We start from the raw sequence: 72,089 nt of genomic DNA, 5'->3' as shown, positions 1-72,089 counted from the left end.
TAAAAAAACATTTTTCAGAGGGGGGGGTGACCTAACCTAACATTATAAATTTTTCTAAAAATGTTCAGGGGGGTAAGGGGACCATGGATAGGTGAACTAAACAAACATTTTTCAGGGGGGGGTGACCTAACCTAAAATTGTAAATTTTTCTAAAACTGATCAGGGGCGTGGGGGAGAGACCCCCCACCCCCCAAAAAAAATTTTTTTTTTAATTTTTTATTTTTTTTGTCAGGGACATGGGGGTAAACCCCTCGAAATTTTTTTTTAAATTTTTTTTGTCAGGGACATAGGGGTGACCAAACCCCCCCAAAAACCTAATTTCTTTGTTTATGGACCGATTTTAAAAATTCTTTCAACATCCCTTAGGGTTGGAGGTGGGGGAGTCTCGGCGGGGGGGAGGGACCTCCCCACCCCCCCAAAAAAAAAAAAATTTTTTTTATTTTTTTTTATTTTTTTTGTCAGGGACATTGGGGTGACCCCCTCAAAATTTTTTTTTTTTAATTTTTTTTTTCAGGGACATGGGGGTGACCACACCCCCCCAAAAATGATAACACGATAAACAGAGTAATATTCAAAGCAGATTCATAGGATGGTTTAGGGAATGGGTTCGATCCCCACTTGTTTTAACACAATAAACAAAGTAATATTCCATGCCAATTCATAGGATGGTTTAGGGAATGGGTTCAATCTGGGAATGGGTTCAATCCGGGAATGGGTTCGATCCCCACTTGTTTTAACACAATAATAGTTAAGGGAATGGGTTCAATCCCCACTTGTTTTAACACAACAATGGTCTAAAAATGTTCAGGGGGGAGATGATTGGTTAGGTCAACCCCCCTTAAACATTTTTAAGAAAAATCAATAATATTTGGTTAGGTTACCTCCCACTCCCCTGAACGTTTTTTTAAAAATCAAATTTTTTGAAACTTTAAACGAGTGTAGCGCACGAACCCCTTTAGCTAGAGTCCAGCAGTTAATTTCATTCAAAAGCTCTCAAAACGTACATGCGATTTGTTGTCTTTAAAAGCCAAATCGTTCTAGGAATCGCCCTGTACGATTAAAAATCTGATTTTGCTTAAAATCGCCCTAGTCTAACCTAAAGTTTCGAATTTTGCGCTTTTTTTTACATGCGCTGATAAATATTAACTGCCCCTTGCCTATAGTGAAAACTAGAACCCTGTAGGTTGAGTGAATCACGCAACCTTTCCAAAAATAGGAAAAACCTAACCTAATTTTCAAATCGTTATTACTCGGTAACCACTGAACCGAATTGGACAAGACCAACGTGGTTGAACGCGTCTTGACAAGACAATTATTTTGAGTACTTACACGTCATTGTAGCTCAAAAATTAACTGTTTGACAGATGTATTTTTAACATTTTTAAAAAAAAATGTCAAATGATTTTTTGAAACTTTAAATGAATGTAGCGGACGAACCACTGAACCAATCGGTTTAAAATTAAAACCATTCAAAAGCTCTCAAAATGTACATGCGATTTGCCGCCTTTAAAAGCCAAATCGTTCCAGGAATCGCCCTGTACGATTAAAAACCTGATTTTGCTTAAAGTCGCCCTAGTCTAACCTAAATTTTCAAATTTTGCAGGTTTTTTTACATGCCCTGATAAATATTAACTGCCTCTTGCCTATGGTGAAAACTAGAACCCTGTAGGTTGAATGAATCACGCAACCTTTCCAAAAATAGGAAAAACATAACCTAATTTTCAAATCATTATTACTTGGTAACCACTGAACCGAATTGGACAAGACCAATGTGGTTAAACGTGTCTAGATCAGACAATTATTTTGAGTACTTACACGTTTCTGTACCTCAAACCTAACTGATTTGAGATAAAAAAAACTGAAAAGACGTTTTTTAATCTCATTTCGGTTAGGTTAGACCTAGGAACCTGGTTAAGTACTCTAAATACGCGTCTCAATGAGACAAACAACTTCTCTTTCCATGGTCTGGAGCTGAGACTAATTTTAAGACACGTTTTACAAGGTAAAGCGATGAGGCCAAAAAATACGTTTCATAGGTTAAGTTAGGTTACGGTGAACCACTGGACCGATTTGGACATGACCAACGTGGTTGAATTCGTCTTGAAAAGACGAATTTTTAGAGTACTTACACGTCAATATAGCTCAAAAATTGACTGATTGGCGTCAATTTTAGAAAATTTTAGGATTTTGAAGAAAAAAATTACAAGTGTCTTTTTTAGTTTTTCGAGGCTGGAGGCCGCCAGAGGCCTCTGGCGAGGTCGATTACATCGGACACTTTTGAAGAGCTCGTCGCGCTGATATCCGTAGACACTTAAAATGTTAGATTCGGTCAACTAGAACCGAAGTTACGACTTTTCTTAATCTAGACAAAATTAAGGATTAATATGTAAGTTTCAAAATATGGTCTATTTTCTGGGGTATAGGTTAAAAATCGAACCTAACCAAAGAGGAGTCGATTTTTTAAAAATTTTTTTTTACAGACTTCAAGGACATGCCCATGAAAGCTTAAGTTAGAAAAAGCTAGGATTTTTGTTGAAAAATAAGCGCGCTACAGGCCTCGCACACTTTTTTGGCTTTTTGCACAGTTTGCAAGTGTGCGGCACAGAGCTAGGTTTGAGGCCTAACCTAAGCTACTTTTAAGCTACTTTTTAGGTTAGCATTTTTTAGGGAAGCCCTTACTAGTCCCAAACTACCTATTAACAAATTTGCTAACCTAAAAATGTTAATATTTAATAGCTAGGTTTACTGCCTTAACCTAGTATTTGCACAAAAGGGTGGGCTAGCCTAACCTAACCTAACCTAACCTAACCTAACCTAACCTAACCTAACCTAACCTAACCTAACCTAACCTAACCTAACCTAACCTAACCTAACCTAACCTAACCTAACCTAACCTAACCTAACCTAACCTAACCTAACCTAACCTAACCTAACCTAACCTAACCTAACCTAACCTAACCTAACCTAACCTAACCTAACCTAACCTAACCTAACCTAACCTAACCTAACCTAACCTAACTAAGGCTTCACCACCCTTTTCTCGCACAGATGCACACTTGCACACCAAAGTAGGTTTGAATAACGTGCGGGCTAAGTGTGCAGAACAGGGTAGGTTTCAACTTAGTCTTTTTTTATTGGAGTATCAAGGGGGTTCAATATTTTGTGGCATAACTTCCTTATTTATTGACCGATTTTAACCATCCAGACCTCTATGGAAACGGGGGAAGCTAACCAATACAGCCAGGGTGTTTTAAAAGGGGAGGGGGGTGGGGGGAGGGGAGAAAAAGGGAAGGAAGCTAACCAAAGTTAACTTTTTATCATATATTGTCTGTTTTTAGTGATGAAGTATCCATGGATAGGTGAACTTTGGGGGATTTTTCAAGGGCGAGGGGGGGGGGGGAGGGAGAGGGGAAGGAATCTAACCTAACCATCATAACTTCCTTATTTATTGTCCGATTTTAACCATCCAGGCCTCTATGGAAATGGGGGAAACTGCCCAATACAGCCAGGGTGTTTTTAAAGGGGTGGGGGGTGGGAAGAGGGGAGAAAAAGGGAAGGAAACTAACCAAAGTTAACTTTTTATCATATATTGTATGTTTTTAGTGATGAAGTTATCCATGGATAGGTGAACTTTGGGGGATTTTTCAAGGGCGAGGGGGGGGGGAAGGGATCTAACCTAACCATCATAACTTCCTTATTTATTGTCCGATTTTAACCATCCAGACCTCTATGGAAATGGGGGAAGCTAACCAATACAGCCAGGGCAGTGGGGGGGGGGGTGACCTAACCTAACATTGTTGATTTTTCTAAAATTGTTCAGGGGTGTGGGGGGACCTAAACAAACATTTTTAAGGGGGGGGGGGGTGACCTAACCTAACATTGTAAATTTTTCTAAAATTGTTCAGGGGTGTGGGGGGACCTAAACAAACATTTTTAAGGGGGGGGGATGACCTAACCTAACATTGTAAATTTTTCTAAAACTGTTCAGGGGGGTGGGGGGACCTAAAAAAACATTTTTCAGGAGGGGGGGGTGACCTAACCTAACATTGTAAATTTTTCTAAAAATGTTCAGGGGGGTGGGGGGACCTAAAAAAACATTTTTCAGGGGGGGGGGTGACCTAACCTAACATTATAAATTTTTCTAAAAATGTTCAGAGGGGTAGGGGGACCTAAACAAATATTTTTCAGGGGGAGTTGGTGACCTAACCTAACATTGTTAATTTTTCTAAAAATGTTCATGGGCGTGGGGAAAGACCCCCCCACCCCCCCCCCAAATTTTTTTTTTTTTAATTTTTTTATTTTTTTTTTCAGGGACATGGGGGTGACCCCCTCGAAATTTTTTTAAAAAATTTTTTTTGTCAGGGACATAGGGGTGACCAAACCCCCCCAAAAACCTAACTTCTTTGTTTATGGACCGATTTTAAAAATTCTTTCAACATCCCTTAGGGTTGGAGGTGGGGGAGTCTCGGCGGGGGGGAGGGACCCCCCTACCCCCCCCCAAAAAAAATTTTTTTTTTTAAATTTTTTTTTAATTTTTTTTGTCAGGGACATTGGGAAGACCCCCTCAAAATTTAAAAAAAAAATTTTTTTTGTCAGGGACATGGGGGTGACCACACCCCCCCAAAAACGATAACACGATAAACAGAGTAATATTCAAAGCAGATTCATAGGATGGTTAAGGGAATGGGTTCGATCCCTACTTGTTTTAACACAATAAACAAAGTAATATTCCATGCAGATTCATAGGGTGGTTTAAGGAATGGGTTCAATCCGGGAATGGGTTCGATCCGGGAATGGGTTCGATCCCCACTTGTTTTAACACAATAATGGTTAAGGGAATGGGTTCGATCCCCACTTGTTTTAACACAACAATGGTCTAAAAATGTTCAGGGGGGGGATGTTTGGTTAGGTCATCCCCCCCCCAAAACATTTTAAAGAAAAATCAACAATATTTGGTTAGGTCACCCCCACCCCCTGAACATTTTTTTAAAAATCAAATTTTTTGAAACTTTAAACGAGTGTAGCGCACGAACCCCTTTAGCTAGAGTCCAGCAGTTAATTTCATTCAAAAGCTCTCAAAACGTACATGCAATTTGCCGTCTTTAAAAGCCAAATCGTTCCAGGAATCGCCCTGTACGATTAAAAATCAGATTTTGCTTAAAATCGCCCTAGTCTAACCTAAAGTTTCGAATTTTGCGCTTTTTTTTACCTGCGCTGATAAATATTAACTGCCCCTTGCCTATGGTGAAAACTAGAACCCTGTAGGTTGAGTGAATCACGCAACCTTTCCAAAATTAGAAAAAACCTAATTTAATTTTCAAACCGTTACTACTCGGTAACCACTGAACCGATTTAGACAAGACCAACGTGGTTGAACGCGTCTTGACAAGACAATTATTTTGAGTACTTACACGTCATTGTAGCTCAAAAATTGACTGTTTGACAGATGTATTTTTAACATTTTTTAAAAAAAGTTCGATCCCCACTTGTTTTAACACAACAATGGTCTAAAAATGTTCAGGGGGGGGATGTTTGGTTAGGTCATCCCCCCCCAAAACATTTTTAAGAAAAATCAACAATATTTGGTTAGGTCACCCCCAACCCCCTGAACATTTTTTTAAAAATCAAATTTTTTGAAACTTTAAACGAGTGTAGCGCGCGAACCCCTTTAGCTAGAGTCCAGCAGTTAATTTCATTCAAAAGCTCTCAAAACGTACATGCGATTTGCCATCTTTAAAAGCCAAATCGTTCCAGGAATCGCCCTGTACGATTAAAAATCTGATTTTGCTTAAAATCGCCCTAGTCTAACCTAAAGTTTCAAATTTTGCACTTTTTTTTACATGCGCTGATAAATATTAACTGCCCCGTGCCTATGATGAAAACTAGAACCCTGTAGGTTGAGTGAATCACGCAACCTTTCCAAAAATAGAAAAAACCTAACCTAATTTTCAAATCGTTATTTCTCGGTAACCACTGAACCGAATTGGACAAGACCAACGTGGTTGAACGCGTCTTGACAAGACAATTATTTTGAGTACTTACACGTCATTGTAGCTCAAAAATTGACTGTTTGACAGATGTATTTTTAACATTTTTTTAAAAAAATGTCAAATGATTTTTTGAAACTTTAAATGAATGTAGCGGACGAACCACTGGACCAATCGGTTCAAAATTAAAACCATTCAAAAGCTCTCAAAATGTACATGCAATTTGCCGTCTTTAAAAGCCAAATCGTTCCAGGAATCGCCCTGTACGATTAAAAATCTGATTTTGCTTAAAATCACCCTAGTCTAACCTAAATTTTCGAATTTTGCGTTTTTTTTTACATGCGCTGATAAATATTAACTGCCCCTTGCCTATGGTGAAAACTAGAACACTCTAGGTTGAGTGAATCACGCAACCTTTACAAAAATATAAAAAACATAACCTAATTTTCAAATCGTTATTACTCGGTAACCACTGAACCGAATTGGACAAGACCAACGTGGTTAAACGTGTCTAGATTAGACAATTATTTTGAGTACTTACACGTTTCTGTACCTCAAACCTAACTGATTTAAGATAAAAAAAACTAAAAAGACGTTTTTTGATCTCATTTCGGTTAGGTTAGACCTAGGAAGCTGGTTAAGTACTCTAAATACGCGTCTTAATGAGACAAACAACTTTTCTTTCCATGGTCTGGAGCTGAGACTAATTTTAAGACACGTTTTACAAGGTAAAGCGATGAGGCCAAAAATTACGTTTCATAGGTTAAGTTAGGTTACGGTGAACCACTGGACCGATTTGGACATGACCAACGTGGTTGAATTCGTCTTGAAAAGACGAATTTTTAGAGTACTTACACGTCAATATAGCTCAAAAATTGACTGATTGACGTCAATTTTAGAAAATTTTAGGATTTTGAAGAAAAAAATTACAAGTGTCTTTTTTAGTTTTTCGAGGCTGGAGGCCGCCAGAGGCCTCTGGCGAGGTCGATTACATCGGACACTTTTGAAGAGCTCGTCGCGCTGATATCCGTAGACACTTAAAATGTTAGATTCGGTCAACTAGAACCGAAGTTACGAATTTTCTTAATCTAGACAAAATTAAGGATTAATATGTAAGTTTCAAAATATGGTCTATTTTCTGGGGTATAGGTTAAAAATCGAACCTAACCAAAGAGGAGTCGATTTTTTCAAAATTTTTTTTTATAGGCATCAAGAACATGCCCATGAAAGCTTAAGTTTTAAAAAGCTAGGATTTTTGTTGAAAAATAAGCGCGCTACAGGCCTCGCACACTTTTTTGGCTTTTCGCACAGTTTGCAAGTGTGCGGCACAGAGCTAGGTTTGAGGCCTAACCTAACCCACTTCTAAGCTACTTTTTAGGTTAGCATTTTTAGGGAAGCCCTTACTAGTCCCAAACTACCTATTAACAAATTTGCTAACCTAAAAATGTTAATATTTAATAGCTAGGTTTACTGTCCTAACCTAGTTTCTGCACAAAAGGGTGGCCAAGCATAACCTAACCTAACCTAACCTAACCTAACCTAACCTAACCTAACCTAACCTAACCTAACCTAACCTAACCTAACCTAACCTAACCTAACCTAACCTAACCTAACCTAACCTAACCTAACCTAACCTAACCTAACCTAACCTAACCTAACCTAACCTAACCTAACCTAACCTAACCTAACCTAACCTAACCTAACCTAACCTAACCTAACCTAACCTAACCTAACCTAACCTAACCTAACCTAACCTAACCTAACCTAACCTAACCTAACCTAACCTAACCTAACCTAACCTAACCTAACCTAACCTAACCTAACCTAACCTAACCTAACCTAACCTAACCTAACCTAACCTAACCTAACCTAACCTAACCTAACCTAACCTAACCTAACCTAACCTAACCTAACCTAACCTAACCTAACCTAACCTAACCTAACCTAACCTAACCTAACCTAACCTAACCTAACCTAACCTAACCTAACCTAACCTAACCTAACCTAACCTAACCTAACCTAACCTAACATAGGCTAGACCACCCTTTTCTCGCACAGATGCACACTTGCACACCAAGGTAGGTAAGAATAACGTGCGGGCTAAGTGTGCAGAACAGGGTAGGTTTCAACTTAGTCTTTTTTTATTGGAGTATCAAGGGGGTTCAATGTTTTGGGGCATAACTTCCTTATTTATTGACCGATTTTAACCATCCAGACCTCTATGGAAACGGGGGAAGCTAACCAATACAGCCAGGGTGTTTTAAAAGGGGAGGGGGGTGGGGGGAGGGGAGAAAAAGGGAAGGAAGCTAACCAAAGTTAACTTTTTATCATATATTGTCTGTTTTTAGTGATGAAGTATCCATGGATAGGTGAACTTTGGGGGATTTTTCAAGGGCGAGGGGGGGGGGGAGGGAGAGGGGAAGGAATCTAACCTAACCATCATAACTTCCTTATTTATTGTCCGATTTTAACCATCCAGGCCTCTATGGAAATGGGGGAAACTGCCCAATACAGCCAGGGTGTTTTTAAAGGGGTGGGGGGTGGGGGGAGGGGAGAAAAAGGGAAGGAAGCTAACCAAAGTTAACTTTTTATCATATATTGTATGTTTTTAGTGATGAAGTTATCCATGGATAGGTGAACTTTGGGGGATTTTTCAAGGGCGAGGGGGGGGGAAGGGATCTAACCTAACCATCATAACTTCCTTATTTATTGTCCGATTTTAACCATCCAGACCTCTATGGAAACGGGGGAAGCTAACCAATACAGCCAGGGCAGTGGGGGGGGGGGTGACCTAACCTAACATTGTTGATTTTTCTAAAAATGTTCAGGGGAGTGGGGGGACCTAAACAAACATTTTTCAGGGGGGGGGGAGACCTAACCTAACATTGTTGATTTTTCTAAAATTGTTCAGGGGAGTGGGGGGACTTAAACAAACATTTTTCAGGGGGGGGGGGATGACCTAACCTAACATTTTAAATTTTTCTAAAAATGTTCAGGGGAGTAGGGGGACCTAAAGATACATTTTTTAGGGGGGGGGGATGACCTAACCTAACATTATAAATTTTTCTAAAAATGTTCAGGGGGGTAAGGGGACCTAAACAAACATTTTTCAGGGGGAGTTGGTGACCTAACCTAACATTGTTAATTTTTCTAAAAATGTTCAGGGGCGTGGGGGAGAGACCCCCCCACCCCGCAAAAAAAATTTTTTTTTAATTTTTTTAAATTTTTTTTGTCAGGGACATGGGGGTGACACCTTGAAATTTTTTTTTTAAATTTTTTTTGTCAGGGACATAGGGGTGACCAAACCTCCCAAAAAACCTAACTTCTTTGTTTATGGACCGATTTTAAAAATTCTTTCATTATCCCTTAGGGTTGGAGGTGGGGGAGTCTCGGCGGGGGGGAGAGACCCCCCCACCCCCCCAAAAAAAAATTTTTTTTTTTAATTTTTTTTTTTTATTTTCTTGTCAGGGACATTGGGGTGACCCCCTAGAAATTTAAAAAAAAAAAAATTTTTTTGTCAGGGACATAGGGGTGACCACACCCCCCCAAAAACGATAACACGATAAACAGAGTAATATTCAAAGCAGATTCATAGGGTGGTTAAGGGAATGGGTTCGATCCCTACTTGTTTTAACACAATAAACAGAGTAATATTCCATGCCAATTCATAGGATGGTTTAGGGAATGGGTTCAATCCGGGAATGGGTTCGATCCAGGAATGGGTTCGATCCCTACTTGTTTTAACACAATAATGGTTAAGGGAATGGGTTCGATCCCCACTTGTTTTAACACAACAATGGTCTAAAAATGTTCAGGGGGGGGATGTTTGGTTAGGTCAACCCCCCCCCAAACATTTTTAAGAAAAATCAATAATATTTGGTTAGGTCACCCCCACCCCCCTGAACATATTTTTAAAAATCAAATTTTTTGAAACTTTAAACGAGTGTAGCGCGCGAACCCCTTTAGCTAGAGTCCAGCAGTTAAATTCATTCAAAAGCTCTCAAAACGTACATGCGATTTGCCGTGTTTAAAAGCCAAATCGTTCAAGGAATCGCCCTGTACGATTAAAAACCTGATTTTGCTTAAAATTGCCCTAGTCTAACCTAAAGTTTCAAATTTTGCGCTTTTTTTTACATGTGCTGATAAATATTAATTGCCCCTTGCCAATGGTGAAAACTAGAACCCTGTAGGTTGAAGGAATCACGCAACCTTTCAAAAAATAGAAAAAACCTAACCTAATTTTCAAATCGTTATTACTCGGTAACCACTGAACCGATTTGGACAAGACCAACGTGGTTGAACGCGTCTTGACAAGACAATTATTTTGAGTACTTACACGTCATTGTAGCTCAAAAATTGACTGTTTGACAGATGTATTTTTAACATTTTTTAAAAAAAGTTCGATCCCCACTTGTTTTAACACAACAATGGTCTAAAAATGTTCAGAGGGGGGATGTTTGGTTAGGTCAACTCCCCCCCCAAACATTTTTAAGAAAAATCAATAATATTTGGTTAGGTCACCCCCAACCCCCTGAACATTTTTTTAAAAATCAAATTTTTGTGAAACTTTAAACAAGTGTAGCGCGCGAACCCCTTTAGCTAGAGTCCAGCAGTTAATTTCATTCAAAAGCTCTCAAAACGTACATGCGATTTGCTGTGTTTAAAAGCCAAATCGTTCAAGGAATCGCCCTGTACGATTAAAAATCTGATTTTGCTAAAAATCGCCCTAGTCTAACCTAAAATTTCGATTTTTGCACTTTTTTTTACATGCGCTGATATATATTTACTGCCCCTTGCTTATGGTGAAAACTAAAACCCTGTAGGTTGAGTGAATCACGCAACCTTTCCAAAAATAGGAAAAACCTAACCTAATTTTCAAATCGGTATTACTCGGTAACCACTGAACCGAATTGGACAAGACCAACGTGGTTGAACGCGTCTTGACAAGACAATTATTTTGAGTACTTACATGTCATTGTAGCTCAAAAATTGACTGTTTGACAGATGTATTTTTAACATTTTTTTGAAAAAATGTCAAATGATTTTTTGAAACTTTAAATGAATGTAGCGGATGAACCACTGGACCAATCGGTTTAAAATTAAAACCATTCAAAAGCTCTTAAAATGTACATGCAATTTGCCGTCTTTAAAAGCCAAATCGTTCCAGGAATCGCCCTGTACGATTAAAAATCTGATTTTGCTTAAAATCGCCCTAGTCTAACCTAAAGTTTCAAATTTTGCACTTTTTTTTACATGCGATGATAAATATTAACTGCCCCGTGCCTATGATGAAAACTAGAACACTCTAGGTTGAGTGAATCACGCAACCTTCACAAAAATAGGAAAAACCTTACCTAATTTTCAAATCGTTATTACTCGGTAACCACTGAACCGAATTGGACAAGACCAACGTGGTTAAACGTGTCTAGATCAGACAATTATTTTGAGTACTTACACGTTTCTGTACCTCAAACCTAACTGATTTGAGATAAAAAAAACTAAAAAGACGTTTTTTGATCTCATTTCGGTTAGGTTAGACCTAGGAAGCTTGTTAAGTACTCTAAAGACGCGTCTCAATGAGACAAACAACTTCTCTTTCGATGGTCTGAAGCTGAGACTAATTTTAAGACACGTTTTACAAGGTAAAGCGATGAGGCCAAAAAATACGTTTCATAGGTTAAGTTAGGTTACGGTGAACCACTGGACCGATTTGGACATGACCAACGTGGTTGAATTCGTCTTGAAAAGACGAATTTTTAGAGTACTTACACGTCAATATAGCTCAAAAATTGACTGATTGGCGTCAATTTTAGAAAATTTTAGGATTTTGAAGAAAAAAATTACAAGTGTCTTTTTTAGTTTTTCGAGGCTGGAGGCCGCCAGAGGCCTCTGGCGAGGTCGATTACATCGGACACTTTTGAAGAGCTCGTCGCGCTGATATCCGTAGACACTTAAAATGTTAGATTCGGTCAACTAGAACCGAAGTTACGACTTTTCTTAATCTAGACAAAATTAAGGATTAATATGTAAGTTTCAAAATATGGTCTATTTTCTGGGGTATAGGTTAAAAATCGAACCTAACCAAAGAGGAGTCGATTTTTTATAAATTTTTTTTTACAGACTTCAAGGACATGCCCATGAAAGCTTAAGTTAGAAAAAGCTAGGATTTTTGTTGAAAAATAAGCGCGCTACAGGCCTCGCACACTTTTTTGGCTTTTGGCACAGTTTGCAAGTGTGCGGCACAGAGCTAGGTTTGAGGCCTAACCTAACCCACTTCTAAGCTACTTTTTAGGTTAGCATTTTTTAGGGAAGCCCTTACTAGTCCCAAACTACCTATTAACAAATTTGCTAACCTAAAAATGTTAATATTTAATAGCTAGGTTTACTGCCTTAACCTAGTTTCTGCACAAAAGGGTGGCCTAGCCTAACCTAACCTAACCTAACCTAACCTAACCTAACCTAACCTAACCTAACCTAACCTAACCTAACCTAACCTAACCTAACCTAACCTAACCTAACCTAACCTAACCTAACCTAACCTAACCTAACCTAACCTAACCTAACCTAACCTAACCTAACCTAACCTAGTAAAAGCTTGGATATTTTGGGTCCAGGTCCGCCTAACTTGGGGGCCCAAACTTGAAATTATTCAAGGGTTTAAATATGGGACCCAAATTAAGGTTAACTTGGATTTGCATATAGGCTAGGTAATTTCAAGTTAAATAAGGTTTGTGATGTCATCAACTTGGCGTATGTAGGGGGGTAATTTTTCTACCAATAATCAATGACTCCTTCTTTCCCCCAAAACCTAAATTCCCATAACCTCTTTGTTTATATATCGATTTTAAAAATTCTTTCAACATCCCTTAGAGTTCGGGGTGGGGGAGTCTCGGCAGGCGGGGGACCCCCCCTACAAAATTTTTTTTTTTTTCAAGTTAGGTTAGCAAGTTAGGTTAACAAGTTAGGTTAACTTGCAAGTTAGGTTAGCAAGTTAGGTTAACTTGCAAGTTAGGTTTGCAAGTCAGTTTAGCAAGTTAGGTTAACCCATTAGTGACGAACTGGCTTTTAACGCCCGGTTCCAGAAAATGCCGAAAAAAAACGGTTTTTAGTTTCAGGATTACATCATGCTTGCATGAGCCTACCCTTTACTGCGCTGTTTTTCAATTCCCCCCAGAGAGAAGCATTTCTATCTATTCGGTCGGCCACAATCTTTCATTCAAAATGGGTGAACCAAGAAAAACAAGGTGATTTAAAATACCCCTTCTAACTTTTTTTGTTTATGTTTGTGATTTTTTCCGTGAAATTTAAAGTTTATTGGCAACTACATTCATTTGTGAAATCGTTTTATTTAAATTATTATTTTTTATATGATTTTTTTATCGTTTAATTATGTTCTATATAACTCTGGTTCGGCGTGAGTAAAAATACCCGCTAGTTTTATTGCTCTGCTCGGCACGAGTAAAGATATTATTCTCTTCAAATGTAAAAATTTCTTTATTTCCCAATGATAAATATAATTGATAGATAGAAAAATAAAAGGATCGATAGATAGATAGATAGACTGATATATAGGGATAAGACAATGGCCAATAAATTTATGTAGATTCCCAATGATAATCAACAATTGTTAGATAGATAAATAAAAGGATGGATGGACAGATAGATAGATGTATCTTGGTTTAGACTTCATTACATAAATATTTTTAAGGGGTGGGGGGGGGGGATATGCAAATTTGATGGTTTTAGGCCATTTTTGTTATCTTGATATTACTGTATTATTCTATACTTTTGTTTGTGATATTTTTTAACCCTGAACGGTTGGGGGGGGGGGGCGTTGAACGCCCCCCCATCCAATTTTTTCTATCTCATTTTCTGTGTGTGAAAGATAAAGAGCCCAAACTGCAAGTTTGGGTATGACACATAACTGAGAGTTGGAATTTTTTGAATATCTCCATCCTGGCAGGCACAGGATGCCAGCAAACCTGGCAGGGTCATCCAATTAAAGAGAAAAAATATTTTTTTGACTTAAACAAAGTATTTTATCTTGCCAAAATACTAAAATATCCTCTAGTAGTACATTCTTATATGAAATACAGGTGTTCAAGTCAATTTCAGGTTCCAGGTATGATCCTGCAGGTCCTGATCCTCCAGGTCTCCAGAAATCTTTAAAAGGCTCCTGTGGCCTCAATTTTTGACTTAGAGACTTCAAATTTTAAACTTAAGCTTTTCTTACATGTCTACATAACGTATTAAAATTTCATAAAGATCCACCGCCGTTTTCTCGCTGACCGCCAACTGCAGCGGCTGGCAGCTGCCAAGTACAGCTGCGGCCGCTGAAATTCATATTTTGACATTTTAAATATAAAATTTATATAAAGATAAACATTTTCTGCAAAAAATTGTTCTTCTAACTTCAAAAATAAGAAAATTACAGCCGTTTGAAATTTTTAAGTAAAAAAGGACCTAAAAACAAAGGTTGTTAAATAAAAGGGTGAAGGAAGTGAAAATTGACTTTGACTTATCTAAGGTCGGAAATTCATCATAACACAGGGGACTTGTACAAAAAAATTTAGCCCTCTAGCTCTAATAGGAACTGAGATAATATGGGGGGGCGTTGAACGCCCACCCCGACTGATTAAGGTGCGGCAAGGGGCCCAACTGTTCAGGGTTAAATACTTTAGGCCAAATATATGTGATAAGTCTTTTCTAGTCTTTTCTTTATCAATAAAAATTATATTTTTTTATATATATTTGTCAATTACTGATACTACTAGAATAGTTGCTACTCTATAATTCACTTTGGATGTTCAAAAATTACATTATCAATATCCCTCCCATTATTATCAATACAAATATTAGCAAAAGTTTTAAAACTTCCTTGAAATGGCCTTTTTTAACCGAAAAGGGCGGTACCTATAGCCAAAATCTTAAATGTGATATAAATTGTTTTGTATGTTAGTTGTAGCTCTATCAATTACATGAGGTTATGTAGTTTTTAATTACGGATCGTATCGTAGTTTTAAAAAGTGTTCATCTCACTTTGGGCGTTCAAAAATTACATTTTTAACTTTTTGGGCCAAAAAACAGGTATTTAGGTCGAAAACGGGCTGTAATGGCGGGGGAAAGCACCAAAAAACGCCAAAAACAGTTATTAATGCCGAAAGGTTTCTTTACTTGCGCCGAACCGGGTTTTTTTGCAACTTTCCTGTGCACGCCACTAGAGCAAAACAAAAAAATTGGAATTCCGTTTTTACCATTATACAGCTTCCCTGAGATTTTCAGCTCGATCGGTCCATAAAAGTGGCGCTCGGCACTAATGGGTTAACTTGCAATTTAGGTTAGTAAGTTAGGTTAACTTGCAAGTTAGGTTTGCAAGTTAGGTTAGCAAGTTAGGTTAACTTGCAAGTTAGGTTAGTAAGTAAGGTTAACTTGCAAGTTAGGTTAGCAAGTTAGGTTAACTTGCAAGTTAGGTTTGCAAGTTAGGTTAGCAAGTTAGGTTAACTTGCAAGTTAGGTTAACTTGCAAGTTAGGTTAACTTGCAAGTTAGGTTAACTTGCAAGTTAGGTTAGTAAGTTAGGTTAACTTGCAAGTTAGGTTAGCAAGTTAGGTTAACTTGCAGGTTAGGTTAGCAAGTTAGGTTAGGTAAATTTCAAGTTAAGTTAGGTTTGTGATGTCATCAACTTGGCGTATATAGGGGGGTAATTTTCTACCAATAATCTATGACTCCTTCTTTCCCCCAAAAACAAAATTCCCATAAATTCTTTGTTTATGGACCGATTTTAAAAATTCTTTCAACATCCCTTAGAGTTGGGGGTTGTGGAGTCTTGGCAGGGGAACCCCCCCACCCCAAATTTTTTATTTTTTTTTTCAAGTTAGGTTAGCCAGTTAGGTTAACCTGCAAGTTAGGTTAGCAAGTTAGGTTAACTTGCAAGTTAGGTTAGGTTTGTGATGTCATAAACTTGGCGTATTTAAGGGGGTAATTTTTCTACCAATAATCTACGACTCCTTTATCCCCCAAAACCTAAATTCCCATAACTTCTTTGTTTATGGACCAATTTTAAAAATTCTTTCAACAGAGTTAGGGGTGGGGAAGTCTCAGCGGGGGTGAAGGACCCCTCCACCCCCAACCCCAATTTTTTTTTTTTTTTTAAGTTAGGTTAACTTAACTTGCAAGTTAGGTTAGGTTAATGTCAAGTTAAGTTAGGTTTGTGATGTCATCAACTTGGTGTATATAGGGGGGTAAATTTTTTACCAATAATCTACGACTCCTTCTTTCCCCCAAAACCTAAATTCCCATAACTTCTTTGTTTATGGACCAATTTTAAAAATTCTTTCAACATCCCTTTTTAATTTTTTTTTTTTTTAAATTGTTATAAAAGTGTCTACTAAGGTAGTCTATGATGTGATTCTTCCCCTTTAGCGTAGTATAGAGTGCTTATAAGTAGTCTTTGGTTAGTTGTATCTTGGTTACAGTTAAAGATCTTTGGTTCTAGCTTACAGAGGGCTACTTTAAGGTTACCCTTGTATAGCTGGGTACTAGTTTGGCTGGGTATTATATAATACCCAGGTACACAGATATTGTATCCAGGTAAACAAAATACAAAACACAGGTAGAGTTGTATCTTGGTTACAGTTAAAGATCTTTGGTTCTAGCTTACAGAGGGCTACTTTAGGGTTACCCTTGTATAGCTGGGTACTAGTTTAACAGGTGTTGTACCCAGGTAAACAAAATACAAAACCCAGGAAAACAAAATTATTAAAAATTGATTAATTGATTGGTTTTGTTTTTGTAATTTATTGCTACTATTATGTGGGTACAAAACCCAGGAAAACAAAATTATTAACCCTTAACGGTCAGGGGGGGGGGGGGCGTTGAACGTTTTTTTCTATCTCATTTTCTGTGTGTGAAAGATAAAGAGCCCAAACTGCTTGACTTTTTAAGTTTGGGTATGAGACATAACTGAGAGTTGAAATTTTTTGAATATCTCTATCCTGGCAGGCACAGGATGCCAGCAAACCTGGCAGGGTCATCCAGGTAAAGAGCAAAACTATTTTTTTTGACTTAAACAATGCATTTTATCTTACCAAAATACTAAAATATCCTCTAGTAGTACATCCTCATATTAAATACAGGTGTTCAAGTCAATTTCAGGTTCCAGGTATGATCCTGCAGGTCCTGATCCTCCAGGTCTCCAGAAATCTTTAAATGGCTCCTGTGGCTGCAATTTTTTCTTACATGTCTACATAACATATTAAAATTTCATAAAGATCCGCTGCCGTTTTCCCAGGAGACCGCCGACTGCGGCGGCTGGCAGCTGCCAAGTACAGCTGCGGCCGCTGAAATTTACATTTTGATATTTCAAATATAAAATTTACCTAAAGATAATCATTTTATGAAAAAAATTTTATTCTAAAAAATTACAGCCGTTTGAAATTTTTAAGTAAAAAAGGACCTGAAAACAAAGGTTGTTAAATAAAAGGGTGAAGGAAGCAAAAATTGACCTTGACTTACTTAAGGTCAGAAATTCATCATAACACAGGGGACTTACACAAAAAAAGTTAGCCCTCTAGCTCTAATAGGAACTGAGATAATAAGGGGGGGCGTTGAACGCCCCCCCCCCCCGACTGATTAAGGTGCAGCAAGGGGCCCAACTGTAAGGGGTTAAAAATTGATTGATTGATTGATTTTGTTTTTGTGATTTATTGCTACTATTAGCTGGGTACAAAACTCAGGAAAACAAAATTATTAAAAATTGATTGGTTGATTGATTTTGTTTTTGTAATTTATTGAAACTTTCTTCTGGGTATTACATTTTACCCAGGTAAACAAACTACAAAACCCAGGAAAACAAAATCCTTAAAAATTGATTGATTGATTGATTTTTTTGGTAATTTTTTGCTACTGTTAGCTGGGTACTAGTTTACCTGGGTAATTAATAAAAAGATTGGATTGGTTGCACCATTGCTACTTTGTGCTACCTGGCTGAAAAGCGTTCCGACAATCCAACCAGATCTTGGAGGTAGCATTTTATGCAGCCTAGTTTTCCAAGCATGCTATGCCACTATTCCTGTAAGGCACCATAGCTTGCCTCTTTTGTGTCCATCATATGACAAGGGAAGAAGATGAAGGAGCATTTTATGCAGCCAAGATTCCCAAGCATGCTATGCCACTTTTCCTGTAAGGCAACATAGCTTGCCTCTTTTGTGTCCATCAGACGACAAGAGAAGGAAATAAAGGAGCATTTTATGCTATGCCACTTTTATTTTATTTTATTTTTTTATTTTTTTTATTTCATTTTTTATTTTTATTTTTTTTTTTTATTTTTATTTTATTTATTTTATGCTATGCCACTTTTTTTTATTTTATTTTTTATTTTTTTTATTTTATTTCTTATTTTTATTTATTTTATTTTATGCTATGCCACTTTTATTTTATTTTATGCTATGCTATGCCACTTTTCCTGTAAGGCACCATAGCTTGCCTCTTTTGTGTCCATCAGATGACAAGGGAAGAAGATGAAGGAGCATTTTATGCAGCCTAGATTCCCAAGCGTGCTATGCCACTTTTCCTGTAAGGCAACATAGCTTGCCACTTTTCCTGTAAGGCAACATAGCTTGCCTCTTTTGTGTCCATCACATGACAAGGGAGGGACACCTGATATAAAAGGAAGGGAAGGAACATTGAGCTGTTTATTAAACTTGCCTAAATAAATATGGTCCATTTTATGAGCAGTCTAATCATCTCATAACTCCATTGAGGATGAAGCCCCAGCTATTCCAGGCCAAATTTCAGGCTCTATATATTAGTAACAAAATCTCCCACTAGGAGTCTCAATTTTTAAACAAAACAAGACACACAACTACAAACTTCCATCAATGTTAGGTAAAAAAATGACATATTCTACACCTCACACATATTAGAAAACAATTTTATTCTACAATAAAGTCAGTTTAATACAAAACAACATATTGATAGTGGCAGTTGTCTACCTATACTTCCTTGTCAATACAATATCACCTTATATATACTAAGTCCATCTAATGCCTACCTCCTGCACAACATTGATATCCATTAGACCAACACTATATTAGACTGGTCTACTTTTGGTTCCATGGCATTTTAAAATCTTTTTTGATCGAAAAATAACCCAACTTACAATCACTTTTTGACCCACTTACAGTTAAGATAAATTGATGAGGTTTTTTCACCTGAAAACTACGGCCATTGACTCATTATTCCAACAAAAAAATCTAGAATATGTCAATCCGTTTAGCCGTGAGAGCCGACGAAACTTGCCGACTAAAAAAGCCGTCAATTTCACTTTAAAAGTCCGTTTCTATAAAAGCTAGACAGCTGAAAATTTTTTTGTAAGACCTGAAGGCAATTTAGATTCTCCGGTATTTCATGTTTTTTCTTCGATTTTTACACCTAGACCCCTTAAATAATGTGATCTTTGTCCCTAGAAACTTTTTTACCATAGAAACGTTAAGAGTTATAAAACAAAGGATATTATCAACATTCCACCAAACTGAAACTGACCAAGATTCAAAGATTTTTCTATTTTATTTAGAAGATTTTTAAAAAAATTTTAATGCTAAACAAAACAAAATTAAGTTAGAATAAATGAAAAAACAAAGAATACATAATAACATATAATTTTTTTTATCAATATCTACACAACAAGTTATCCTTTCATATCATAACTTTCATTCTTTTACACTCATTTTGGAACAAAAATAAAATAATAAAATTCATATAATGGTCAAATTTAAGTGTGTTTTTTGTGTGTGAGGGAAAATTTACCATGTCCCAATGACAGTTTTGGTGTGTAGACTTTTTTTCTAATTTAAACTATCCACATAATGTGTGTGTGTGCCTATCCAAAATACATGTGACAAGTGCACCATATTTCTTTTTTTGGTGCTATCATGCCTTGAAGGAAAAGAGGCCATGTCACCTAGGCTGCATTTAATCCTCCACAACCGTCCCATTTCACATGATGGACGGAAAAGTGGCCTAAGTCCCAGACTATTTTGGTGCTATCATGCCTTGAAGGAAAAGAGGCCTTGTCATCTAGGCTGCATTTAATCCTTCACAACCGTCCCATTTCATAGGATGGACTGAAAAGTGGCATAACTCCCAGACAATTTTGTTGCTATGATGCCTTGAAGGAAAAGTGGCCTTGTCATCTAGGCTGCATTTAATCCTCCCCACAACCGTCCCATCTCACATGATGGACTGAAAAGTTGCATAACTCCCAGACTATTTTGTTGCTAAGATAGCTTGAAGGAAAAGTGGCCATGTCACCTAGGCTGCCTTTAATCCTCCCCACAACCGTCCCATCTCACATGATGGACTGAAAAGTGGCCTAAGTCCCAGACCATTGTTTTGCAATGATGGCTTGTCATCTAGGCTGCATTTAATCCTCCACAACCGTCCCATCTTATATGATGGACTGAAAAGTGGCCAAAGTCCCAGACCAGTTTGTTGCTATCGTGCCTTGAAGGAAAAAAGGGCATGTCACCTAGGCTGCATTTAATCCTCCACAACCGTCCCATTTCACATGATGGACTGAAAGTGGCCTAAGTCCCAGACTATTTTGTTGCTAAGATGGCTTGAAGGAAAAGTGGCCATGTCACCTAGGCTGCCTTTAATCCTCCCCACAACTGTCCCATCTAATTGGCCACAAATCTGTTTTTAATTGATCCTTATCCTGTGGAACTTCTCTGAATCTAACCTAACCTAACCTAACCTAACCAGACGTTTTCAAAACAGTCTTCAAATTTCATCATCCTTTTGTGAGCCTCCCTTTTACTCCGTTCTTTATCTATTCCCCACAAAGAGAAGTCTCAGATATGGATCTATGATATGGATAATATGGATCTGCTGCAAAAAAGCAGGTGCTTTCGCAAAACGTTAATAACTTTTTTGTTTTTATAGTTAAGTTGCAGATTTTTTTTGTGAAATCTAATGTTTATTGACAAGTACATATATTTGTGGATTCATTTTATTCAAATTATTATTTTTTATATGATTTTTTTATCATTTTTTTACGCCTTATTAGGACCCGGTTCGGCATGGCCATAAATACCCGAAAGTTTTAAAACCTGGCTCAGTTTTGGTTTTATTACCCGGTTTTAACTTTGTAACCATTAAATTTTTTTTTTGATTTATTATTTTTGAGCGACTCTAATATCTAGTATACTCTAGTAATCTCTATATGTGTCCTCCAATAGTTTTATGTTTTTTTTTCTGATATGTTTCATCCAATTTTTATATGTTCTTTTTTTGTGTATGTCAGGTTTTAAAACTTCAACAAACGGGCTTTTTTACCCGGTTACGACGGCCGAAACACTAAATTTGAAATAAATCGCTTCGTATATTACTTGTAGCCCTATAGATTACATGAGGTTGTGTAGTTTTCAATTACAGATTGTATCAAAGTTCTAAAAAGTGTTCATCTCACTCTGGGCTTTCAAAAATTACATTTTTCATTTTTTTGTTGAAATAACCGGGTGGTTAGGAAAAAGCGGCTTTTAATGCTGGCAGAAAACCACCCAAAAAGGGTTTAAATACCCGTTGTGCATTTATGGCCATGCCTAACCGAGTTTTTTTGCAACTTTCCTGTGCACACCACTAGAGCAAAAAAAAAAAATTTGAATTCCGCTTTGACCATTATAAAGCTTCCCTGAAATTTTCAGCTCGATCGGCCCATAAAAGTGGCACTCGGCACTAATGGGTTAATATTATCAAAGTAATCATTTAACAGTATATAAAATGGAGATAGTTGAAAAAGCTAATAAAAGGAAGGATGCTTTCCTTGAAATTTTGTATAGGGTAAAAATTAATTTATGCAGTTAGTAATGTTATCTTATTTTATTTATTATCATAGCAGAAATTAATTCCAAACAATTTTTAATAGACCCACTTACAGTTAAGATAAATTGATGAGGTTTTTTCCCCTGAAAACTACGGCCTTAGACTCATTATTCCAACAAAAAAATCTAGAATATGTCAATCCGTTTAGCCGTGAGAGCCGACGAAACTTGCCGACTAAAAAAGCCGTCAATTTCACTTTAAAAGTCCGTTTCTATAAAAGCTAGACAGCTGAAAATTTTTTTGTAAGACCTGAAGGCAATTTAGATTCTCCGGTATTTCATGTTTTTTCTTCGATTTTTACACCTAGACCCCTTAAATAATGTGATCTTTGTCCCTAGAAACTTTTTTACCATAGAAACGTTAAGAGTTATAAAACAAAGGATATTATCAACATTCCACCATACTGAAACTGACCAAGATTCAAAGATTTTTCTATTTTATTTAGAAGATTTTTAAAAAAATTTTAATGCTAAACAAAACAAAATTAAGTTAGAATAAATGAAAAAACAAAGAATACATAATAACATATAATTTTTTTTTATCAATATCTACACAACAAGTTATCCTTTCATATCATAACTTTCATTCTTTTACACTCATTTTGGAACAAAAATAAAATAATAAAATTCATATAATGGTCAAATTTAAGTGTGTTTTTTGTGTGTGAGGGAAAATTTACCATGTCCCAATGACAGTTTTGGTGTGTAGACTTTTTTTCTAATTTAAACTATCCACATAATGTGTGTGTGTGCCTATCCAAAACACATATGACAAGTGCACCATATTTCTTTTCTTGGTGCTATCATGCCTTGAAGGAAAAGAGGCCATGTCACCTAGGCTGCATTTAATCCTCCACAACCGTCCCATTTCACATGATGGACGGAAAAGTGGCCTAAGTCCCAGACTATTTTGGTGCTATCATGCCTTGAAGGAAAAGAGGCCTTGTCATCTAGGCTGCATTTAATCCTTCACAACCGTCCCATTTCATAGGATGGACTGAAAAGTGGCATAACTCCCAGACTATTTTGTTGCTAAGATGGCTTGAAGGAAAAGTGGCCATGTCACCTAGGCTGCCTTTAATCCTCCCCACAACCGTCCCATCTCACATGATGGACTGAAAAGTGGCCTAAGTCCCAGACCATTGTTTTGCAATGATGGCTTGTCATCTAGGCTGCATTTAATCCTCCACAACCGTCCCATCTCATATGATGGACTGAAAAGTGGCCAAAGTCCCAGACCAGTTTGTTGCTATCGTGCCTTGAAGGAAAAAAGGGCATGTCACCCAGGCTGCATTTAATCCTCCACAACCGTCCCATTTCACATGATGGACTGAAAAGTGGCCTAAGTCCCAGACTATTTTGTTGCTAAGATGGCTTGAAGGAAAAGTGGCCATGTCACCTAGGCTGCCTTTAATCCTCCCCACAACTGTCCCATCTAATTGGCCACAAATCTGTTTTTAATTGATCCTTATCCTGTGGAACTTCTCTGAATCTAACCTAACCTAACCTAACCTAACCAGACGTTTTCAAAACAGTCTTCAAATTTCATCATCCTTTTGTGAGCCTCCCTTTTACTCCGTTCTTTATCTATTCCCCACAAAGAGAAGTCTCAGATATGGATCTATGATATGGATAATATGGATCTGCTGCAAAAAAGCAGGTGCTTTCGCAAAACGTTAATAACTTTTTTGTTTTTATAGTTAAGTTGCAGATTTTTTTTGTGAAATCTAATGTTTATTGACAAGTACATATATTTGTGGATTCATTTTATTCAAATTATTATTTTTTATATGATTTTTTATCATTTTTTTACGCCTTATTAGGACCTGGTTCGGCATGGCCATAAATACCCGAAAGTTTTAAAACCTGGCTCAGTTTTGGTTTTATTACCCGGTTTTAACTTTTCAACCATTAAATTTTTTTTATGATTTATTATTTTTGAGCGACTCTAATATCTAGTATACTCTAGTAATCTCTATATGTGTCCTCCAATAGTTTTATGTTTTTTTTCTGATATGTTTCATCCAATTTTTATATGTTCTTTTTTTGTGTATGTCAGGTTTTAAAACTTCGACAAACGGGCTTTTTTACCCGGTTACGACGGCCGAAACACTAAATTTGAAATAAATCGCTTCGTATATTACTTGTAGCCCTATAGATTACATGAGGTTGTGTAGTTTTCAATTACAGATTGTATCAAAGTTCTAAAAAGTGTTCATCTCACTCTGGGCCTTCAAAAATTACATTTTTCATTTTTTTGTTGAAATAACCGGGTGGTTAGGAAAAAGCGGCTTTTAATGCTGGCAGAAAACCACCCAAAAAGGGTTTAAATACCCGTTGTGCATTTATGGCCATGCCTAACCGAGTTTTTTTGCAACTTTCCTGTGCACACCACTAGAGCAAAAAAAAAAAATTTGAATTCCACTTTGACCATTATAAAGCTTCCCTGAAATTTTCAGCTCGATCGGCCCATAAAAGTGGCACTTGGCACTAATGGGTTAATATTATCAAAGTAATCATTTAACAGTATATAAAATGGAGATAGTTGAAAAAGCTAATAAAAGGAAGGATGCTTTCCTTGAAATTTTGTATAGGGTAAAAATTAATTTATGCAGTTAGTAATGTTATCTTATTTTATTTATTATCATAGCAGAAATTAATTCCAAACAATTTTTAATAGACAAAGTTAAAAAAAATACCTATTTTATCAAATCTGAAAAAAAATGTTCTATCTCTCTATTTTCTAGATTCAATCGAAATGTATCATTCTATCAATGTATCTATTTGTATTAAATCTTATTAAATATATATTTTTCTTGGTTCTGATTTCCTCAGCTAAGCTGCACAATTTTGTCTGGTGAAATATTTTGGATGATTATTAATCAGGATTAGGGAAACTGAGACTAACAAGGTAAATAACATTTCATCTATCTATATGTATATCTTTCTATCTATCTATCTATTTATCTATCTATCTATCTATCTATCTATCTATCTATCTATCTATCTATCTATCTATCTATCTATCTATCTATTTATCTATCTATCTATCTCTCTATCTATCTATCTTTCTATATAGATATATAATTTTGTCTGGTGAAATATTTTGGATGATTATTAATCAGGATTAGGGAAACTGAGACTAACAAGGTAAATAACATTTCATCTATCTATATGTATATCTTTCTATCTATCTATCTATCTATCTATCTATCTATCTATCTATCTATCTATCTATCTATCTGTCTATCTGTCTATCTGTCTATCTATCTATCTCTCTATATATCTACCTATCTATCTATCTAATTATTTTTGTCCTATGATCTCTACAAAGGTATGAATCTCAGAGGTTGGTTAAAATGATAATATCCTTTTTTATTGTTTGGACAATAAATAACCCACTTAGAATATTTAGATTACACTTTTACCAGACTGTTTATAAAGAAATATTGCACCTTTATTATTTTATTACATGTCTACATAAAGCATTAAAATTCCATAAAGATCTGCTGCTATTTTTTTGCCAACCACTAACTGTGGCAGCTGGCAACTGCCAAGTTTTTCTAATATTTTGAGATTTCTAATATAAAATTTACATAAAGATAAACATTTTCTGACAAAATAGTTTTTCTAACTTTAAAAAGAAGAAAATGGCAGCATTTTGAAATTTTAAGTAAAAGGAGCTAAAAACAAAGATTGTTAAATAAAAGGGTGAAGGAAGCGAAAATTGACTTTAAATTACTTATAGTTGGAAATTCATTATCAAACAAAGGACATACACTTAAATTTTAAGCCCTCTAGCTCTAATAGGAACTGAGTTAATAGGGGGGCCAATAAATAAAAAAACTCCAAATATATAACTACATTAAGATATTTTTTTCTGAAGATTTTATTAAACATTGTTTGTGAATTACACTTTAATAAAGTTTTGTAAATTACAAAAATACTTTTATCATAAAACATATTCATATCCTCATCTATGTCTATATATAATCTTCAGTAAGATCTAGAAAACAACTAACTAGAATTTTCAGACATGTTTTTTTATTTAAAGCTAGAAAAGGTTTTAGGCTACTTTTAAGGGAAAAAGGATGTAAGTCAGATCTCCCCTTTAGATAAAAGAAATATTACTTATAAAGATTTCTTTTTATTAAAAAAAAATTATTTACAAATAATCTGTGTGTCATAGTAATATTAAGGTTTTCAAACATACAATTGTAGAGTGGCTACACTACTAAAAAGAATAATGATTATAATGTTCAAGGTTTATCTTGGTTATATGCCCAATATGACCTTGCATAGGCATGAGTGTGTGTGTGTCTGTGGGTGTGGTGTGTCCCTGAATGTAGAATATTTTGTGCATGCTTAAGTGTGGATGTGTGCCATATAAGCATGAGTGTGTGTGTGTGTTTGTGTGTAAGGATGTTGTGTGTTCCTAAGTGTAGAATATTTTGCGTGTGCTTGATGGTGGGTGTGTGAGAGTTTGTTGGTTTGTATACCATGGATGTAATGGATATAGTATGCATGGATATTGTGACAGGGGAACTTTTATTTAATTATTTTGCTAATATAGTCCTTACATATTGGTGTGAGTATATTCTTCCATGGTCAGGGAAGGGGAAAGGTAAAGTCATGAGATGGGGTGGGGGTAGTGTTATATTAGCCAGCTTGGAAAAACATTTTAAATTAGTATGTGAGAATCTTCCATAATATCCATGTATTATGTATCCATTTTGGTAGCTAAGCTTTAAACATGACCTTGAATTATCTTTCACAAACTAAAAAGAAAATTGTAAATCACAGATTTTGATTTATTCAACTACCAAATTCCACAGAATACACTGCCTCACACTCAGTTCTATATTATCTGTGAACTTGGTAACATGGCTACACTTAGCTTAGTGAGTTATTTTTTTTAGTTATTCAGCTGCTCTATGACTAAATTATGTTATTTAATTAAAATGATCATAGTTTTTAAATTTCAAATTTAGAATTTAAAAAAGTATCCATATTGATCATTACCCTAATTTACCCCTTTCATTATTTTGTAAATAGCTTAAAACCACCTCAGTACATTCATTTACAAGATCTTTTGGAGTACACCAATAGTAAATCCTGTTACATAAAACACATAATTTTTGTAATTCACAAAAATTTTTCAGGTGTAATTTACAGATCTTGTTATACATTTGCAATTGCATTAATTTGAGCATACCCATACCAGTGGAGTTATTTAATGCCCCTCTCAGTCTCAAAGGAAATTTTTAAAATTCTCTAATAATATTCACCAAAGAAAACATTGTTCTTTTAGATTAAAACAATAAAAAGATAAATGATAAAGGAAATTCAAATAAAAGGGTGATAGAGGACTATTAATAAGTCATAGATATTATTAAATTTTTGAAAAGGATATTATCAATACAACATTAAATGTTTAGATTTGTTTACTATTGTATGTTGGTTGCAGCAAACAAAGTCCAGTTTCTTATCCAAGTAAGTTTTTTTTTCATGTAATTAACAAATAAATAACCTTTCCTTTATTTAAAAAGACCTCAGTGATTTCACATAAAGTACCTGTTGAGGTCTCAAACCCCCCTAAAGAGGAGTTTTTCCTATGCCTAACCTCTGCATGAGACTATAAACCCTGTGGTGCCTATAAAAATATAGGGTTTCATTGCTCAATTAGAGTAAAATGAAATAATTCTTGCTCTATGTTTTTAAAGCAGAATATGTGATTCATTGAAGTAAGTCAGTTAAAATTGAATTTAGATATGGTAAGGATATTGATAATTTGATTTTTATCAATACATTGTTCCTGTCTATTTGCTTTCGAAAAAGGCACAAAAAGTATTATTTGAAACATAAATCAAATCAATATAAAAAAAACCACACATTGTCCTTTTATCTAGGAAATTATATTCTTGTAAATACAGCAAGGCATGGACTAACTGATGCTGTGAAGTTTCTATTAGAAGATGGGGCTGATGTCAATGATGAGGACAATAATGGTTAGATACATAATGTTTTATTTCTTCTCATTTTACGAAAAGATAAACTTATATTTTATAAATAGATTGTTGAAAAAGTATTACTTCTTCGAGAAAGAGGGCATAAAGAAATAGGTTGCCAAATAGTTTATCTACATATTTAAAAAAATACCGCTTAAAATTATTAATCTTGTAATTCATAAACTAACTAACTGTATTATCTATGTATAGAAAACACCGCATTGATCCTTGCTGCTAAAAATGGACATTTAGATATTGTTCAAGAGCTCATACAGAAAGGAGCTCAAGTGAAACATAAGAATGAAGATGGTAAGATTTACCTTTCTACCACTAGAAAATATCAAAGATTGCATTTTAACCAACAAAATCTTTGTCTTACTTAAAACAATCTATGCTAATATAAAATACTATTAATATTTTCATTTAATAACCCTTTTAATACATATAATAATCAGGGATCTAAAATTCATTTTCTTGACTGTCTTGGACTTTGGATACTAGAAAAATATCCATCCAGATATCAATCTATCTATCTAATAATCTACCAATAATATATTTATCAATATGGTAACTGTACTCTGAACTATATTATATAAAGTAGTAAGTGTTTTTTTGTCTGTCCCAAAGGATCTCGCTAACCACTGAACCGATATTGTTTTCCTTTACAGTGAAGCTTCTTATAGGTCCTGGGATGGTTTTAAACTATTTTTGGGAGGGTGTCTTCACCATCCTCCCCCCCAAAATTATTTTTTAAAATCTTTTGAAACTCAAATTTAAAATGGGATGTATCAACTTTTCCCCCTCCAACCTTAAGTGCCCCTAGAGTCTTCTTGGGGGCGTAGCCGCTAGTAGAATATATAAAATATCTAATATAATAATATATTTCTTTGTAGAAAATTTAATTGCATTTTTATTATTATTTTGTGAACACATTGTTTACAAAAAAATACATACCTAAAAAAAATTTTTTAAAAAGAATGGGGGGAGTTTTTTTTGTTTTTTAGGGGGGGAGTTTGGGATTTAGTTTGTGCTGAACTAATTGGTTTCTAGTTCAGGGGTGGAGTAATCTCCAGTGCACTACAGGGCAAAAACCTTTTGAAAATAAATACCCCCTACAAATTTTTAAAAAATAGTATAAAATTCTAATTTACACCCTAACCCCCCTCCCTGAAAATAAAATCTATAAATTTATTCCGAACAATATGTAATGTATCTAACATATTTATATCTAAAAATGTCATCTATCTATCTAAAACTTTACTATTAATTACAAATATATATCTAAAATCATTATATTACACTATTTAATCCATAAACAACTCTCTGTTATCTTTAACTCTACTCTAAACTACAAATATAAAATAAAAAAATCTAATTTATATCTAGGATGGACCAGTCTTATGTATGCAGCAAGTAATGGAAGGACAGATGTTATGAAGATATTGCTAAAAAATGGAGCTGATATTAATGCAGAAGATTCCTATGGTTAGTTACATAATATATTATATGTTATTATATTTTAATATATCCTTCCTGCTATCTGTCCATATTTCTACCTACCTATTATCTACATAAACATATCTTTATAGAGTGGCTTCAAAAATAGCTTAAAAGTGTCCTTATAATTACAAAAAATTTATGAACCCAATAAAAAATATCTATCTCACTATACATACTAGGAGAGACTAGTCTTATGTATGCAGCAAAAAATTGGAACAGAAATACTGTTGTGAAGATTTTATTAGAAAATGGAGCTGATATCAATGCTAAGGATAGTAATGGTTAGATTATTATTATCATAATAATAATTTATTTTCAAAATATTTATAATATCCATCAAAATATCTATTTAACTATACATACTAGGAGAGACCAGTCTTATGTATGCAGCATCATGGAATAGTGTTTTGGAAATTTTTTGCTTAGCCCTAGCTTAAATAATTAAAGACAATACTCTATACAAAACAAGACTAATTTCATTTTAAAAATGTATTTACATTGATAACAAAATAACAACAAACAATGATTTTATATATGAAAATAAGTGCAAATTAAACTAAATAATATTTCAATCAAACATCCTGATTTGAACTCGTTTTAACTCAATTTTGAACTAAAAAAATATAAATATTTTACTTTTCACTGATTTACCCCAGTGTGTAAATTAAATATGACCCTAAAAACCCCAAATTCTGACGAACGTGGTTTTAACCCTAATTACCCCAAATCACAGTGGGGCGAATTTCCTTAATTTGTCTTAAAACTGAGTTTTAAGTTACTTTAACAGTCCCATTGCTTAAATAAAGAAATAGGATTATACTAAATAATATTGAGTATTATTTAGTATTCACTTCAATGGAAATAATCTAATTAATCAACCTTTAACTTTATAAATATATAGCACTATAATAACTTACCAAATATTGTTCACTTCAGGGCTGATTAGATTAGACGTTGCTGTATCCATTTCACTTATTAGAACCTTAAGCAGTAATGTTAGGAATACAAAATAACTCAAGGGAAACAAATATTATAAAATAAAAAGACAACAAGGAAGGTTATCAATTTAATTTTACAAAATAATTAACAATACTTAAAAACCAAGGAATGATAAGGCAGGTCGTTCAATGATTATTAAAATATTATTAATAGTTCCTTATCCTTGAATAAAAGTACTATACAATAGAAACTAAGATTTCAACTGAGCATCAAGAACCAATGTAACTTAAACTTCAAAAACGCATCTGGTTCTATAAAACGTTAATGAGAACTGTTTAAAATCACAAACATTATTTGCTTTCTTAGTTAGACTAATGCGACTATTACTACATTAAAAATCCCGCTTATTGAGTACTAAGCCTCTTTCTAATAGTAGACGAGTACGTAGACTGATTTATTGGTCAGCTGTTGCTTCCAAATATAAACTTTTTTTCTCATTTCTCATTTTCCATAGATTAATAAAAAAATAGATCAACAATAAAGTTTAATATTGCTCATCTACTAAAATTACGAAATAAGCTATTTTTTTTTCTGAAACAAATAGAAAGATTGATGTTGTTAAGATTTTATTAGAAAATGCAGCTGATATCAATGCACAGGATACAAATGGTAGATATATAATATTATTGTTATACAATTTTTCTACCATATAAATATTATCTTAATTTTTCCTTCATTATATCTATTATCATTTCTATTTATTTATCTTACTCTAAATCACAATATTATAATTAATGTCTTAAATATATCATCTCTCTTTGTATCTGTAATTCTACTCTAAACTACAAAATATATCAAGTTTATTATATTTTTATCTAGGAAGGTCCAGTCTTATGTATGCAGCAAAGAATTATATATATAAATATATTATCTCTCTATGTATCTATAACTCTATTGTAAGCTACTAAATATGATAAATTTAATATTTTGAATATCTAGGAAGGACCAGCCTTATGTATGCAGCAGAGTATGGAAACTCTAATCTTGTGAAGATTTTATTAGAAAATGGAGCTGATATCAATGCTAAGGATAGAAATGGTTAGATAATAATACTTTATTTTCAAAATATTTATAATATCCATCAAAATATCTATTTAACTATACATACTAGGAGAGACCAGTCTTATGTATGCAGCATCATGGAATAGAAAGATTGATGTTGTTAAGATTTTATTAGAAAATGCAGCTGATATCAATGCACAGGATACAAATGTTAGATATATAATATTATTGTTTTACAATTTTTCTACCATATAAATATTATCTTAATTTTTCCTTCATTATATCTGTTTATATTACTATCGCTTTATTTTACTATAAATCACAATATTATAATTAATATCTAAAATATATTATCTCTCTGTAGATCTAAAACTCTACTCCAAAGTACTAAATTATATATACTTATATCTAGGAAAGACCAGTCTTATGTATGCTGCTTCAAGTCAAAATGCAGCATGGAATGGAAAAACTGATATGGTTAAGTTTTTAGTAGAAGCTGACATCAATGCAAAGAATTATAATGGTTAGTTAAATAATATAATTGCTTTAAAATACTTCTATCATATGTATATAATCTTTACTTTTCCTTTTCTGAATCAAATTATATTTCTTGTATCTTCTTTGTATCTATTTTTCTTATTATAAATCACAATATCATAATTATTATCTAAAATATATTATCCCTCTGTGTATCTATAATTCTACTCTTAAATCAAAAAATATAATAAATTTAATATATTTATTTCTAGGAACATCCAGTCTTATGTATGCAGTATATGATGAAGAGACTGATGTTGTGAAGATTTTATTAGAAAATGGAGCTGATATACATGCTAAGGATAATGATGGTTAGATTATTATCATTTAAATACATTTTTTCACTATATATGTTATCTTATGTTGATAATTTCTGATTCTGTCTATTTGTGGCCCAGATACTGATAAGACTGACAACCCATCATCTCTGTACAAACCTAGATTTTCTTGAGGGAACACTGCTACTAGCTTGTTAAGAAGGTACAGCCCAACTAAATCTGACACTTCGGCTGAGTCATATCCACCCATAGGAACATCAAAGTTGTCGCCAGTCTTCTTCACCCAAGGTTCATTATCTGAGAACAGGAATGTTTTTCTGGAGTGAAAAATTACTTGTTTATCTTGATCCAAAATGTTAACAAATTGGGACCCAAAAACAATAGCTTTGTTAAGAAGGCTTTCCGTGATGCTTGGATAAAAACTTTCAATATCGTACTGGAAGAATTTGAGGGTATTCTTATTCTGTAAATTGTTGAACCAATCAAGAGTGTCTTTTGTGCTTCTCCACTGGTTAGAGTTAGTATTTGATCTTATGCATTTATTTATATTGTCTAAGATTTGTTTTGAAATCATACCAATTTTTTTTTTAGCTGGATTGATCAATCTGCATTCTACACGTCCAGGAAAGCTATTTTTATGTTCTTTAATGGTTACATAGCTGGAAGGTTTGGCTAGAACTTCGATTCTATCAGCAAGCCCAAGTTCAGTTGCTATTTCGGCTGCTTCTATGTTAACTTCATCAATGTTGTTAGCATCACACTTCTTATAATTGTTGGTAATATTATTTTTAAGTAGTTGATTGTACTTGGCCACAGGAATTTCATACAGGTTTGAAGTTTTATCTGCACTCACTATGATATCTTTGCTGTCTTTTACTTTTTTACAATCATCTCTCAGCTTTTGTTGAAATTGGCTTGTTACAAGTTTAAATTTTATATTTTCAATCAATTTGATCAAATCATCTTCAAAACCTCATAGCTGTTTAAGCTCATCAAACTGTGGGACACTTCTGTTTGATTTGAATCCATATGTTTCCTTACTTTCAGTATCAGAAGGGTAACAAATAAAATACCAGGCCCATCTTAGAGTGTTGACAAATTTTTCTACTTTACTGATTAGCTGCTTTTTGTACTGAAGTCTTGAAGGTATTGGCATGCTCTTCAATGAATATGGAATATCGAAACGTTTCATTGTTGTTAAGAAGTTACCTCGGTGAACAGAGTGCTCAACTGTAGCCAGGAGCAAGGACAAATGTTGGTTTCCAAGGTAGACAAGAGTGCTCTACATAGAGTATTCTATGGAGCCCATTACTTAAAAGTAAAACAACAAATTTTTATTTTCTTTTACTCAGAATTTCATGCTTCTGCAATCATCAGAAAGATACTATTTTTTTCCTTAAAAATAAATATGTGGATTTTTTACAAATGTTTTAGAGGATTTTAAGAAAATTGTATTACAATTTATAAAAAAAAATCTAATATATTTATATCTAGGAATGACCAGTCTTATGTGGGCAGCATGGAATGGAAATGCTGATGATGTGAAGATTTTATTAGAAAACGGAGCTGATATACATGCTAAGGATAATGATGGTTAGATTATTATCATTTAAATACATTTTTTATATTATATTATATTATTATATGTATTATCTTGATTGTTCCCTTATTACATCTCTACTTTAAACTACAAAATATAATAAATCTAATATATTTATATCTAGGAAGGACCAGTCTTATGTATGCATCAGAGGATGGAAAGACTAATGTTGTGAAGATTTTTTTAGAAAACGGAGCTGATATACATGCTAAGGATAATGATGGTTAGAATATTATCATTTAAATACATTTTTTTCACTATATATGTTATCTTATGTTATCTTTATTTTTCCTTCGTTATATCTATTATTATTTCTATTTATTTATCTTACTCTAAATCACAATATTATAATTAATGTCTTAAATATATTATCTCTCTTTGTATCTGTAATTCTACTGTAAACTACAAAATATATCAAGTTTATTATATTTATATCTAGGAAGGTCCAGTCTTATGTATGCAGCAAAGAATTATATATATAAATATATTATCTCTCTATGTATCTATAACTCTATTGTAAGCTACTAAATATGATAAATTTAATATTTTGAATATCTAGGAAGGACCAGTCTTATGTATGCAGCAGAGTATGGAAACTCTAATCTTGTGAAGATTTTATTAGAAAATGGAGCTGATATCAATGCTAAGGATAGTAATGGTTAGATTATTATTATCATAATAATACTTTATTTTCATAATATTTATCATTTCCATCAAAATATCTCTTTAACTATACATACTAGGAGAGACCAGTCTTATGTATGCAGCAGCGTCATGGAATGAACAGATTGATGTTGTTAAGATTTTATTAGAAAATGGAGCTGATATCAATGCACAGGACAAAAATGGTAGTTACAAAATATTATTGTTTTACAATTTTTCTACCTTCTACCTTCATTATATCTGTTTATATTACTATCTTTTTATTTTACTTTAATCACAATATTATAATTAATATCTAAAATATATTATCTCTCTGTAGATCTAAAACTCTACTCTAAAGTACTAAATTATATATACTTATATCTAGGAAAGACCAGTCTTATGTATGCAGCAGAGAATGGAAAGACTAATGTTGTGAAGATTTTATTAGAAAATGGAGCTGATATTAATGCTAAGAATAACTATGGTAAGTTATATAATTTTAACAATATTTCTATTAAATGAATATTATCTTAAAAGATACCAGTCTTATGTATGCACCAAAATTTAAAAGTACTGTGTGGGAACCACAAAAAGGAGAGTCTTTTGTTGTGAAGATTTTATTGGAAAATGGAGCTATTATTAATGCACAGAATAAAAATGAAAGTTACATAATATCAATAATTCCAGCATAGTATATTATCTTAATTTTTCCTTTATTATATTTGTGTATATTTCTATCTATTTTTCTTACAATACATCACAATTTTATAATTAATATCTAAAATACATAACCGCTCTGTAATGTATAACTCTACTCCAAACTACCAAATATAATAATTTTAATATGTATATGTCTAGGAGAGACCAGTCTTATGTATGCTGTTTCAAGTCATATATGGGCAGCACAGAATGGAAAAACTGATATAATTAAGTTTTTATTAGAAAATGGAGCTGACATCAATGCAAAGAATATTAATGGTTAGTTACATAATATTATTTCTTTACAATATTTCTATCATATGTACAGGGCGCTTAAAAAAAAACTGCGTTTTCCAAATTTGGGAAACAACCATTAGGAGTACAAAAAAAATAAGTATATGTCAATATTCTCTATAAAAATATGCATCGAAATTGTTACAGGTGTTTTTTAATATCTCTGAAAATAACAGCGCATTTTAAAGCATAAATATTTCAAAAGATGCATATGATGCTTTTTTCTGGTAGAATTTTGTGCTTTAAGGTTGGTTTTCAAAAATTTGTTCACTTGAAAACAACATCTTAATACAGCCAATACAATTTTCTACCAATTACACTAAAAATTTCATTTAAAATTCCCTCACTGAAAACAAATATTCAGTTTTTCTTTTTGTATACTTAAGAAACATGACCTTAAAAATTGCTCATGTTCATAAATCCTTACCCCTCATTTATTTCTATAATCCTTTAATTTGATTGACAGGTTAAGATATAAACTCATAATTTATCCATAATTTGTAATTAAATGCTTTATTAAAAAAAATTCAAACTTCAATAACTTTTTTGTCTTTAGAGATTTTTTTGTCAAATAAAAAGGAGTTTTTTTCTTTTTACTATAACCTATGTTATTAAAGAAGATTCTTTTACTGCAAATGCATCACAATCAAAAAATGTGAAAAAATGACAAATTGCAGTTTCTTAAAAATGCTTTTGTAAGGAGCTAAAAAGCATTTCACCTTTAAAACTCATTAGGGTACTTTTCTTATACCCTTTTCTAAATTAATATTGAAATTCTACAATTTTTTTATACATAATAGAAGAGTTATTTAAATTTTTCTTGCACAACATTTTTCACATGAAGCATTTTTGGAAACTATGTACCTATCATAGATGCCGTATTTTTAGAGATAATGAAAAACACCTGTTATAAATTTGATGTACTTTTTTACAGAGAATAAGGACATATGATGGTTTTTTCTGTATTCCTTCTGGTTGTGTCTGAAAAACGGAAAACGCAGTTTTTTCTGAAACACCGTGTATATTATCTTTACTTTTCCTTCTTTGTATCAAATTATATTTCTTGTATCTTCTTTGTACCTATTTACTTACTTACTTATCTTACTATAAATTACAATATTATAATTATTATCTAAAATATATCATATCTCAGTGTATCTATAATTCTACTCTTAAATAAAAAATATAATAAATTAAATATATTTATTTCAAGGAAGGACCAGTCTTATGTATGCAGCAGAGAATGAAAAGACTGATGTTGTGAAGATTTTATTAGAAACCGAAGCAGATATCAATGATAAGGATAATGTTGGTTAGATTATTATTATCATTATAATAATTTAATTTCATAATTTATGTTATCTCAATTTTTCCTTTGTTATGTCTGTTTATATTTTCATCTAAAATATATTATCCCTCTTTGTATCTATAACTACCCTAAAATAATAAATATAATATATTTATATCTAGGAAGGACCAGTCTTAGTTATGCAGCAGAGGAAGGAAGGACTGATGTTGTGAAGATTTTAGTAGAAAATGGAGCTGATATCAATGATAAGGATAATTATGGTTAGATTATAATTGTTATTATAATACATTATTTTCATACAGATTGACCCTCGAAAAAGTATTTTTTAGTATCTGCAGCCCTTATTTCTCAATGAATTATTAAAAAATGTATATGTCCTTGTTCTCTATAGATTTCCACATCATCGGAGATTTTTAGAGCTAAAGTTTTGAAAAAGTTACTGAGAAAAAGTAACTTTTAACATGAAACAACTTTTTAGCAAAATTAAGGTAGAAATCCTTTTATTTTTGTTACTTTTTGAAACTTTATACAAAAATGAAATAAAAGATTTAGATTTTGTTTAAAAAGCATTTTTTTACACATATTTTTTAAGGTCTTTTTAGTTTAATGATATTTTGAAAAACTTACTTATTAGGCAAAATTGTTTTAGATTAAAAAACCAAATAAATCTTTATGAATATAGCAGGAATATTGTTTTCATAATCCTAAGAAAATAAAATTACAACGTTATAATTTTTTAATCAAAAATGCTTAATTAACCCCCTATTAAATGATTGAGATATCAGAAAAGGGGGCGGAGCAACTGTCATAATTAATTCTTTTCATAAATAAGTGTAAATAAATAACCTAAAATTTGCAAATAATCATTCATTTAGAAGTATTTTTTGCCATCAAAAATAGATATTTTTTGGTGGAATAAAAAATAAACAATTAGTTAACTTGTTTTTCTTTGAGTATCATTATTCAGTTGCCAGAAAAAACGTAATATAAACATCCAAAAATTATGAGAAACAAAAAAAATTCTTTTTCTCAGCCTCTTTTTCAAAACTTTAGCTCTAAAAATCTATGGTGTTAATGAAGGTAAAATTAAAATTTTTTTATATGCTTGTGTTGAAATGTACAGAGAACACAGATATATGCTCCAATTGATGATACATTAAGAAATAACAGCTGTAAACCCTAAAAGATACTTTTTCTTGGGTCTTACTGTATATCTCTCTATCTATCTTATTATACATATGTATTCATCTTACTAAAATAATCACTACTTAAGAATATTATAAATTTAATATATTTATATCTAGGATATACCATTCTTATGTGGGCAGCACTAAATGGAGAGAATGGTGTTGTGAAGGTTTTATTAGAATATGGAGCTAATATACATGCGAAGGATAATGATGGTTAGATTATTACTATTTTTAAACATTATTTTTATAATATTCATCAAAATATCTATCTATAATACAAAGTAGAACGATGTCTGTCTGTCCGTCTGTCCGTCCGTCTGTCTGTCTGTCCCTTAAGATCTCGGTAACCACTGAACCGATCGGATTCTACTCTTTAGGGTATCTACCTATTGGTCCTGTGGTGGTTTTAAGCTATTTTCTCGGGGGGTGGGACACCCCCAACCCCCCCAAAAACCAAAAAATCCCCCCCCATTTTTTTTTTTTTTTTTTTTTTTTTTTTGAAGGAGTTTCCATGGTCCTTTATGATCTCTCGCAATAATTTTTTTTTATCACCTCTTGGGCAAAGCCCCTAGAGGCTAGGGGCGAAGCCGCTAGTCTCAATACAAAGGATAATGATGGTTAGATTATTGTTATTATTATAATATTCTGGCAAAAAAACTATTTTTGCATTATAAAATAAAGAAAAATATATATAGGCATTTTACTCTAATAATAATCACTTTCTTTGATCATATGTGTTGCTTTTTCAAATGTAAACAATGTATTGTAAAGCTGTACAATAATGGACTACCAAAATAAAATATCCAGGAAAATATAGATTGTTTAACCGAATCATCGAGGGTGTATCTATTCTATTATAAACTAGCAGCTTCGCCCCTAGCCTCTAGGGGCTTTGCCCCAAGAGGTGATAAAAAAAAATTAAGGAAATCTTCAGCAAAAAAAAAAAAAAAAAAAATGGGGGGGGGAATTTTTTGGTTTTTGGGGGGTTGGGGGTGTCCCACCCCCCAAGAAAATAGCTTAAAACCACCACAGGACCAATAGGTATATACCCTGAAGAGTAGAATCCGATCGGTTCAGTGGTTACCGAGATCTTAAGGGACAGACAGACAGACGGACAGACAGACAGACGGATAGACAGACATCGTTCTACTTTGTATTATAGATTACAATATTATACTAAAATAACTAAAATATATCTACACAAAACTACTTAATCTATTATAAATTTAATATATTTATACCTAGGATGGACCAGTCTTATTTATGCAGCTGCAGCAAAGAATGGAAAGATTGATGTTGTGAAGATTTTATTAGAAGGTGGAGCTGACATCAATTCAAAGGATAATGATGGTTAGATTTTCATTATCATTATAACACATTATTTTGAAAAATTTTATAATATCCCTTGAAATATTTTATCCCCTTATCAGGGGCGTCTAAGCTTTTTTATTTGGGGGGGGGGGGGTAAAATTTTGAAAATAAAAATTTGGGGGGGGGGGGTAATCTTTATTTCATAGAGGCATTTTTTTTATTTGGGGGGGGGGGGTTGAAAATTGAAAATCCAAAATTAATTTGGGGGGGGTAATCACTCCATTACCTCCCCCCCCCTTGGATGTCTATGCCCCTTATCTCTCTATTTTTCTTACTATACAAATGTATTCATCTTACTAAAATATATTATCTCTCTGAAAAACTATAACTTTACTCTAAACTTCTAAAAATATAATACATCTATTAGATTTATATTTAGGAGTGACCAGTCTTATGCGGGCAGGACAGAATGGAAACACTGGTGTTGTAAAGGTTTTATTAGAAAATGGAGCTGATATACATGCTAAGGATAATGATGGTTAGATTATTATTATCATTTTAATACATTATTTTCATAACTTATCTTATCTTATATTATCTCTCTGTGGATCTATAACTCTACTCTAAACTACTAAATATATTAAATTTAATATAATATCTAGAAAGGACCAGTCTTATGTATGCAGCAAAGGATGGAAAGACTGATGTTGTGAAGATTTTATTAGAAAATGGAGCTGATATCAATGAAAAGAGTGATAATGGTTAGTTACATAATATTATTATACAATATTTCTATCATATGAATATTATCTTAATTTTTCTTTTTGTTTATATATAAATCTATGATAATCCAATTTATTTAAATATAGGAGAGACCATTCTAATGTATGCTGCAGCAAGGGATAGAAAGACTGATGTTGTGAAGATTTTGTTAAAAAATGGAGCTGATATCAATGCAAAGAGTATCAGTGGTTAGTTACATATTATTATTATAATACAATATTTCTATGATATGTATATTATCTCAATGTACCTTTATTATATCTGCTTATATTTCTTATCATAAATCACATTATTATACTTCTATCTATCTATTATTCTGTATATTATATTTATCTATCTATCTATATTTACAATATCAATGAAAATATTGATGAAGAATATTTTAACAGTTTATATATCTGTCTGTTTAAATATCTATCCATAATCATCTATCTTTATAAGCCTTCCATGGACCTATAAGAATCTTTACAGTAAAGAAAAACCATATCAGTCCAGCAGTGAGATCTTAAGCCTAACAGGGATATCTACAGGGTGTTTCAAGAGAAATGCGCTTTTTAAAAACTTAATTGTGCATAGAAAATAAAACAATAATATAAAAAGCTTTATAGCTTTGGAAAACTGTTCTGGGACATTTTTGTTTCAAGTATTTAAAAATAACTATTTCAACAAATTATGCCCTAAAACGGGTTTTTCCAAAGTCCTTATTTTGAAGATTTACAGAATAAAAGGTTGTGGAAAAAATGTTCGCATTTTTAAAATTCAAATTGAGCGGCTTGTATTAATAGTAGAAAAATGTTTTGTTTACATAATAACCATTCCTGTGTTATGTATATTTTATAAGCTACATTGTAAAATGTTCCAACTTAATTAAAACTTTTCAACCTTTCTTACATTTTTCAACATACCTCCTAAACTACAAATAACATTTTTCCATTTATACAAGCCGTGCAACTTGAATTTTAAAAATGTGCGCATTTTTTCCACAACCTTTAAATTCGTAAATCTTCAAAATTAAGGCATTTGGAAAAACCAGTTTTGTTTATCCTTTACATAATTTTAATCAGCCTGTATATCCACTGTAAACTCTGATTTACCTGAACTTACTTTGTGGGGTTTTAATATTAGTCAATTTCTTAGGGTTCAGCCCAACAAGAAAAAAAGACAGACAAACAGTTTATTTCTTATATGAAAAGAATATGCAATATTATTAATCTTGTAATTTATAAACTAAACTAAAATTTATTAATGTATAGGAAACTCTGCATTGATCCTAGCAGCTAAGAATGGAAATTTAGATATTGTTTATGAGCTTATACAACATGGAGCTTATGTAAATCATAAGAATGAAGATGGTAAGCTTTCCTTTTCTACCATATAAAAATTTACATTTTACTAACAAAATCATTGGATTACTTGTAAACCATCTATCCCTGAAATCTGTCAATCTGATCTTCAAAACTTAGTAACCAAAGAACTGATTGAGCTCCACTCTTCAAAGAATAGGGCTTTTGGTTTTGTGATGGGTTTAAGCTATTTTTGAGGGGTAGGACAACCCCAAGAAAAAAAATATTATCCTTACACTAAATTTTTTTTCTTGTAAGAAAATATAAACAAGAAAGTGGGAGGGAAACCTCACTTCACCTTGGGTTAGATTTCTTAATATATATCTTTTAGATGAACTAGTTGTCTGATAAATTTTGTGTGTTGTCTTATTTCACATAAGCTGTGACTAGAACCAAATTTGACCCTTTTATAAAGTAACCTAAAATGAGAAAGAAATTTCAGAAATTTTTGCCTGATTATCCCTTTTTCATATAAATTTTCTCAAAACAATCACATAGATAGACCCATTTATTGCTTTGCTTTCCTTTTAGCTACCTTTGCATTTTATACAATAATCAATAAAAAGACCATTAACTTAACTTTATATAGGATGGACTCCATTGATGTTGGCAGCTCTTGAAGGACATGAAGCAATTGTAAAGTTCCTTATCATCCAGGGAGCTAATGTGAATGATAGGAATGTGTCAGGTCAGGTCCTTATCTCTAGTAAAAATATCTAAATTAAAATAGAAAAGTGTAATATTATTATTAATTTTCTAAATATATATATATATCTAACTAGGATGGACCAGTCTTATGTATGCAGCATATCATTGCTACACTGATGTAGTAAAGTATTTATTAGAATATGGAGCTGATGTCAGTGCTCATGATGTTTATGGTTAGTTTTATAATACCATTACAATAAGTTATTTAATATACATTACATTATAATATTTAATCTATATATACAAAAATGTAAAGCTTTTAATCTAGGATTTACCAGTTTGCAGTTTACAAAGGAGAAAAGACACCAAGAATATAGTGATGGTAAGGATTGATGATTTGTTTTTATCTAACTCCTAAATGCTTTATGTTTTAAGGTGCTTCTGTGTTGACACTGTAAATGAAGACACAAAAATTTGATAAATGCTGCAGTAAAAAAAAAAACAATAATAAGCAAACACATAATTAAATTATATTATTCCAAAAAAGACCTATTTTTTATTTAGTTAATTAAGGGGGGTTCGACTAGGGGAGTTAGAAGTGGTTAAAATTAAAAAGCTTCCTTTGACTGGCAAAACAAAATCTCCCCCCAGTGGCAAGCCTCTTCTCCCACATATTTTATCTAGGATATACCAGTCTTATATGGGCGACACAATATGGTCAAAGAAATGTTGTGAAAGTATTATTAGAACGTGGGGTTGATGCTAATTTAAATGATGATGGTAAGTCATATATTTTATTACAATAATATATTTTAATTTAAATTTCTTCATACCTTTTGTATTTTGCCATATATATCTTACAATGTGATACATTTTAAATAAATATATATATACTACTCTAAACTACCAAAATTTTTAATATATCTGTTAACTTATTTTTAGGAGTTGCTGTTCTTATAACTGCAGCAAAGAATGGGTACACTGATGTTTTGAAGACCCTGTTGGAACATGGAGCTGATGTCAACACTAAGGATAAAGGAGGTTAGTTACTTGATTATCCTCTTAGGAATTTTTTTTTTATAATTTGAAAAGCTTTAAACAACAACTTCCCCCCCCCCCCTCTGGTTACAATTTTTAAGTTAGGTTATATGGCTAGGAAGACAAGTGCCTGGGGTTAGACAGGCCCAGGGGGCTGAGCGATGCAGCCATGGTCATTATTTTTTAGTTTGTAGAAAGGGGGGGGGGTGTTGCTACAAAAAATTTTAAATTTAGGAAAGAATTCCTAAGAGGACTATACCCAATATTAATTTAATACAATGTATATTATCTCATAAATTTTACTTAATTAATGTTATTGATTGATAGCTTAATATTGAAATTAAATTACCATGACAAATGGGGACTCAAGGGCTCACTTGGTCTGTAATACCATAAATGATTTGTTTTTCAGGTTTTTATTTATAAAAAGTACCTAAAGGCAAACGTTTTTAAATAAAAGGGATTAAGAAGTAATAAAATAGGCCAAGCTATCATATTGTTGAAAATTCTATATAGTATCATTTTCCCTTCTGAAATAGGGATAAATAATCTAGTATTTCATAAACTAAATCATTTGTGTGATATCTCTGAATAGGAAACACTCCATTGCTCTTTGCTGCTAAGAATGGACATGAAAATATTGTTCAAGAGCTCATACAACATGGTGCTGATGTGAATGCTAAGAATAAAGATGGTAAGTTTTCCTTTTTATCTTCCTGCCACATGAAAATATAACTGACAACTGTTTTATATATAAAAATATGATCTAAAATGATTGATTACTTTGATCAGTTCTGATGATATCTTAAGATCGAATTTTAATACAATATTTCTTAAAAGTCACAAATTATTTCAAAATTTAAGAGTTTTGGGTCTGTAAAAATAGAAGAGGGGTGGGTACGGGCAGTTTGCCCCTGATTCATTGGGTTAGAGATTTCTAAAGATGAATTACTTCTAATAAGATACCTCAGTTCATTGATCTGTCTATCTATATATTTCTAAATCTTTTAATTTATCCATATCTGTATATATCTATTTATATAACTATAGAATATATATGTACCTTATAAGACACCTTTTGCAATTAGTGAATATATGTATATCTAGGAACTACCAGCCTTCATAAAGCAGCACATTTTGGAAACTCTATTATAGTAAAGATACTTCTTGAACATGGAGCTGATATCAGAACTATGAATAAAAGAGGTTAGTTACATAGCATTATTTATTTATATACTTTATTTACATCTTTATTATATTTTAATAACCATTTTTACAATATCTATTTAACTTTCTTTTCAAATCATCTTTCTATCCATATAATTATCTGTTCATTGGATCATGTAAAGCAAAGTGTGCCAATTTCCTGTTTCTGCACACTCTGTTTTACTTGGGGGAATATTGGCATATTCTGCTTTACTTTTTGTCCTTGGCAAACTCTGCATGACTTGATCCTATTCATCTTGCAATCTTTATTTATATCTATTTGTCTATTACCTTATTGTCTATGTATCTATTAATCTATTTATAGTATTAAAAAAACCCTAGTTTAAAAAAATTTGACTTTCATTTTGAATTACAAATATTATGATGTACTTTTATTACGTACAATATTTACTTTCTATCTCTCTCCTTAAACTATAACCTATCAAAACTTTCCAACCAATTTGATTATCTGTATATCAAATAATCAATAAATATGATAGGTAGAACAGCTTTGGATGAGATCCCTATAGAATATTCTTGGAACACTGACGAAATAAGAAAAGAAAAGAGAGAAATAGCAGAAATTCTTAGAAAACATTATGGTAAGCTTGTTTAAATTCATTATTACTTAAAAACATATTTGTCCCTTATTTATTGATATTGAAATATAGTTGGATCATAGAAAGAAAAGGAAGTAGTGTGTTTTGTTGATTTTTCACATTAGCTTTTGATAGGTTATTTAAGATAGTTAAATTTTAATTTCCTTGCAGGGTTAGGAAATTGGTATCAATTGTTAAGAGCCTCCCACAGGGGCTAGAAATAGGAAAAAAGCTACTGTAAAACTATGACAAAACCTGCTACTTTGTTTTCATGATCTGTGCAGTCTTTTGTTTAAATCTTAAATTAGATAAAAAGTATACTAATTATCTTGGATAGAAGGCAAACAAATCCTAATATATAAATACTTCTGAAGTCTCTTGTTACTGTTTAACTTCTGTCAACCTATTAGTGCCTGTTATATAATACAATCCTTATAATAAAGGAATGCCTGTCTGAAATGAGTTTCAAATACCCCTCAATACCCTTTGAGGCTTCTAGTGGGGTATCCACTAGTCCTAAAATAAGGTTTTTGATTTTTTTTAGATATTGCTAACTGGAGAAACTGAATTCATCAGAAATTCAACAGAATTCAACATCAGAAACTTGCAACCTTTCACCCCTGCTCTTTCCAAATGGCATTCCATATCTCACCAAACTTTTCAATCTCTCCATCTCTTATGCTAACATCCCTGACATTTGGAAACTAACCAAACTCAAACTCCTTAAACTTGGTAAACCCCCCACAACCTACTCCACAATCTCCATCCTTTGTTCTGCATCTAAAATAAGGTGTGAGAGGATTTTTTGTGCACAACAGGCATTTTGTGTAAAAACACCCAAACATTTATTTATATATTCATCTATTATCTTAAAATCATCTAATCATCTTAAATTATCTTGACTGCATATTTTAATTCGGATCTACTGCAGTTCATGGTAAAATATTGCTGGTAACGAATGCTTCCTGTTTCCTGGCAATGTTAGAAGATTCCTGGATCTAGCATAACAAGAAATATTTCTGGTTGCTGGCAATTTATGCATAATCCTGGCCACTGCCATGTTTGAAACATTCCTGTTGAAAAGCAATATTTCCCTTTATAATTCACATTTCCCTTTTATTACACTTACCCCACAATTAGAGGTTGATAAGATTCAGACAACTCAAGAGTGGCTACTTTGGCATGTTTGTCTGATGTGGTGGGGGAGGGGGGGGGGTGGGGTTGGAGTGGTGTTTCTCTGTACTAAGAGTTAGGAAAAGGTATAAATATTGCTCTGCTCTGCAACAATTCACAGTAAATTAAAAACCTTAAACTGATCAAATGTAAATAATGAATTAGAGAGAGAGGGGGGGGGGGGTGCTGAGACAAATATCATTAAAATTCCTTATTGCTGATTTTTATCAACAGTTATTAATACAACGTTTACTAAGGTGTAAAAAGTAACAATGTAAAAGTATTTAGGAAAAACTTTAAGGTTAATAGGTCCTGTGAAGGTTTTAAACTATTTGGTTTATTTGAGGGTATCATCCACAATCCTCCTAAGATAAACAGCCACTAGAAAAAAATATTATAATTTTTTGGTTTATCGGTTAGCAAGATCTCTCTGTGTACAAAGACAGTCAAACACACAAACAAACGGACACCCTGTTACTTATAAATAAGTATGAAACACATTACGTAATAGTAACTTACTTTTCCTAAATATTTTACTTTAAATTAAAATCCTTCGCTACTTTATATTGTAGATTATAGCAGTTGTGCCCCTAGCATCATGAGGCTCCGTTTTTAAATTGATAGGACCTTGTGAAGCTTCTCTAAAACGAAGAACTTAATCAAATCAGTGGTAGTAAGATCTTAATTAAGAAACAAACAAATATTGCTATATTGTCAACCTTTCTTGCTTGAGTTTACAAAGCACTAAAAAGAAGGGAAAATAATTTGAATTTAAAACACCCGCCAAAAGTATCAGAGATTCAGAACATAATTGTGCGTGTTAAATCTAAAAATGGGTAACCAATTAGCTTTTTTGTCAAGAGGTTACTTTATCTTAACTCGAATACCCACCAATTAAAACCCCGTATTTTATAAGACAAAATAAAGATGCCATTCAAATTTTGGCGCGAAAGTGTTAATTGAATTTAAAAACTCTCGCGCTACAGCTGTCTACAGTATTGAGAGGAATGGGTTGTAAGGTATAGTTACAAAATTTTGGCGCCAATTTAGTCATATGCGTGTAAAGGTTTATTGATTTAAATTTGAAAGTCTAAAAAAGGGAGTGAATAGAATAATTTGAAATAAAAATCTCCCGCCATAATCTAATTACTTACATGGTTTCATGGTCTGTACGTCACAGTTACACCACTCTTTTTGTTGATTTAGGCTAGAATTGTTGGCTTTAACCTCTTAGAATTTTTTTCAATTTTGATCCTTAATCCCCCCCCCCAAAAAAAAAAAAAATAATGAATCCTGGCCGCGGCACTTTTTTTATAATTAGGTTAGTTTAGGTTATAGGGGCTAGTATTAAGTTTTGGCATTCTATAGGCGTTCAAGATCGTTGGTTTACTGTTTGATTTTTAGAGCTTCACTTAGAAATAAATTTATTTATTAATGCGATTAAAATTACGAAATTATCTCCCCCACTTTTTAATATACTAGCGGCTTCGCCCCTTAATTTTTGGGGGGGTTGGGGGTGTCCCACCCCCCAAGAAAATAGTTATAAACCTTCCCGGGACCTATGAGAAGCTACCCTGTAAAGGGGAACCCGATCGATTCAGCGGTTAGCAAGATCTTTTGCTACAAACAAACAGACAAACACACACACAAACAGACAGACATCGTTCTACTTTGTATTATAGATTATAAAGATAAAAAGTGGCCTAAATTTTGGCGCGAAAGTGGATATTAAGATAGAAACAGTTAAATTTATAGAAAAAGATCCAACTCTTCTATATCCTTTCCCCACCTCTATTAATAAAATAATTGAAGCAACTGTCCCTTATTAATCATAGCTGTTTACCCCCTAAGAAAATGTGATAAGGGGTATGGGGTAAAAACTCCTGTAAGCCAGTAATCTTCTCTCATTGCTGGTAACCTGGAAAATTTGTATATTGCCAGCTAACAGGAACCTAGGATTTAGGGGAATATGCGTGCTGCTGGATCCAGGAATCTTGTAATATTGCCAGGAACCAGGAAGCATTCGTTACCAGCAATATTTTACCATGAACTGCAGTAGATCCTTTAATTCTGTTATCTATATTTTAAGGTCAGATTTTTATTTTAAATATCTTTTGTGTATAAATATTAGTACTTTTCTTATTCTTTAATTGTACCCTGTTTACCTTTAATAAATCATAATAATTTTTAATTATTTTCATAGTTTTTAGTAATATATAGTTACAATTAAATTAACTAATAATTGAAAACAAGAATTTTTTTTCCAAATTTTGCAAAAAAAGTTTTTGTGCTTCTCTTCTCAAGGATGTTTTCTATAAGCATATACTTTTAACATAGAATATGAAGAAAATAAGCTAAATTGTAAGATATTTTACAGTATGGCTTTGAAAACAATAAATATCCGCAGAAAGCTGTTTACAATTTGATGCAATAATAAACTTTAATGGAATAAACACAACTTGTATTACAATTTATTCATAAAGAGCACAAAAAAGTTCTCTTTTTTTTATTGATTGCTTTATAAAACTTGATAAAATGGAAAACTAAGTCACATTAACAAAAATATCAAGGATTTGTACCTTGATTTTTTGTACTTTTGTAGGGAAAATTGATAAACAAACAGAAAATCTGAATGTTTTTTTTTATTAAAATGTTTCTAGGATTATTTAACTTGTCGTATATAGTTTAAACAATTTACTTACTGTTAAAGATTTATTTTATGACATACAACTACCAAGTCATTTTTAATAACATTGTAATTAGGTAATAAAGATTTATTTTAAATTTGTAGTATTGACAAAAAAATACCTCACTGTTTACAAAGGACTAATCTTAGAGGTTATTTTAATATCCTTTTATATTGTGTTGGACAATAAAAAACCCACTTAGATTACACTTTTATCAGCCTGTTTATAAAGAAATATTAAATCTTTCTAATTTACAAATTTGTAATTGAATGTGGGCCAGAGATGGGTTAACTAAAGTTACTTGGATACTAATAAAAAACCTGTTTTTTTGCTTTGTTATTGTATTTGATATTAACCCTTAACAGTCGGGCCCCTTGCCGCACCTTAATTGGTTGGGGGGGGGGGGGGGGGTGGCGTTCAATGCCCCCAAAATTATCTCAGTTCCTATTAGAGCTAGAGGGCTAAATTTTTTTGTGCAAGTTCCCTGTTTGATAATGAATTTCCGACCTTTTCGCTTTAGCTTCTTCCACCCTTTTATTCAACAACTTTTGTTTTTAGGTCTTTTTTTACTTAAAAATTTCAAACAGCTGTAATTTTCTTATTTTTGAAGCTAGAAGAACAATGATTTTCAGAAAATGTTTATCTTTATGTAAACTTTACATTAGAAATATCAAAATATAAATTTCAGCGGCCGCAGCTGTTCTTTGCAGCTGCCAGCCGCTGCACTCAGCGGTAGGCAAGAAAACAGCGGCGGATCTTTAAGAAATTTTAATATGTTATGTAGACATGTAAGAAAAGCTTAGGTTTAAAATTTGACGTTTTTAAGTCAAAAATTGCGGCCATAGGAGCTTTTTAAAGATTTCTGGAGACCTGGAGGATCAGGACCTGCAGGATCATACCTGGAACCTGAAAGTGACTTGAACACCTGTTTTTCATATAAGGATGTACCACTAGAGGATATTTTAGTATTTTGGTATGATTAAATGCTTTGTTTTAGTCAAAAAAATATTTTTGCTCTTTACCTGGATGACCCTGCCAGGTTTGCTGGCATCCTGTGCCTGCCAGGATGGAGATATTAAAAAAATTCCAACTCTCAGTTATGTGTCATACCCATACTTAAAAAGTCACGCAGTTTGAGCTCTTTATCTTTCACACACAGAAAATGAGATAGAAAAAACCGAAGGGGGGGGGGAGGGGTTCAACGCCCCCCCCCCCTAACTGTTAAGGGTTAAATAAAATATAGAAGAAGAAAAAAGACAATTAACTGCACATTTATATACTCTGCAAATTTTTCCCCAATCTTGGATATAGTAAAAATCAGCAAAAAAAGCTGTTTTTAAAGGAAACAAGAGTTTGTTTTGCCCTATTTTTAAAATTATATGAATGAGATGATTTTAAGGTTTGATAATCTGATAAGAATTTTTTTTGTTCACAGTCCCTTTAAATGTTCATTTATTCATACGGATTGATGTTCTTATTGAATTATAAAGCATCTTTATTAAAAGATCTAAAGAGCTAAGACAATTGGCAATTAGTTAATGTACATCCCCAATAAACTTACCCCTTCAAAGCCAGTGCACACTGGTCCGAAAATGCAGTTTTGGGTCAACAATTTGTTTTCAGCTGTTTTTTGGCCTATTTTGATGCCAAATACAGCAAATTTGGGGTTTTTGGGATCAGGGAGTCCATTTTACAAAAATTGGAAAAGTAACAGCTAAAGGTTGGCGGCTAAGCCGTTTAGCCAATTTTTGCCTACATTCAGGGCAATTTCAGTATTAATTACCTGGGAATCAACTTTTGAAAAAATTTATTTGGTTTAATTAATAGTATAAGACAGCAAAAACCATTTTTGAAATTTCTAATACCAGCCACTAAACAGCTTGAAATAATGTGAGTATAATGTGTGGATATTGCTTGTGATGTGTCTTTGGGTATGTTTTCAGGGGTGCTGAGCTTAAAAATAACAATACGAATTGTGTCCGACCATCCATATGGCAGCTTAGTTTTCCATTTTATCAAGTTTTATAAAGCAATCAATGAAAAAAAGAACTTTTTTGTGCTTTTTATGAAAAATTATAATACAATTTGTTTTCTAAGTAAGAAAGGTTTTGTGTTTATTTCATTAAAGTTAATTATTGCATCAAATTGTAAACAGCTTTCTGCAGATATTTATTGTTTTCAAAGCCATTCTGCAAAATATCTTACAATGTAGCCTATTTTCTTCATATTCTCTGTTAAAAGTATATGCTTATAAAAACATCCTTATTATTATTAGTTAATTTAATTGTAACTATATATTACATAGAAAACTATTGAAATAATTATAAATTATTATGATTTATTATAGGTAAACATGGTACAATTAAAGAATAAGAAAAGTACTAATAGTTATACACAAAAGGTATTTGAAATAAAAATCTGCCCTTAACATATAGATGTCAGAATGCAGTCAAGATATTTTAATATGATTAGACAGACAAAAAGATAATTAATATATACATAAATGTTTGGGTGTTTTTACACAAAATGCCTGTTGTGCACAAAAAATCCTCTCACACCTTATTTTAGATGCAGAACAAAGGATGGAGATTGTGAAGTAGGTTGTGGAAAGGTCAAGGGGGTTTACCAAGTTTGAGAAGTTTGAGTTTGGATAGTTTCCAAATGGCAGGGATGTTAGCATAAGAGATGGAGAGGTTGAAAAGTTTAGTGAGGTATAGAATGCCATTTGGAAAGGGCAGGGGTGAAAGGTTGCAAGTTTCTGATGTTGAATTCTGTTGAAATTCTGATGAATTCAGTTTCTCCAGTTAGCAATATCTAAAAAAATCAAAACCTTACTTTAGGACTAGTGGATACCCCACTAGAGGCCTCAAAGGGTATTGAGGGGTATTTGACAACTCATTTCAGACAGGCATTTACTTATTATAAGGATTGTATTATATAAGAGGCACTAATAGGTTGAAAGAAGTTAAACAGTAACAAATGACTTCAGAGCTAATGCAGCACTGTGATTGGCTGAAATTTTGGCGCGAACTGATCTAAATCGCCACTAAAATGATTTAAAGATCAAGCTCAGAAGTATTTAGATATTAGGATTTGGTCATCTTTCTATCCAAGATAATTAGTATACTTTATATTTAATTTAAAAAAAAATCTAATTTAAGATTTAAACAAAAGACTGCACAGATCATGAAAACAAAGTAGCAGGTTTTATCAAAGTTTTACAGTAGCTTTTCTCCTATTTCTAGCCCCTGTGGCCAATTTCCTAACCCTGCAAGGAAATTAAAATTTACCCATCTAAAATAACCTATTAAAAGCTAATGTGAAAAACTGACAAAACACACTACTTCCTTTTCTTTCCATGATCCAACTATACTTCAATATCAATAAATAAGGGACAAATATGTTTTTAAGTAATAATGAATTTCAACAAGCTTACCATAATGTTTTCTAAGAATTTCTGCTATTTCTCTCTTTTCTTTTCTTATTTCTTCAGTGTCCCAAGAATATCTCATCCAGAGCTGTTCTACCTATCATATTTATTGATTATTTAATATACAGATAATCAAATTTATTGGAGTAATAGGGTTTGAAAGTTTTGATAGGTTACAGTTTAAGGAGAGAGATAGAGAGTGAATATTTTATGTAATAAAAGTACATCATAATATTTGTAATTCAAAATGAAACTCAAATTTAATTACAACAAGGGTTTTTTATTACAATAAATAGATTAATAGATACATAGACAATAAGGTAATAGACAGATAGAAATAAATAAAGATTGCAAGATGAATAGGATCAAGTCATGCAGAGTTCGCCAAAGACAAAAAGTAAAGCAGAATATGCCAATATACCCCCAAGTTAATCAGAGTCTGCCAATATTCCACCAAGTAAAACAGAGTGTGCAAAAACAGTAAATTGGCACACTCTGCTTTACATGATCCAATGAAGAGATGATAAATGGATAGAAAGATAATTTGAAAAGAAAGCTAAATAGATATTGTAAAAATGGTGATTAAAATATAATAAAGATGTAAATAAAGTATATAAACACCCCTTTTCTATTTTTACAGACCCAAAACTCTTAAATTTTGAGGTTGGGCAATTTGTGACTTGGAAGAAAATACAGTATTAAAATTTGATCTAAGATAAATGTTAATAATATGTTGCAGGAAGATAAAAAGGAAAACTTACCATCTTTATTCTTAGCATTCACATCAGCACCATGTTGTAAGAGCTCTTGAACAATATCTTTATGTCTATTCTTAGCAGCGAGCAATGGAGTGTTTCCTATTCATAGATATCACACAAATGATTTAGTTTACGGAACACTAGATTAATTATTCCTATTCCAGAAGGGAAAATGATACTATATGATATGATAGAAATATTGTAAAGCAATATTATTATGTAACTAACCTTTATCTCTCTTTTCATTGATATCAGCTCCATTTTCTAATAAAATCTTCACTACTTCAGTTTTTCCATAATCTGCTGCCAACAAAAGACTGGTCCTTCCTAGATATTAAAAATATTAAATTTATTATATTTAGTAGCTTACAGTAGAGTTATAGATACATAGAGAGATAATATATTTAAATATATTAGTTATCATAATTGTTTCTAGTTATAGACTTGGTCATATTTTTTGTTATCGTGGTTATAATAAAAATTTCTTTTGATTTACATGCATGTAAGTAAAGTATGTAAGAAAAAGTTTGGGTGGATAACAATGGGTTAAAATGATAATAATAATCTAACCATACTTATCCTTAGCATGTATATCAGCTCCATTTTCTAATAAAATCTTCACATCAATATTTCCATTCCAATTTTTTGCTGCCTTAATAAGACTGGTCTCTCCTAGTATGTATAGTGAGATAGATATTTTGATGGATATTATAAATATTATAAAAATAATGTGTTATAATGATAATAAAAATCTAACCATCATTATCCTTTGCATTGATGTCAGCTCCATTTTCTAATAAAATCTTTACAAGATCAGTATTTCCATACTCTGCTGCCAACATAAGACTGGTCCTTCCTAGATATTCAAAATATCAAATTTATTATATTTAGTAGCTTACAGTATAGTTATAGATACATAGAGAGATAATATATTTAAATATATTAGTTATCATAATTGATTCTAGTTATAGACTTGAGCTCAGTACACAAAAGACAAAGGTCAACCTCTAGAAATTTTAGGTCGACCTATAGAAGCTTTAGGTTACAGAGATATTATTTTAGTAAGATGAATACATATGTATAATAAGATAGATAGAGAGATATACAGAAAGGATATTTGATCAATGATATGAAAATTATGAAAATAATGTATGATAATAACAATTATAATCTAACCATCATTATCCTTATCATTGATATCAGCTCCATTTTCTAGTAATATATTCATAACATCTCTATTTACAAACTTGGCTGCCAACATAAGACTGGTCTCACCTAGAGTAGAGTTATAGATACACAAAAAGATAGTATATTTTTAGATATTTTATTATAATATTGTGATTTATATAGATAAATAGATAGAAATATAGACAGAAAAATAAAGGAAAAAATAAGATAATATACATATGATAGAAATATTGTATTATGATAATATTATGTAACTAACCACCATTATTTCTTGCATTGATATCAGCTCCATTCTCTAATAAAATCTTCACAATATCAGTCCATTCATTGGTATCAGCTCTGTTTTTGAAAAAAATATCATTATTTTCATACCCTGCTGCCCTCATAAGACTGGTCCTTCCTAGATATAAATACATTAGATTTATTATAGATTTAGTAGTTTAGTTTTGATAATATATTTTAGTTATTATGATTTATTTTAGTATAATATTGTGATTTATAACAAGATAAAAAAAAACTTGTTTACATTTGTTTAAGTATTTTTAGACTAAAATGCCTAAATAACAAAAAGAAATATTTATTTTTTTTATTTTTACTGAACCACTTTTTAATGCAAATATTGTTTTTTTTTAAATAATAATAATCTAACCCTCAATATTCTTTGCATTGGTACCACCTCCATTTTCTAATATCTTCCAAACAACAGTATTTCCTTTCTCTGCTGCATACAAAAGACTGGTACTTCCTAGATATAAATATATTAATATATATTTAGTAATTTAGAGTGGAGTTATAGATTCATAGAGAGATAATATATTTTAATATTATAGATAAAATTTATACCAGGCAGGATATTTTGATGGCTATTATAAATGATGTTATATAATAATAAAAAAGAAAAAAAAAAAGGAAAAATAAAGATAACTTACATAGGAAAGAAATATTGTTAATATTATGTAACTAACCATATTTATTCTTTACATTGATATCAGCTCCATTTTCTAATAAAATCTTTACAACATCAGTCTTTCCATTATGCGCTGCATACATAAGACTAGTATCACCTAGGTATAGATAATTTAGATTTATTATATATTTAGTAATTTAGAGTAGAGTATTTATATTCCTTGCTGCAACTGCATATATTAGACTGGTCTCTTTATAAATTAGATCTATAAATATTAAGTAGAGTAGAGTTATAGATACACATATATAGAGATAAAATATTTCAATGCTATAGATAATATTGATATCAGATCTTTATATTTTAGTTATCATAATATGTTATAAGTATAATATTGTGATTTAAAGTAAGATAAATAGATTGAAATATAGATAGATAAATAAAGGAAGATTGCATGGAAATCATCCATAGTAAGTAGAGTATGTCAGAAAAAGTTTAAATTTTCAAGTAATTCTTGGGTTGGATTTTAATGGGTTAAACTGATAATAATAATCTAACCAGCATTATCCTCGGCATGTATATCTGCTCCATTTTCTAATAAATTCTTCACAACACCAGTATTTCCATTATGTGCTGCCCACATAAGACTGGTGATTCCTAGATATGAATTTATTAGATTTATTATATATTTAGTAGTTTAACCTTTAACGGTTGGGAGGGGGGGGTGTTGAACACCCCCCATCCGTTTTTTTCTATCTCACTTTCTGTGTGCAAAAGATAAAGAGCCCAAACTGCTTGACTTTTTAAGTGTAGGTATGACAAATAACTGAGATTTGGAATTTTTTGAATATCTCCATCCTGGCGGGTCATCCAGGTAAAGAGCAAAAATATTTTTTTGACTTAAACAAAGCATTTTATCTTAAAAAAATACTAAAATATCCTGTAGTAGTACATCCTCATACTAAATACAGGTGTTCAAGTCCATTTCAGGTTCCAGGTATGATCCTGCAGGTCCTGATCCTCCAGGTCTCCAGAAATCTTTAAAAGGCTCCTGTGGCCGCAATTTTTGACTTAGAAACTTCAAATTTTAAACTTAAGCTTTTCTTACATGTTTACATAATGTATTAAAATCCATAAAGATCCGCCACCGTTTTCCCCCTGACTGCCGACTGCGGTGGCTGGCAGCTGCCAAGTACAGCTGTGGCCGCTGAAATTTATATTTGATATTTCAAATATAAAATTTACATAAAGATAAATATTTTCTGCAAAAAAATTTTTCTTCTAGCCGCAAAAATAAAAAAATTACAGCCGTTTGAAATTTTTTAGTAAAAAAAAGACCTAAAAACAAAGGTTGTTAAATAAAAGGGTGAAGGAAGCAAAAATTGACTCTGACTTACTTAAGATCGGAAATTCATCATAACACAGCCCTCTAGTTCTAATAGGAACTGAGATAATATGGGGGGGCGTTGAAGGCCACAACCCCCCCCCCCCCCGACTGATTAAGGTGCGGATTTACAGATGTACAGTGAGATAAATAGGAAAAATTATAAGTATCCTATAATATAAAGTAGAATGGATTTTTCTCCAAAGCATAAGTTCTCAGAAACTACTGAACCCAATGAATATATATAGAAATATTACATACAAATAATATTTTGAAACTAACCGTAGGAATTCTTAGCATTGATAGCTCCATTTTTTAATAAAATCTTCACAATATCAGTGTTTGCTGCAACCATAAAACTGGTCAATCCTAGATATAAATAATTAGATTTATTATCTTTAAGTAGTTTAGAGTAGAGTTATAGATACACACACACAACATTAATCTGAAAAGTCTCAATTTGCTTGTTGATAAGTTTGCACCTGTTTTGGATTTTCCCAATATATTTTAGTTAATAATGTATAATGTTTTGATTTTAAGTAAGACATAAAGATATGTTTATGTAGATAATAGGTAGGTACAAATATGGACAGATAGCAGGAAGGATATATTAAAATATAATATATTATGTAACTAACCATAGTAATCTTCTGCGTTAATATTAGCTCCATTTTTTAGCAATATCTTCATAACATCTGTCCTTCCATTACTTGCTGCATACATAAGACTGGTCCATCCTAGATATAAATTAGATTTTTTTATTTTATATTTGTAGTTTAGAGTAGAGTTAAAGATACACAGAGAGTTGTTTATGGATTAAATAGTGTAATACAATGATTTTTAGATATTTAAAAGGGTTGCAAAATGAAAATATTAATAGTATTTTATATTAGCATAGATTGTTTTAAGTAAGACAAAGATTTTGTTGGTTAAAATGCAATCTTTGATATTTTCTAGTGGTAGAAAGGGAAATCTTACCATCTTCATTCTTATGATTCACTTGAGCTCCTTTCCGTATGACCTCTTGAACAATATCTAAATGTCCTTTCTTAGCAGCAAAGATCAATGCGGTGTTTCCTATACATAGATAATACAGTTAGTTAGTTTATGAAATACATGATTAATAATTTTAAGTGGTTTTTTTTTTAAATATGTAAATAAACTATTTAGCAACCTATTTCTTTATGCCCTCTTTCCCAAAGAAGTAATACTTTTTCAACAATCTATTTATAAAATATAAGTTTATCTTCTTGTAAAATGAGAAGAAATAAAAACATTATGTATCTAACCTCTATTGTCCTCATCATTGACATCAGCCCCATCTTCTAATAGAAACTTCACAGCATCAGTTAGTCCATGCCTTGCTGTATTTACAAGATTATAATTTCCTAGATAAAAGTACAGTGTGTTTTTTTTTTATATTAATTTGATTTTTTTTTCAAATAATACTTTTTGTGCCTTTTTCTAAAGCAAATAGACAGGAACAGTGCATTGATAAAAATCAAATTAGCAATATCCTTACCATATCTAAATTCAATTGTAACTGACTTATTTCAATGAATCACATATTCTGCTTTTAAAACATAGAGCAGGAATTATTTTATTTTACTCTAATTAAGCAATGAAACCCTATATTTTATAGGCACCACAGGGTTAGAGTCTCATGCAAAGGTTAGGCATAGGAAAAACTCCTCTTTATGGGGGTTTGAGACCTCAACTTTATGTGAAATCACTGAGGTCTTTTTAAAAATACAAAAGGTCATTTATTTGTTAATTACATGAAAAAATACTTACTTGGATAAGAAACTGGACTTGGTTTGCTGTAACCAACATACAATAGTAAACAAATCTAAACAATTAATGTTTTATCATTGTATTGATAACAACCTTTTCAAAAGTTTAATAATATTTATGACTTATTAATAGTCCTCTATCACCCCTTTATTTCAATTTCCTTTATCATTTATTTTTTTACTGTTTTTAATCTAGAAGAACAATGTTTTCTTTGGTGAATATTATTTAAGAATTTCAAAAATTCCCTTTGCTATTGCCTAATTACCTACTAAATAAATTGTAAATTCTTTTTAGCCTTAATTTTTTTACACAAAAAAAACTGAGAAGGGCATCAAATAACTCCCTGGTATGGGTATGTTCAAATTAATGCAATTGCAAAGTGTTCAAACTAAATATTAGACATTCAAGTGTTTTATTTGTATATAATGCATAGGATTTAAAAGATATTTGTATGTCTTTACAATTATAACAAGATCTGTAAATTACACCTGAAAATTTTTTGTGAATTACAAAAATCATGTGTTTTATGTAACAGGATTTACTATTGGTGTACTCCAAAAGATTTTGTAAATAAATGTACTGCATTCAATAATTTAAAGATAATTTTAAAATGGTCTAAGCTGGTTTTAACCTATTTCACAATATAATGAAAGGGGTAATGATCAATATGGATACTTTTTTTAAATTCTAATTTTGAAATTTAAAAACTATGATCATTTTAATTAAATAACATAATTTAGTCATAGAGCAGCTGAATAACTAAAAAAATAACTCACTAAGCTAAGTGTAGCCATGTTACCAAGTTCACAGATAATATAGAACTGAGTGTGAGACAGTGTATTCTGTGGAATTTGATAGTTGAATAAATAAAAATCTGTGATTTACAATTTTCTTTTTAGTTTGTGAAAGATAATTCAAGGTCATGTTTAAAGCTTAGCTACCAAAATGGATACATAATACATGGATATTGTGAAATAATCTCACATACTAATATTAAATGTTTTTTCCAGCTGGCTTATTCAACACTACCCCTCATCCCCCCCCTCTCATGACTTTTCCCTTTCCCCTTCCCTGACCATGGAGGAATATACTCACCAATATCTAAGGATTATATAAGCAACCTAATTGAATAAAAGTTCCCCTGTCACAATATCCATGCATACTATATCCCTTACCACTATGGTAAATAAACCAACACACACTCACACACCCACTCTCAAGCACACACAAAATATTCTACACTTAGGAACACACAACACCAAAACACACACACACACATGCTTATGTGTACTCAGGCACACATCCACACTCAAGCACACACAAAACATTCTACACTCAGGGACACACCACACCCACAGACACACACACACTCATGCCTATGCACTAGGGTACACACAAGGTCATATTGGGCATATAACCAACATAAACCTTGAACATTAAAATCATTATTATTTAGAAGTGTAGCCACTCTACATTCGATAATGTTTGAAAACCTTAATATTTTAATTTTGAAAATTTGAGTACCCCCCCTGACAGCTCCCTAGCCTAAAACCTAACCTAACCTAAAATAGTTTTTTTTTTTTTTTTTTGGGGGGGGTACTCAAATTTTCAAAAAAATGTTCTAAGAGGACAATGCCAAGAAATCTTTATAAGTAATATTTCTTCTATCTATCTGACTTACATCCTTCTCCCCTTTAAAGTAGCCTAAAACCTGTTCTAGCTTTAAAAAAAAATCCCTGAAAATTGTAAAATATATTGTTATTTGTTTTCAAGATCTTACTGGAGATTATATATAGACATAAATAAGGATATGAATCAACTGATCAACAAAAAAGTCCTATTATTAAAAATATCAAGGATTCATGTCTTATCTTTGCAGTCTTTTGGGAGGAAAAAAAATAAAACATGTAAAATCTGAACCTTTTTTGTGATAATAATGTTTCTAGGAAAATTTAACTTGTCATATATAGAGGCAAAAAATTACAAAAAAATTATTATTTTCAATCTAGCATCCCAACCAATGAGGAAATCTTAATAAAACTTAATGGAATTATATAAAATGTAACTTATTTAATTCCTGAAAATTGATGCTGTCTATCTTGAATAGAGTCAAAGAATATTATAAAATATTAAAATCTAGTTATCATTCTGACACCCCAACAAATGAGCAAATCCTAATTAAAGGGACGGAACATAAATTTTTCTCATCTTAATATCAAATCTTAACATTATCTCATTCATAAAATCTCACAGATAGAGCAAAAGGCGCTTTTGTTTGCTTAAAAAATGGCTTTTTCTGACGATTTTTATAAGGTCCAGGGAAAGGAAGAAATTTTCTGTATTATATAAATGTGCATTAAATTGCTTTTTTCTCCCATTATAGCTAAAATTAAACTTTTTCACATAGTTTTTGATTTTTCCTAACAATTAAGCTGACTTTTAACATAATCCTTGCTTTAAACCAATGTATAGTTACTTAGAAATTGATTAAATAAGCAATATTTTTTATTGAAAACCAAATACAATAACAAAGCTAGAAACAGGTTTTTTTATTAGTATCCAATTAACTTTAGATGACCCATCTCTCGCCCACCTTTAATTACAAATTTGTAAATAATAAAGACGCAATATTTGTTTATAAACAGTCTGATAAAAGTGTAAACTAATTCTCCAAAGTGACACAAACACAATAAAAAAGGATATTATTATTTTAAATAACCTATGAGATTCAACCCTTTGTAGACAGTAAGGTATTTTTTGTCAATAATATGAATTTAAAATAGGTCTTTATTACCTAAATACTACGTTATAAAAAAACTAATTGGCAATTTTATATCATAAAATAAATCCTTAACAGTAAGTAAATTGTTTCAACTATATATGACAAGTTAAATATCCCTACAAACATTATAAGAAACAAAAACGTTCAGGTTTTCCCTGTTTTTTCCTTTTTCCCTCCCAAAATACCATAAAATCAAGGCATTATTCCTGGATATTTTTGTTAATAGGACGTTTTTTGGTTGATCAGTGGAATGAAATGTGCTTAGAAAATGTTAAGATTTGATAATCAGATAAGAAATTTTTACGTTTAGACTCCCTTTAAACTTAAAATAAAATATGTAGAATATAAATTCCTGAAAATTCATGCTATCTAGCTTGTACAGGATTTGAGAAAATCACAAAAACTTAAAAATCATTCTAGTAGCTAAATTATTAGACTGACCTTTATGAAACCTGGTAAAAATATGTAGAATCTGTGATCTTATTTAAAAATTTGAAAATTTCAGATAAGTGCATGCTTGGAAATAAGAGAGCATAAATTAAAGTATACACAAAATGCAAATTTGTAATTTACATAATTTTTCATTTTGTGAATTACAAACAAATCAACTCAAATTGGCATAACCTGCAGCTTTGTATCTAGCCTTGCTGTCGTGGAGTTATTCCCTCCCATTCCCCCCCCCCCCCAAAGACTGCCTGATAGACAATGCATAATAGAAATAATCTTATATTCTTATTAGCTATCTACTTACCTAGATAGATAGATAATCAAAGAGAGGTAGTACTAAAAAAATAATAATTGCAATGCCTGAGGCAATTTGTCTGTTTTTTTATATTTATAATTTGCGAATTCAAATGTCTTTTGTATTATTGAATGTTTAATTGTTGTAAGTATTCCTTTTTTTATATTTCAATATTAGGGTGGGGTTAAATTTGAACCCACAAATATTTAACAAAAAAAGAAACCCATTTTTTTTCAAAATAACCACAAAAAAAATATTTTAGAGTGGAGATTTATTAATTTTTAGGATAAAGAGATAAAGAGAGATGTAGAATAGGATAAAATATTTAAAATCCTTTTTATAAATAATTATTAAAAGTAATATCATATAAATATTTGCATGCAGACATAAATTTTATTAACCCATTAGTGCCGAGCGCCACTTTTATGGGCCGATCGAGCTAAAAATCTCAGGGAAGCTTTATAATGGTCAAAACGGAATTCCAATTTTTTTGTTTTGCTCTAGTGGCGTGCACAGGAAAGTTGCAAAAAAACCCGGTTCGGCATGGCCATAAATGCCCAATGGGCATTGAGACCCGTTTTGGGCAGTTTTTTGCCAGCATTAAAACTCGTTTTTTTCTAAATACTCGGTTATTTCGACAAAAAAATGAAAAATGAGATGAACACTTTTTAGAACTTTGACACCATCCGTAATTGAAAAATACACAACCTCATGTAGTCTATAGAGCTACAAGTAATATACAAAGTGATTTATTTCAAATTTAGTGTGTGGGCTATAGGTACCATCCTTTTCGGTTAAAAAAATCCATTTCTCAAAGTTTTAAAACACACACACTACAAAAAAAGAACATATAAAATTCGGGTGTTACATATCAGAAAAACTGAAAATATTGGAGGACACATATAGAGATTTCTAGGGTATACTGATTAGGGTGGCTCAAGAATAATAAATCATAAACAAATATTCAATGGTTGAAAAGTTAAAACCAGGTAATAAAACCAAAACCGAGCAGGGAAATTTTCTCTGTTGCTATTCAAGAAAAACCTATAATATAGATAAACAAGTTTTGTGATTGATATACATATTTAAAAATATTTATATAAATAAAGCTCTTGTATGTAAAAAATGTAAAAAATATTATTAACAAAAACACTATTCCTTCACTTAGGCCTAACTAGGCATAAAGTATAATAGACTGTGTGAAAGAGTTTTTTACTTGTACTCCCTTATGCCATTTATGTCTGCTTTTTGGAAAAATATAAACTATATTTTATTTATGCAATTCCTTTGTGATTCATATTTATATAGTTAATCTTAATATGTTTAGTAGTGAAGCTACTCTATAGTTTGCTTTGTCTGTAAGATAGTAAAAATATTAAGGAAACTAATTTTTTAAAATTAACAGGTAACATTAGATAAACAGGTTGCGTTTTTCATATACTGAAAAATAATTATAAAATTAGTGATATCAACTCACACACATTTGCATAACCTATGGCAGTAGGCTTAGTGTGTAGGCTTGCTATCGGTCAGGTATCAAGTTCAAGTCAGGATTATGTCATACCAGAGACATTAAAATTGCTACTGCTACTATCTCAGGCCCATGACATAAAAAGATGAATAAGAAAAGAATGTATTTGCCCATTAATAGATGCAATGCATTACTGTGCATTGTCAAGACATAAAAGCTAAGGTAGTGCAATCGAAGAGTTTGGGGTCTGTATCCCTTAGTGATCTTAAAATGCCAGGTGAATGCACAAATTTGTGCATATAAAGAAATAACAATATACATTCCAAAAATATCCTAAGAAAGTGGTACAATGTTTGAATGTTTTTGTAATGTTGTTCTTGGCTGCCTAACTGTATTTGTGCAAAAATAACCTCAACTGACCATTATTTTCTTGGATTAGTAAATATATACATAATTTGTAATGAGTATGCAACATTGAATTTTATTTGATAGAAAGAAATATGTATGAGTAATATTTCTTCTTGGGCAGTCTGTCTAAGGGAATATCTAACTTACATCCTTAACTTATTGATGTATCTTAAAACCTATCCTAGCTAAATACTAAACTTCAGGGACATTCAAGCTTTTCACATTGATGGATATAAAAAAGAGTTTTCAAATGAGTGAGGGGTTTAATCTATGTATTTATTTAATTTTAAAGGGGGTAAAATAAGGGGTTTTAAAGGTTAAGGGGTGTAAACACCTCTGGACCTCCACACATAGACGTTTATACTTTTTTGAAAATTTATTAGGTTGTTCACAATATCATACAGGAAATTACAGACAACGATAAGAATATGAATCCTGCTTTAATTAATTTCTTTGTTGAAATCAGTAATATACATATAAACACAGAAGACAACATCCATAATAAGCAAATACAAAAGATCTTGGATAGACAAAAATAAAGAGAAGGACAATTTATTTTTTTTTAAGATGACATTTGAGTTAGTATTAGAGATATATTTTTTATACAAACCTTACATCCACATTTTGATAACAAAAAGCTCCAGGGATTATATTAATATTTCCTGTCATTTTCAAACCTTAGAAAAAGTTAAACAGAATACTATATTGGTTTTTATAAATCTCTGGTATCTTTTTTAAACATGATGATTTTTAATATTTTAAAAAGTGAAGTTTTTTCAATTTGGGTAGATTTGTGCATCAAACCTTACAAAATGAATAGGTCCCTTGGATAATTTCTGCAAGAACAATTTAGAAAAGCAACTTTACAATTGTTTTACTAGAAAATCCATAAGTCAATTTTTTTAAAAATATTCTGTTCATCTATTTATGGGAAAAAAACCCTTTCAAAAAGAAAATTAGGCAATAACTTTTAAGCAAAGCAGCTCTACAATCAAGTCTCAATATAAGTATATATGTCCTTATTAAGCATCCTGTATTTAAGTCATCTTTGGGATGATTCAAATGGAATTTTTTTGTTTTGTTTTAAGAATTTAAATTGAATATTGTATGCATAATTCTATATATTTTGTATATTTAAGACTTTGTTATATGTGGATAGTGTAATCCTTGTTTAAAAAACATGTTTGTAAATAAATCATTTTATTCATTTGTTTAACATATAGATTTAGTTATTTATTGCATCAGATTATAATAAGCTTTACATGGATATTGAACTGAAAAATTGAACAAGTTAGGTTAGTCCTAAGGTGCCAAAGCCAATAAATTTTGTATTAATTTTTATGATTTTTATTCTAATATTCTTTGAAAACTGTCTGTTTTAAAATGCTATACTTGAGCCAGTTCTAATCCAGCAGATAATAATCGTTTTCAAGGACATACTAAGAAAATAGATAAATCATAAATCTGAAAATATAAACATAGTAGATTGATGTCCATCTATAGCTTATGATCTTGAAAAAAATTTTTTAATCTCATCTAAACCTGTCTGGAAAAAGGCCTATAGAGGTTAGGGGTGAAGCTACATGTTAGATTATTAATTTGTACAATTTAAACAATTATTCTGAACATTAACAAGTCGTATGCACTACTTTCCCATTGGAAAGGAATGAATCAATTGTGTAGTCAGTCAGAGGAAGAAGATGTAATGCTATTTATTAAGAAAACTAGCAGCTAAGCCTCTAGAGGCGCCTTAAGTGAGTATGAGGAAGTTACAACATCCCCTCCAAGCTTTTAATAAAGTCAAAAATATTTTTTGGAGATAGTAGGGTAATTTTTTCCTTTAAAATAGTTATAAATCTTCCCAGGACCTGGATGAGAATTGTATAGATTTCTTTTTCTCTGACTTCAAAACTTATTTCATATTTCTAAAACATTTTTGATTGCGTCATCCCTTTGTCTAAAGTTGCATTTCTACAAAAAGTCTTTATAACTCTAAAACCGTCTTCCTTCTTATTTTTTAAATAAATTGAATTGTAACTTACTGCAGAGTTGGGGGGGGGGGATGCCACCCTTGTTCTTAAAATAAGAATGGGTTCAGTGATCAACAAGGCACTTTTAGGAAAAACACCAAATATTTTCATTGTGCCTGTTGATGAGCCAAGGCATTGTACTTCTACTTTACCAGGGACAACAGAAAGACTGAAAAAATATGCTTTTGTTTAACTGGGTATTTGTTTAAATATAAATTGATTAGATAAATAAAAATAATATTGCAATTAAATTCTAGTTTTATTCAGGAAGGCATCATATTGCACTAAATTTGCTGAGTAAGAAAAGTTGGCATATGTCATAAGTCAAAATGCATTTTAATTGCTGAACTCCCAAATACCCCCACAATCTTTTTTGTAAAATATATTGAAAATAAAATAGGGGGGGGAGGGATTATGACAGTTATATTTGATGCTGGGTAGGCCTACAGGTATAAGACCTTTAAAAAAACAACAGCAACCATACATTTTCAATTTTTTCAAAACTACGGAGGGGGAGGGGGGTGAAGCTTAAAAGACAATTTTTGGTACAGCTTCTATTAATCACAAGAAACACATTGCATCTTTTCTTAGTTGATATATTTGTGCAAGTTAGCAGTGTATATTAGTAAGTTGCAGAATTAACACTTTGAATAGAACTTTGGCAAAAAATTTTTATTAAATTATTCATTGGCCCAGAATCTTTTGTGACTTCATATTAAATCTTTAATTGAATAATATAGCAATGTCCAAACTTTTCTACCAATAATTTTAATTTAGTTATATGGTAATTTTGTTTCCTCATTAAAGGAGGTTATCCATTCCTCCTAAATGTTTGCTTGTTGAACCAACTTATCTGTTGAGCTCCTATTTCATGGATGTTTTCAACCTTGTCTCATAAAATCATTATTTTTAAAGTTATTAGAGTTTCTCAAACAGGTTTTGTACACATATGCTTATCTCTCTGTCTTAAATTGCAATATGTAGTTACAATTTTTTTATTGAAATTTTTTTTCCAAATGTCATTAATTCTGTACTTCCATCTGTCCATAAGATACAAAGTGGAGGAAATGTTATTTTCTCTGCTCCTATTCAAGATAGAAGGATGAAACCTTTTGTCAACATTATCATTATGGAGCATAATTAACTATACAACATCTTGCTTTTATCCAGTTTTTAGCAATTTAAATAGTTTTCACATTTCCACTCTTACCATCAGTTGTTTTGATCAATTTTCAAGAAATCTTAGATAATGTAACAAAATTAGACAAAATTGACTGCAAATGAAAGGATAAGTAGTTTTACTTTTATTCTTTTTTTTACATATTTATATAACATTTTTTGTAATATTGTTAAAATTAAGGACACAGTATTAAAATTTAATTTTCCATCATTGTAAGGTATTTAAATTTAAATTTTCATTTATTCTAATTATAATTGATACTTTGTTATTCCATTTGTTTTCTATATTTCTTTTAATGATAATGTGGTTTGCTACTTTGCATATGTTTTTAACCCTGTTTATGAACTATCCAATGCTAGTTTTAAACTAATCTCTGAAAGTCTACTTGCAATTTCTTTGAACCTTTTTTTTTCAGAAAAAGTAAATTACATTTATAAATAAACTGACTGTTGTTTAAAATAGATTTAAGCCAAAATGGCAACAAAGGATTTGGATGATAATGATAGATATATTGATGATCATGCTCAGATGATTGACAAATTGCTATATGATATAATCATATCATCTATACAAAAAGCCCACTCTAAAGGGGTAAGTTAATTAGTTTTAGCAGTTTTCTATTGTTTAAATTTCTTTTCTTCTTTTAAACTTTGTTTTATCAAATTCAAAAAGATTGTGAAACCTTCCTTCTCCTGAAGGGGCAAAGCCCCAAAAAGGCAAATGGCAAAGAAATTTAAAAAAACAATAAAAAAGAAAAATTTGAAGGTTTTAAATAATATAAATTAATATAAATAAATATAAAAAGTAATAAAGAGTTATAAAATGTTATAAGGTGTTATAAAATGTTTTAAAATACAGAAAATATCTGAAAAAATGTAAACAAAATTTTTAAAATTCTCCCCTGAACCTTCAGAAAAAAACCTTTAGAGGCTAGGGGTGAAGCCGCTAGTGTATAATATAATACTTAATCCTGTGCAAAACTGCATGACTAATTTTTTTACATGAGCTTGCAGGCCTAACTTGACTATTCGCAACAACATTTAGTATTGACTTAGAGATCACAATATTTTATGCTAGTGCTAACTTGCTACTTGTGTCGGTTCAGTGAGTAAGCAACAAATATGTTTATTCATAAAATATTGTAGACTGAAGCTGCGGTACAGTTACACTTTTTTCCCTATTTTTTCTTATTCCTCCATAGCCAAAAACTGGTTGCCTGTTAGAGGTTCTGCAGGCATGTAGGGCCCTTCTTGGGGCTTTGCTGTCCATGAGTATGATCCTTGTGTTAAAGATTTTTTTTTAATTTTAGAAGGACCACGTTGTTGATGATTCAACCAATGAAGAATCTGCCTTTAAAGTTATAAATGCTCTTGTAAATGATGTTGTTGATTTAGCAATAGAGCAGGCTAGAAAGGTGACCATATTTTTTCTATTTTTTTTTGGGGGGGGGGCTAATTCTAAAGATTATATATTATACTTGTTACATTGCATTCTTTGGTAAAATAAACAAGGATAACAACAGTAGTGGAGCTCAAAATCTATTATAAAATAGACAAACGGACAAAGTGAGCAGATTATCTGTTATCAGATAGAGGGAGAATATGCAAAAACTTAAATTCACAAAAGCTAAAAAAGTAAAAAGTTGTAAAAAGAAAAGCAGCTAAAAAGTTGCTTAAAAGCAGTAAGACTACCATAATTTTTTTATACCTAATTCTGTTGCATAATGAAGGGAATATTGGCAAAAAGTTTCAGCCATTTATCTTTTGTAAGAGCTGATAAAATGCTGCTTAAAAGTAGTTTTACCACTTAAGGAGCAGAGAAAATCTGTCATAAAAAATAAAAGAGGCTAACAATCTACTTAAAACCAGCCTGACTGCTATGAATGTTTTATAGTTAATTAAGCTCCTTTATAATGAAATGTTGTCAAAAAGTTTCAGCCTTCTATCTTTAATAAGAGCTCAGAAAATCCTATTTCCCCCTATTGATGTATAAAAGAAAGACGAACGGACATTTAGAATTATAGAGTAGCTTTGCTAAAAATTATTTAGAGGATTAAACATTATGAAAATGTAAATTTCAGTTTTGTAAGTTTTACTTCAACAATCATTAAAAAACATTTAGGACATTGTTGTTGATGATTCAACTAATGGGGAATCTGCCTTTAATGTTATAAATGATCTTGTAAATGACATTACTGATTCAGCAATAGAGCAGGCTGGCAAGGTTAATATCTTTTTTGGGTGATTAATATAAGGGTGATTTTTGCTGATCTAAAACCTCCTGATATTCCAAAGTTTTTTTACATTCTATGTGTTTATTTTATGAATGCTTATTGTCAAAAGATTAAAAGCATTAAACAAAACAAATAAAAGCATTAAATTTAAACATCAGAATCAGAAACTTTAATAAGCTAAATTTTGACACAAAAGATTTGATAATAACAATGTCATCAAATAATTTTAACCTTTAATTTAGGTTCTACATCAGCAGTATGTATTAAATGGCAGAGATAAAACTCAAGAAGATGATTCAAATATTAAATTTTCAGAGATATTTGTAGAAACTTCAACATCAAAATCAAATCCAATGAATGATGACATAGATCAGGTGAAAATAAATTTATTATTCTTAGACAAAATGGGATTATTTTTGATTTTTGTTTATTTTTGTGGGGGTTAAACTAGCTTAAAACCACCGCTGCACTGTACCAGTAGTTATATTCCCTGAGGAGTAAAGCTCAATTGATTCAGTGGTCAAAGGGTCCTTAAATAGTCCTTTCAAGTTTTATTTGAAGCATTTTTGAAAGGGGTTTCTAAGATATACCCTGACACCTGTAGAATCATATTGCAGAGTTAAAAATAAAAAAAATAATAAAATTGTAATCTTTATCTCCCAAGTAGGTCATTTATTGTCCAACTCAATAAAAAAGGATAAAACTAAAAAAAACCTTTGGATACAGTTAGGTTTTTTTCATCAAATATACAAATTTAAAAGATATCTTTATAACAGCATACTTAAAACATGAATAAGCTTCTTTATGTCAAAAAACAAATCCTTAGCAGTAAGTGATTTGTTATAAGATTTTAATAGTTTGACTACTCCTGGTGATTTTTAATCAGTTTTACTTAGACCATGGTGAATACTTAGAAATCAATCTGCATTGAGAAAAAAATATTAAAAGATTAATCTCAAATTTACTGATATTTGTCTATGTAAAGAGAACATACAGTAAAGGGAAGGAGTATGATTTTTTAGAATCTTTTGTGGGAGTATTGGAGTAATTCATTTTTTGTGATTTTTTAATTCCAATCTTATCCTGTTTCTATTTCTATTCTTTTCCTTTTTACCTTTTATTTCCAATGTTTATAAATTTAAGAGTAAGATAAACAGTTTTATCATTAGATTCATGAAGACAACTCAAGTGTTGACAGTGACCAATTTGTTGTTCTTGGTGCTTGATGTGTGTTTGCCAGCCTGGGATTTCATCAGTGACTTAAAAGTTCTTGGTCAGTACTGGACAAACTCAAATTTTACCTGGGTAAAGATTTTAAATAACTTCTATATTTTGATCTTCTTTTGGTGTTTTAAATTTTCTAATTTTTCTTTTCACTTTTAATTTTTAGAATGATCATAAAGAGTTTATTCAGCAAACAGGAAAAAATTTAATGATTTATTTACATCTTTCTATTTTTTAAGTCTATATTATTTAGTCCGTTTTTCTAAAACTTTTCTTATAAAACAATTTTCTTATTTCTAAAAATTTTTATTTCATCAGAGATAAAAAAAAATCATCAAACTCGAATCATAAACCTATAGAGTAAAGTAAGAGCTTACTAAAACCACTGTATGTCCAGAGAATTTTAGACTTGCACAAGAATTACATTACACCTGAAGTGTCCTACAGGTTTTTAAATGTTAATTTGTTTGTCTCTAGAACCTTTTTGAAAACAATTATTTGCAGTCTTATATCAATCTAGAATCATCAACCATTCCTATATAGATACTAGCGGTTGAAGATCTAGGGGCTTCTCTTCATAGGATATTAAATATCATAAAAACATAAAAACATACTTTCTTTAAAATTTATTTAGACAATCACTTTTGGCAATTTATAGTTCTATTTGAAATTTTTTTAATTTCTTGATTTTTTACTTGACATACAGATGTAGCCAACTACACATACAGATATACAAAGTTTGGACAAGAACAGATGAATTCCATTGGATTTATTGCATCAGGTGCTTTTTAATTTTGTAATGTCTTTATGAAGTATTTTTGACCAAGTTCAAACTTTATTTAACAATATATTGACTTATACTTATTTCCAGTGATCATTCTACTTCTACCAAGCATCTCACTCATACTGGACATTGTATTAGAGAAAACTTGGAATGTAAAGAAGCTTGGAATGGCATTTGCTTATCAGCCGGTGATGGTGTACAAGGTAAATATGTACAAAAAATGGTTTGTAATTTTCCTCATATAAAAAAACAGGATTTCTTACTGTCTATGTGTTCATAAGGAACCCAACTACTGTTAAACCTATAGCCTAGTTCACAAAAGACATAGGCCAACCTCTGGAAATTTTAGGTCGACTTTAGCTTGACTGATATTAAATTTGTTAGTAATACACATAAAGCCAAAAATTAGAAAGGTCAACCTTTGAACCAAGGATTTGGGAAAACACCTGTTATAATTTCTTGATATATTTTCATAGAAAAACATAGCTTTCATGCAAAGATCATGGATAACCTTCCACATCTCTATATTTTTGAAGAAAAAAAATAAAAACCATAAGGGGGAGGGATTGTTTATTATTTTAGTTCAGGTAAGGTTAGGCCATATAGGATACTGGGTTATTTTCTGACAGGGTTAGAGCAATGTAGTTAGAGGCCCAGCAGGATTTGACAATGGACAATAAATTAATAAACTTCCCCTAATGATGACTGAGCTAAGAATTTAGATAACATAGCTGTAAAACTTTGGGTACCATCAATTTACAATCCAATGTCCCATTTTTACCTGGTAATTATAATATACTCTTACTAATAATATTATCAATCTTGTAAAAAAAAGACGCTACAATGTTTTTTAAAATTAACAGAGAACTTTTTTATTAAGGGATTATGTTGTTTTTTGAATCCACATGATGATGACCAGAAAAAAAGATATCAAGAGCAAAAAGTAAGAATTTGAATAAATTGTGAAATTGTTTCCAGTGAAACAAAAACTTCAAATTAGGAAATCTATAATGCAAAGTAGAATAATGTTGTCCATCCAGCTGTCTGTCCATTAAGATTAAG

General features: G+C 31.7%; 3 protein-coding genes across 3 annotated transcripts; 2 read left to right on the top strand and 1 right to left on the bottom strand.

The window, feature by feature from the left end:
* Positions 1 to 26,701: 26,701 nt before the first annotated feature.
* On the top strand, positions 26,702 to 33,788 carry LOC145335351 (uncharacterized; the record flags this gene model as incomplete). The annotated part of the gene is made up of 9 exons (XM_080181087.1): positions 26,702 to 26,767; positions 27,305 to 27,359; positions 27,776 to 27,874; positions 28,085 to 28,183; positions 29,261 to 29,359; positions 31,313 to 31,411; positions 31,788 to 31,898; positions 32,125 to 32,223; positions 33,685 to 33,788. Coding segments are annotated over 9 exons (831 nt in total), but the record flags the coding sequence as incomplete, so codon positions are not given.
* A 131-nt stretch (positions 33,789 to 33,919) lies between these two features.
* Positions 33,920 to 45,759, top strand: LOC145335482 (uncharacterized). The gene is made up of 22 exons (XM_080181243.1): positions 33,920 to 34,013; positions 34,350 to 34,448; positions 34,534 to 34,638; positions 34,821 to 34,919; positions 35,294 to 35,413; positions 36,642 to 36,740; positions 36,899 to 36,997; positions 38,042 to 38,140; positions 39,173 to 39,277; positions 39,678 to 39,776; positions 39,901 to 39,999; positions 40,108 to 40,209; positions 41,275 to 41,373; positions 41,954 to 42,052; positions 42,147 to 42,245; positions 42,341 to 42,394; positions 42,697 to 42,792; positions 42,955 to 43,053; positions 43,646 to 43,744; positions 44,158 to 44,256; positions 44,757 to 44,858; positions 45,400 to 45,759. The coding sequence occupies exons 1-22, from the start codon at positions 33,929 to 33,931 to the stop codon at positions 45,420 to 45,422; spliced, it is 2,079 nt and encodes a 692-aa protein (XP_080037369.1). The 5' UTR covers positions 33,920 to 33,928; the 3' UTR covers positions 45,423 to 45,759.
* Positions 45,760 to 51,158: 5,399 nt separating this feature from the next.
* On the bottom strand, positions 51,159 to 58,993 carry LOC145303962 (uncharacterized). Its single transcript, XM_080145631.1, has 17 exons — positions 58,950 to 58,993; positions 58,174 to 58,228; positions 57,669 to 57,767; positions 57,358 to 57,456; positions 57,018 to 57,116; positions 56,662 to 56,748; positions 55,554 to 55,652; positions 55,057 to 55,155; positions 54,741 to 54,836; positions 54,351 to 54,491; positions 54,080 to 54,178; positions 53,661 to 53,759; positions 53,474 to 53,575; positions 53,132 to 53,230; positions 52,907 to 53,002; positions 52,152 to 52,242; positions 51,159 to 51,529 (listed from the first exon to the last, which is right to left on the bottom strand). Exons 1-16 carry the CDS (start codon positions 58,965 to 58,967, stop codon positions 52,205 to 52,207), a joined length of 1,425 nt encoding a protein of 474 aa, XP_080001757.1. The 5' UTR covers positions 58,968 to 58,993; the 3' UTR covers positions 51,159 to 51,529; positions 52,152 to 52,204.
* Positions 58,994 to 72,089: the final 13,096 nt, after the last annotated feature.

The sequence above is a fragment of the Acartia tonsa genome, chromosome 13 (assembly GCF_053477335.1).
Source record: "Acartia tonsa isolate MP-2025a chromosome 13, ASM5347733v1, whole genome shotgun sequence".
In the NCBI taxonomy this organism is placed as follows: Eukaryota; Metazoa; Arthropoda; class Copepoda; order Calanoida; family Acartiidae; genus Acartia; species Acartia tonsa.
Note: the sequence above shows the minus strand (reverse complement) of the source record. Positions and strands in the feature narration are given on the sequence as shown.

Coding starts and splice junctions, on each gene's coding strand:
- LOC145335482 (XM_080181243.1), top strand. CDS start 33,929: ATGTATGCATCAGAGGATGGAAAGACTAATGTTGTGAAGATTTTTTTA. Junction 34,639..34,820: donor CAATGCACAGGACAAAAATG/GTAGTTACAAAA, acceptor ACTTATATCTAG/GAAAGACCAGTCTTATGTAT. Junction 44,859..45,399: donor AATTCTTAGAAAACATTATG/GTAAGCTTGTTT, acceptor GATTTTTTTTAG/ATATTGCTAACTGGAGAAAC.
- LOC145303962 (XM_080145631.1), bottom strand. Junction 53,576..53,660: donor CAATGCAAAGGATAATGATG/GTTAGATTTTTA, acceptor TATACATACTAG/GAGAGACCAGTCTTATTAAG. Junction 52,243..52,906: donor GAATGCTAAGAATAAAGATG/GTAAGTTTTCCT, acceptor TAAATATGATAG/GTAGAACAGCTCTGGATGAG.